At 37.1% G+C, this 57,411-nt stretch overlaps 1 protein-coding gene across 1 annotated transcript; it reads right to left on the minus strand.

Moving 5' to 3' along the window:
• Positions 1–15,348: 15,348 nt before the first annotated feature.
• On the minus strand, positions 15,349–44,156 carry SULT1B1 (sulfotransferase family 1B member 1). The gene is made up of 8 exons (XM_047719453.1): positions 43,920–44,156; positions 36,497–36,683; positions 36,094–36,222; positions 26,100–26,197; positions 23,847–23,973; positions 23,136–23,230; positions 19,883–20,063; positions 15,349–15,582 (listed from the first exon to the last, which is right to left on the minus strand). Exons 2-8 carry the CDS (start codon positions 36,642–36,644, stop codon positions 15,470–15,472), a joined length of 891 nt encoding a protein of 296 aa, XP_047575409.1. The 5' UTR covers positions 36,645–36,683; positions 43,920–44,156; the 3' UTR covers positions 15,349–15,469.
• Between the last annotated feature and the right edge of the window lie 13,255 nt (positions 44,157–57,411).

Below are 57,411 nucleotides of genomic sequence, written 5' to 3' on the forward strand. Positions count from 1 at the left end.
CAAAGCCTTGGTAAAATACCAGTGTTTCCAATGGTGTCCTGTTACAAAGAGAACAGATCTTATTGAACTTATGCAAATGACTGATTGCCATGGAAGAAAGGATACTTGCTGAGACCTTTTGGTTTCAGAGGGTTCAGATAGAGAGAAAAGTTGAATGCCTTGATTCGTTTACAAATGAGTACTTTAAATCTCTGTAAGTTACAGATAACTTAAGAAAAAGTTTCCCTAGTCTAGAGAAGCAAACATTACAGAACCAGTAATTGCTTAAAATAAGACGAAACATTAAGAGACACAACATTACAATTTCCTTCAGTTCATCTAGTCCCATATTGCTAATTCTGGCTTAGTCCGAAAGCAGCCTTTACTTCTGTAAATTCTTACCCGTTTCAGTTCCAGGATTTTAACATATCAAAGACCTGTATTTGTCCTGAAAGTCTCCCATATGAATTTCCTTTAGGGCAGAATTCATGTTACAAGAGAATTAAAACAATTACAAATGACAAAAACTCAGAATAGATATGATTAAATGTCAGACGAGATCGGGCGCGTTCAGGGTGGTATGGCCGTAGACGATATGATTAAATGTCAAATGATGATCCTTATCAAAACATTAAAACTTTAGGAAATGTATAGAACCTCTAGAGTAGTTACAGCATTTACCCAAATGTAACCCAAGGTTTATCATTGGTTTAGCAGTACTTCCTGAGTAACTTAGCATATCAGGGAAAAGCCTTTTGAGTCAAAGAGATCTCATTTACAACTCTAGGCAGGCAAAGAGAAAACCATTTATGTTTTTTCAACAGATCAATTAACCTAAGAAAACTTTGCCCTTTTAAACAGAGAGAAAACCAGCTTTTTTATAGCAGTCTCTTTCCTTTTTATTCTTAAGCATGCAGTCTTAAGATAGTGGGTTTACTGGGTTTTCCTCCCATTGTGAATGATGTCACAGACAAAAAGGAGGGGGATCTTTCAGATGCTGTCCTGCTTGCGTCCCTCGCAGGAACTTAGGAGTGTCTTAGCTAAGGTCTGTCCATATAAGCCCCAGACCAGGCTACTCCGTGGAGTAGGTGACCGGTCGAGACTCAGGGTGCAGCCCACTCAGACTCCGTAGCCGAAGCGGTGGAGCCATACAGACAGATTCACAGTCAGGCACTCTTCAAATTTAAACAGGTTGGACACCCACCCCCACTTTGGGTATCCCTGGCTAATGGGAAGTGATCCATCTCCCCTTCCATTCTTCACGAATGGGTCTGGCTCAGACAGTGGCCCCGGGGCTTTCCTGGTTCAACGGGTGGATCCAGTCAGTTGTCTCTGGCTTCCAGCAGCGGGGAGGTGAGCCATGGCTGTCCAGGAGAGCCCAGCCTTGGGTCTGCTGAAATCAGCAAGGTGAACCTAAACCCTAGGGCAGGTGCTCCGTTTGCCCTCTGAGACCCATCTCTTGTCCCACACCGGTGGTACAATGGGGGATGGTAATGGGGTGCTTTCGCAGTCTCTCAAGGCCAAATGGCCCTTTCATGTGGAAGTATAATATATAGAGAGCCACCCCAGGAGAGTGCTAAATCACCTTGGGGCTGTTTTTCTTTCTTTCTTATTCAAACAGGTTCAGGCATCTGGTCTTTTTCTCTTTTTTTTTAGTTTGTCCTGACCATACCTAAATTTTTTTTCTGAAGATTTTCCTTCACAAACCTTCTATAATTTTAAGATAGTGGGTTTTGTCCCAAGTCATTTTCTTCCAAACAACCATTTCATTTAGGGCAAAATTACCTTTTCTTACTTTTAACAAAATGTATTCCCATTCTTTATCTCTTTTTTACATATCTCCTACTTTCCTACATACAGAGTTGCTTCCCTTATTTCCATCAGTCTTAGTTACACTTAGCAGAATTTTGTACTCTTAGAAATACTTTAACCTCTAGTGAAGACTAAATATTAACCAATTGTGAACTGTTGGAACAGAATTCTTAGAAGGCAAATTTATTAATCAGTTAAGCACAAAACATGTTTACCAATAGATTTCAAAAGCACAAACCTGGTTCCAGCAACCAACGCTCTAGCATTTTATCCCATTTGGTTTGAAGTTTCAGGTCACCAAAGACTTTGAAAGCTACTTTAACAATTACCCATTAGGGGCGCCTGGGTGGCTCAGTAGGTCAGGCCTCTGTCTTCAGCTTGGGTCATGATCTCAGGGTCCTGGGATCGGGCCCAGCATCGGGTTCTCTGCCCGCCTGCTTGCTTGTCTCTGCCCGCCTCTCTGCCTACTTGTGATCTCTCTGTCTCTGTCAAACAAATAAATTTAAAAAAAAATTACCCATTAAAACTTTGAGACAGACAATTAACCATCAGTTTAGTCATCTCTTTATTAACAGATTTTAACATAACACGAGCTTATTTGATCTTAAGTAAACTTTGAAGTTTCACATTTACTGCTGTTAACTCAAAAGACATGTTCATCCTAATTAACCCAACAAACTTAACTTAGTTCAAATACTGATTTACATTCCACCTGGGCCCACTCCACTTCAAATGTTTACCGGAGCCCTGGGTGGGAAGATCTGGAGTGGGGGGCGTTAGGTCCCGGGGCGGCTCTTCTTGTTTCCTGACAGTGAAGAACGGAAGAAAGTGCCACCAGAAGGCAGAGGAAGGGTTCCCAGTTCTAGAGCTCACCAGCTCCAAGAGAGGAGCAGACGCCATGCTTTCCCGCCAGCAAGGGGGGCGGGGGGGCTAAGCAGTTCCCATCGGGCCAGAGACAGCAAGGAATTTCCCCAAAATGAAGAGAGTTTTGGCAGCTGCTTGGGAATATTCCTTAAAGTCTCTGCCTCAGTTAGACTAACCCCAGTTGGCTCCAGTTATAGCCAGCCATTAACACAAGAAATGAGTAAGGGAGAAGCCCCACATCTATTAGGAGGAACGGAGAGATGAAAGTCAGAGTCCCCTTACTCTCTGCTTGCCTCATTTCTTCAAACACAACAGACAATGCAACAGACAACAAAAAGACAGGACAAAACAACCGCAGACCCAGTGGCCCTCACCCAGAGCCTGCCTCTGGTGGGGGTTTTCTCAGTTCCCTAGAGACGCTTGCCCATGGGGATTTTCTCATTCCCCTAGGGATGACCAACACAACAGGCAACAAAAGACAAGACAATGACAACCAGACCCAGGGGCTGGTGGAGATTTTCTCGGTCTCCTGCAACCACCCGCTGGTGGGGGTTTTCTCGGCCCCCTTACCGCCTAGGGGGACTCAAACCCCCTAGACGATCTACCAGAAGAGGGATGGGGCATCCTTGCATCCACTCCAGCCCTGGGGAGCATGGCTGCATCCTGCTTCTCCCGGTGGGCCATACCCTGGAGCTCTGCAACCAAACAGACCAGATCTCACAGAATAAAATCTGGAGATCTTACCTCCAGAGGCTTTTCCCAGAAATTCTGATGCTGGCTCAGTTCTTGTCATTTGATTGCAGACAAGCCCCCAATGTTGGGTCCCCCAGTAATGGGTCCATGGTCAAAGGAGCGAGACTGATACAAAGCAAAGGTCAAGCAAAGCTTTATTTTGCGCCAAGCATCAAGAATCAAACCAACCATCAAACAGACCAATCATGGCCACTCCTTACAGAGAGGGCGACCCCTCCCTGCCTCACAGACTAACTTTTATAGAGCAAAGACCATGTGGTTGAGCCTGGCCACACACAGGTGGCCAATGAGATTGTAACACACAGAGAAAGCTACACAGTCATGCTAGGTCATACATAAGTGACCAACTGAATTACAATTTACCCTATAGTAGACATTTGAACTAGCCTATCACCTTGGTCAGAATTGGCGCCCAAAAGGCGAGGCCCACACTCCTTGGTAGCTAGGAAGACAGTGTGCGTGCTCTACTGATTGGATGTCTCCATCTGACCCAACTCATCCCTGCATTTGGGCTGTTATCTCCACCTGACTTGACCCACCCTTATATTTGGGCTTTGTTACCTGGGACTGGTTTTCCAGACTTGTTTTTAAGTAAGTTCCCCTGGGGCGGTGCTGGTGGGCAGGGTCAATTTAAGTTTTACAGCATAAACAACAAAATGGCTGTTCAACCGAGGTGGGGCCACTCTGTCTAAATAGGCCCTTACAACATATACACACATATATCCCTATATATCCATATATGTGGATAGGAGTATGGGTGACTGGGTATGTGGGATGTAAAGAGAATTTTTTAAACTTATATATTTATTTTCTAGTAATCTCTGCACCTAATGTGCGGCTTGAACACATGACCCTGATATCAAAAGTCACATGACCTTCTGACTGAGCCATCCAGGCACCCCTAAGGAAATTTATTTTAAGAAATTTATTCACATGATTTTGGGGAATGGCTAGTCCAAAATCCATAGGCTGGCAGACGAGGCAAGAGTTCATGTTACAGTCCCGAGTCTGAAATCTGTAGGTGGCAGGTCGAATGCTAGGGCAAGGTGTCTGTGTAGTTTTGAGGCTGAATTTTTTTTTTTTTAGAGGGGCCCCTGGATGGCTCAGTAGGTTAAACTTCTGACTCTTGATTTTGGCTCAGGTCATGATCTCAGGATAGTGAGATGGAGCCCTGCATAGGGCTCCATGGTGAGCATGGAACCTGCTTAAGATTCTCTCTCTCTCCCTCTGCCCCTCCCATTCCCCCCTCTCTCGTTCTCAAAAGAAAAAAAACTCATTTGGGGGGGGAACCTAGCTTTTGTTCTTAATGTTTTTAACTGATTGGAAAGGCCCACCCACATTGTAAACATAATCTCCATTATGAAGTCAACTGATTAGAAACATTGATCACATCACAAAATACCTTCACAGCACCATTTAGACTAGTGTTTGACCAAACCTCTGGCCAAGTTGACACATAAGACTAACCATCACACCATGCCCTGCAAATTTAAATTAAGCTGTGAACAAATTCCCAGAAAGATGTTGATTTTTCACACAAGATTAGAGAGTGGTGAGTACATCAGAGAATCCAGCTAAGCTTCTCCTTGTTAAATAAGTCAATCGCCAACTTGAAATCATGTCATGGGAGAAGAGTAGACTTTTTAATTTGTGTTCAGCACCAGATGGGTCCAAAGTTAGCTTTTCTACTGCTCCTCTGTGGCTCTAGCACAGAATAAATTTGATTTAGTGGTTCTACCATTGTCTAGATCCTGCTAAAACCTGATTTTTAGAATATCTTCTTTCTAGAACCTGATTTCTATAACAAGGAATTCAATTCCTTTGCAGTTAAGAAGCAGCCAATACCATTCTGCCAGCCAATGATTAAAAAGCCTAAAGGGATCTTTTCTCTGTATGACATGTTTGTCTCAGCTGTTCCAGTCGAGGAAAAGCAGGGCCTGCTGAAGGACCTCAGGGCCATACTTTGTTAAGGCCCTATCTTTGATGCTTTTGTGTACCTGTGCCTATAACTGGGTCTTTGACTCTACTAAGACACAGCAAGAAGTTCTGCTGGCATCTGCAAACTCTGTCTCGTAGATCTCCATGCCACTCAATTGCTGCCTTTGGCTTGGGTCTTCTTCCGGCTCTTACCAAGACTGTTCTCACTGACTATTCCACCATTGCCCAAGACCTGTTTAAAAAGAACCACTCACTTAAGGTTAAATCATATGTAAGCTGAAATTACCTCTAAGGCCACTGTACTAATCTTTAAGGCCATTTGTACTGATTGATACAAAGCTTCTCACCAAAGCTGCAGGGGTCAAAACTGGCCCAATACAACCCTTACTAAAGCACCAAGTCACAAATCTCTCCCTTTATACCAGAGATTAAGGAGCAGAAACAAATGCCCTTTTCATTCCAAAAGCCTTTCCTCATGTACGCTTTATGTAGAATTTTGTTATCTCATTTCTCAATGTTCTCAGTCCAAACTCAAGTGGGTTCTTTACAGACCAGCTAAGACTACTCTTCTTGGCTCAGCTTCTGTACAATATTAAGAAATAAAACAAATGATTAAAGGCAAAGCTAAATTATTGCCATTATTATTGACAGAGGCCAAGCTGGAAAATATGATGTTAGGTCTTAGTCAAAGAGAATTACTAAACCACAGAGTTAGACAGAATTTATCTCTTAAGAAAAAGTACAGGCTCACTCCCAGGAGAAGAGAGTAGCAATGAGAAAACATGCCAGCCATTCTCTCAAACTTCCCGGTTAGATAAAATATTTCACCTCTCCAGGAACAGAGTGAATAAAGGAGAAAATAGCAACTCAAAATTAAAACAATCAAGCTCCCCTCACTTTGAGGAAATCTCAGAAGTGTCCTCACTATCACTAGGCAATGCTTATCCATTCACTCACCTGCCCCAGCAACTAATTTTTTATCATTTTGAGATTTTGGCCATCCCTAAAGATGGCATGGCCCAGACTGATATGGTGTTTCCTGGTGCTTAGCTGGAAACCATGAGAAGCACTATTGTTTGGGAATCACACAGTTGGGAGGAGTTTGGCAGTTCAACTATTTCTTGGTTCCTAGTACTGTTAAATCCTTGGAAGGATACTTTTTGAACCTAAAATCTAATTCTAACTACATAGTTAGAGAAAAGTATCTAAAGAAAAAGCTATAGTTAATGCACTCTATTGAAATAAAACAAAGGGCCAAATAGGTCTTTAGAGACCATCTAGCAAAAGAGTTCCCATAGACCTGAGACATAAAGTGTAAGTACTACATGACATTCCTCAAATTATTTTTTTGTTGTTATTCTTGGAGTCCATTAGATTAATTATCAATTAAAAGGGGCACAGACAAAATGAGTCTAAGATTTGAGAGACTGAAAGTAATAGTAACAAAAATAATAAAGTGAGAAAATGTTGGATACAGTCTGTGGTCAGTTATTGGAGACAGATGACAAGGTTTAAAATAGATGGTGACAATTTTAAAAATCTTTTACTAGATTTCTTTGAAGAAGAATTATTTACTTTGAAGATTACATTTCTACATCTTCAGACTTTCCTCTAATTCTGAGCCCTGAGACTAATTATGAACTATTATTATAAAAGAAAGAAATAGTAAGTAAGAAAAGAGAGTCATTAATTTATTGTAGGTGAGGTAGCTAGAGGTTTGTTCAGTATATAAGTTGTTTTCCTCTTCTGTCTGCAGTCTCCAAGTTTTCTTTTATTTAAGAAAATAATTCTGGCCTCAGATGCTCTCAATATATTCTCTGTTAGATCAGTTAAGGAACTAATTATTTCCACATATCTTTGGCAGATGAAAACATATTCATAAATTGTCATAACTGTCATGTGAATCGGTGTTTACATATTTTAGTTATTTTCTTATATAGTATTTCAGAGCTGAAAATTTATGCATCTGAACTTCTATAGATCTTAATTTTTAGCCATGGTTGGCCTACATTCTGTCTGAATGAAATTATTTTTATAGATAACAAAATAGATAAGCCCAGGAATTGGTAGGTATACTTAGAACTCTTTTTGTACTATGTCTTAAAGCTATACATATCATATCTAGTAATTGAACCCTTAGGTTGAGCTCAAGGAAAATGCACCAAAAATATGTATACAAGAACGTTCATAGTAGTAGCATGCATAAAGAACAAACTGGAAATTCTCTCAATGCTCTTCAAGAGCAAATAAATATTTGTATATTCCCACTAAAAAATATGTATAGTAATGAAAATGAAACAAAACTAATAGTATAAGCAACATCAGTAAATCACACAATTATAAGTGTTGAGGGGAAAAGTTAGAAAACAAAAAATCCATCTGTATAATTCTAATAACATAAATTTCAAAAAAAGCAAACATAACCTATGGTATTGGAAGTCAAGGTTGTGGTTTTCATTGTGGGGAATATTGACCACAAAGAGGCACAATGGAGGGGAAGGCTCTGGTGTGTTGATACTGTTCTGTTTCTTGAGATATGGATCTGGTTACCCAGATGTGTTTATTTGGTTATATTTCTTGGAATACTTAAGTTTTGCACACTCTTCTGAGTGTATATTATGCTTCACAAAGTGTAATACTGTGCTGTCATTCAAAAATTCCCATATTGCCATAAAATATCTATAGCACTGAACATTATGCCTTCACCAGTAGGTTGCATTGAATTTTACTTTATTGACTTTGTTATGCATTCTTGCCTTTTACTGGTTTACTTTCCTTGTGTTTCGGTTTTGTTGTAGAAGCCCAGTGTGCTTCAAACACATATACCGATCTATTTAGAAATTTAGCTTTTATCCAATGGAAGGAATAACACACAGGAAATAAACAAAAATGTTAATGAAATGGAATTTGCACCAGTTTTTTAAGCTAGTGTATAAGTCACACATTGAGCAAACTGTACTGGAAAAATTACTAATTTCTTTTATTTTGAAATGTAGTATACATTTGGCTAAAGGCCTGTGGTAGAGCTGTATAATTCACTAAACTTCAAAAAAAATTCACTAAACTTGTTCCTTTCAAATTATATTAAATCACCAGTTTTAAGTTTTATTTACTTAATTTTTTTACATTTCCAAATATAAATCCAGTCAGTACAAGAGTGTCTTGATAGCTGTTACATCTATCTATCATCTATCTATCATCTGTCTATCATCTATCTTTCTATCATCTGTCATCTATCTATATCTATGTATTTCTATGTATCATCCATCTATCATTATCTATCTCTATCATCTATCTGTATGTATGACCCATCTATTATCTATCTATCCATCTATAACCTAATCTATTATCTATCTATATCATCTATTATCTATTTATCTATCTATCATTTATCATCCTTCTGCTTATCTATCATCTATCCATCTGGTAGTTACTTGGAAAACAATAGCTTGTCTTCATCACTTGGAAAATGCAATAGGTAATATAGCCCCTGAATTACCTTTGGTATTTAAATAAAATGCATAGTCTGAGCTCACTGTCTAGGTTATCTTAGAATCTCTAAGGAGAACCACAAGAATTTTTACTTTCTTTATAAATGTTTTCAATATACTCAAGAATTTTGATACTCCTGTTCATAGGACTAGAGACAGAGAGGAGATATAAGAGATACAAGTTACAAGGAAATATTTTGTCCTTTTCCTCCCCTATTCAAATTTGCATTAGAAGTTTCTCAACAAGATTTATGACAGCATGTTCTCTTCCTCCCTGAATAGAAGAGAACAGGACAGAGTACAGTCAGTCCTCATGAATAGGCTGCATTACAAAAAGTATGTTATTAGTCATGTATTTGGACACTATGCATTGTACCAGAAACATTCCTTTCTAATTAGCGAGTTTTTAAATCAACACTCAAAACATACATTAATTTAGATGAGCTTGAACTGTGCCATCTTTTTAAAATGATAAACAAATACCAATTATACCATAGCTTATAAGGGGAAGACATTCTCACAAATCTAATCTTTCACAGGTTTGCAGGCAGTGTCTCTGCAACAGTAGGTCTCTGAAAGGGGATAGAGCTTGGAATGTTTACATTGTCAGCTTGAGCATCTTTACATGAATATGTTTATGATAGTATTTTGAGTCAATCTATATCTAATATCCAAAAGAGCTTATTTATATATAATTCTATGTATTTTCAGAATTGCTAAAGATGACATTTTGGAGTAAAACAGACTTAGATTGAATCCTAAATTTAAGTTTCAGTTTTCTCACTTTATCTTCTTCCAGTTTTATTAAGCAATAATTGATATATATCCCTGCATAAGTTTAAGGCATACAGCATGCTAGTTTGATTTACATATCATGTAAATGAGCCCAGTGGGTCCAGCTAAGATCCATATTCTCATATATATACATTAGAAAGAAAAGAAGAAAGGAAAATAAAAAGAAGAAAGGGAAAAAAATTCTCCTCTGATGAAAATTCTTAGGATATACTTTCCTATTTATAATAAGTAGTGTTAGCTATAGTTATCATGTTGCACATTATATCTCTAGTACTTAGTTATCTTATAACTATAAGTTTGTACTATAAGCACCTTTCTATAATTCCCTCTCCCACCATCCTCTGCCTCTGGTAACCTCGAATTTCATTTCTTTTGCTATGAGTTTGTTTGTTTTTTTCCCTTGGATTCCTCATATAAGTGAGATCATACAGTATTTGCCTTCCTCTATCTGACTTATTTCACTGAGCATAATGCCTTCAAATTCTATCCATGTTTTTGCAAAAGGTAAAATTTCCTTATATTTTATGGCTATACAGTGTGTGTGTGTGTGTGTGTGTGTGTGTGTATCACGTTTTCATTATGCAGTCATCTGTTGATGGACACCTAGGTTTTTCCACATCTTGCCTATTGTAAATATTGTAAAAAAATGTTTACTTTATATACATAAGCAATGGACCCTTAGGTTGTCCCCACATTTTGGGTATTGTAAATAATGCTGCTTAGAATGCGGGGTACAGGTATCTTATCAAGTAAGTGTTTTTGTTACCTTTGGATATATTACCAGAAGTGGAATTGTTGGATCATATATAATACTTCTGTTTTTAATTTTTTGAGGATTTCCCTTACTGTTTTCCAGTCCCACGAAGAGTGCACAGAGTTTCCCTTTTCTCCACATCTACAACAGCATTTGTTATCTCTTATCTTTTTGATGATGGCTATGCTAACAGACATGAGGTGATATCTCATTCTTATATTAATTTCCATTAAGTTAATTTCCATTTCCTTAAGGACTAATGATGTTGAGTAAATTTTCTTGGCCTTTCGTATACCTTCTTTGGAGAAATGTCTATTCAGGTGCTTTGCCCATCTGTTATTTGGGTTATTTTTTTATTTCTTTATTGTTGTTGTTATTCTGCTGTTGAGTTGTATGAGTTTTTTATGTATTTTGGATATTAATCCTTTACCAGATATATGGCTAACAAATATTTTTTCTTATTCTGTAGGTTGTCTGTTCACTTTATTGATGGTTTCTTTTGTTGTGCAGAAGCTTTTTAGTTTTATGTATTCCCTCTTATTTATTTTTATTTTATTGCTTGTGCCTTAGGTGTCATCTCCAAAAATTCATTACCAAGACCCATGGCAAGGAGAATTGTTCCCATGTTCTCTTCTAAGAGTTTCATGATCTCAGGTCTTACATTTAAGATTTAATTCACTTCAAGTTAATTTCATGAGTTGTAAAACATAGGTCTGGTTTCATTCTTTCACATATGAATATCTATCCCAGCACCACTTATTGAAAAAGACATCTTTTCTCCAGTGAATGTACTTGGCTCCTTTGTCAAGTATTAGTTGTATGCTTGGGTTTATAACCCAAGTTATATGCTTGGGTTTATTTCTGGGCTTGCAATTTATATGCTTGCAAGTTATATGCTTGCAAGTTATATGCTTGAGTTTCTTTCTGGGCTTGCAATTCTGTTCCTTTGGTCTATTTGTCTGTTTCTATGCCAGTATCATACTGTTTTGATGACTATGGCTTTATAGTATAGCCTGAAATTAAAGAGTGATATCCCCTGCTTTGTTCTTCTTTCTCAGGGTTGCTTTGGCTGCTTAGGATTTTTTGTCATTCCATATAAATCTTTGAGCATTTTTTTCTACTTCTGTAAAAAATACCTTTGGAATCATGACAGAGATCTTGATAGAGATTGCATTGAATCTACAGATGGCTTTTGGTAGTATTTACATTTTAACAATATTAATTCTTAAAATCCAGGAACATGGGAAGCCTTTCCATTTATTTGTGTTCTCTTTGACTTTTTTTTCATCAGTATATTATGGTTTTCAGCATAGAGATCTTTCATCCTTCTTAGGAATTAAGACAAAGTATTGTAGTTCTTTGGAAGAAAATTCTTTCAACAGCAGATGGACTTCAGTTCTTTGCTTGGAACAAATAACAAGGAAGGAAGACCTAAAGAGTTGCCATCCAATAAATTGTTAACATTTTTGATTCTTTTAATGATTTTTGATGTTTCATTTTTGTCACATAAATCAGGACCAATTGGGATATATATACACACACAGAGAAAACATACATACATTACATATGTATGTTATACACATAGGTGTGTAGATACATACATGCACGTACACATATATGTATATATTAAGAGATTTATTGCAAAGAGTTGGTTTGTATGATTGTAGGACCTAGTTAGGCAAGTCTGCAATCTGTAAGGCAGACCTTCAGACCTTAAGACAGGAGCTGATACTGCATTACTTAAATGGAATTTCTGAATTTCTTCTTCCTCAGGATATCTCAGTTCCTACTGATTGGATCAAGCCCACACAGATTATCAATGATAAGTTCCTATATAAAGTCAACTAATCGTAGATATTAACCATGTCTACAAAATGCCTGTACAACAACACCTATACCCAAGTTTGGTGAAATAGCTGGGTAGCATAGCCTAGACAACTTGACATATAAAACTGACGATCACATATACCAACCTCAGTGAATTAATATATCAATATAGTGTTGTGTTAAGAAGGAGTCTGAGGCTATAATTTAATCTAGCATGGAAAAGTGCCTTGATCTTTAATGCAATACATACACGCTATGTTTATTTAATTCATGTCATTTGATGTGTATTGAAATAGTTTGTGAATTTGCAAAAAAGAGATTTACAAATGAACTTTATTAGATGAATTCAAGTGACTCTAAATGTCATCATTTCATCAGAACATGGAGCCAAGCATTGTGGAAGCACTCTAGGTAAAAGCCCGTCCTTTTCTTCAATGAACAAAGCTTAATTTGTTGATAGGTAGGTCGCTCCAAAGAAATAATGGTGCTTTAGGATAATACCACTTTAGTTAGTAACTTTCGGATAAACTATCCAGGGGACAAATACCAAAGACTGGGATTGAAGAAGTTTCTTTGTGAAAGGGTGGTAAGAGAACTCTTGGCTGAAGTGAAATCGGATTTGGGCTTTTACTCTGAAGAAGTGGAAATATGGAATTCTGGGTGTTTGTGAGAATGAGGTTGGAAGGAAAAAGTCCTGATGTGAACAGAAGTGCTGGTACAGGAAACACAAAGAACAGTCAGGCGCTGATTAAAACAGTTTGGTTATGGAAGAAGGAGGCAAGTATAGCCATAGAGTTTTAGAATATGGAGGAAACATGAACCAATTACATTATTTTACAGATGGGAAACTAAAATCTGATTTGCTTGGTTTTCCAAAGTTTAAGCATTTCACGAAAGGAAAATCCATGTTTAAAATGCCTTTCCCTTGGGAGTTTTGTGGCTCTTTTCCTTTTATCAATAATGGCACCTACTCTGAACAAGTGCTAGTACTTGCTTCAAATGCCCTGATGTGAAACAATTTTTTAAGACACATTTTGATTTCTTGGAAAATAGTTTTTGAATTAATTAGTGAGGGGCCATGGATGTGGGAGTAATTTCATAATAGATATTTGCTATTACTATCCTTACAGTATTGCTTTGGCAAGAGAAAAATAGAATGAGATTATTGCAATTTGTTTGTTTGAAAATTATATAGATGATTGTTGAATCGGAAAAATAATGATAAAAACATTATCTTAGGAAAATTAATTTGGTGGCAGTTTTTAAAAATGATTTTAAAGGATATCATGTACTTCTAAAACTGGAATTCTAGTAGGAGTGCTACCATGTGGTGTGAAACATGAGTTGATGAGAGCAAACAGTATGTTGGCATTTGGATCAGATGCAACAACCTATAAGAAACATAAAGGAAAATCTAAATTCTATTTGTTTCTCTACTCTATGTACAATGCCTAGAAAAATACCTGGGGCATAGTTAAAACTTACTCAATTTTTTTGAATAAAGTCCAGTTACAGAAACTATTTCCACAATGGAAAATTAGGGAAAACAGGAATTATCCTATCCTACTAGGGAAGGCAGTTAGTGCAGCCAATCTATCACCCAGATTAAAGACTAGTTCAGACAGACACTTTTTTTATTTTTCAAAAGTAAACCATATAATCAAAAGTTTGTGTCACATTAACTTAATAATCAAAATAAATAAGGCAAATACATCCATGATTGGCTTTACTTCCTTGTTGTCAAGAGTATTCTAGAAAACTGGAACTAGTTCAAAATACTCTTAGGTATTCAAGATTAACTACCACTAAACATATTTCTAAGGAACTTAAAAATAAATTTCATACTCTGAAATAATTTATAATACATATTATAATAAACCTATCAAAAAACTGCCTTCAAAATCATATATATATATACTTTTTTTTTTTTTTTTGTATATCTGTGTATCTCACTCCCAGAGGTTTGCAGTTGGCATTAGATGAATCCCCTGCTGGAGCTAGGGAAGAGAGAAGATACATGCTTGAGGCACTATTCCATCCGCAAATTCACCTGTGAAGGGAAAATACTGTCACCTGATTTTATCATACCTCTCTCTGTTATGGCTCAGGGGGTCTATCATGTGTCAGAACTCTCTCCAGAACAAGTTAGGCCCAGGGGGCTCAAACCAAGCTTGAATCTGGGAGCTTGGGTGTGGCATACAAGTTGGCACATGTCGATAGTACCTGCAGGCAAAAGACCTTGCTGCACATGGAGGTATAGTTAACTACATCTAAAGCAGAGCTGGAGCTGAGAAACAGATGTTCCCTGGAAGCATTTATCAAAGAGCCTGAGTTGATAGCCATATGTGTGGGATGGTACACAGAAGGGATATGGGGTCTGAAGGGCAAAGTGGAGATTCAGCCCAGACACTCCCTCTGAGGTACCAGTTTGGGAAATTCTACCAAAAAAATTCACAAAATGAGGTAACTGAAGTTCCCAGATGGGGACAATCCCAGGGCAATAGTCAATTCTCAGCATTTTGGAAGACGCTGTTGAGATTAGGGAGGATACTCCACAGCAAGCAAGTTGCAGCCTCAGTCCAGGCTCTCAGAGCAGAGCGGCAGCTCCCATGGGAGAAACTTAGGGAGACCAATGTAGATAGACCTTTCATCTGTGGAGACCCAGAAATTAGATGCTCAGCAATTGAAATTTTGGATGCTAAAGAAATTATGTATAGGAACAACATTTCCAAAACCTGAACCCCAGTATCTAGGACACGAGCTGTGTTATCCCAATAGTGCCACTGTGATAAGACAAGCGATGACTCAGGGAACAACTTGAGACCCGGAAGACAACAGTGGAACAGAGAGTCCTGGGTCAAGTTTTCACCAAAGGGAATTGGGGCAGAGCTAGGCAATGTAGTGTCAGAGTGCAAATAACATTTCTTGGACCATGTTAATAGGGAGCGGAACTTCATTCTAAGCCATAATTCACAAAGGCTGAGTAGGATAAGTACCCTCACTGTTGTCCATACTAGTCTAGGAAAAGGCAGGAATATCCTACAAAAGCATAACAACTGGCCCTAAATTTCGGGACTTTGGAAACTCAGAGTCAGGAGCAAACCTGAGCCCTCACTGATGACACACACACACAAATCCGTTTTAAAAGCACATTTTCTCCTTTATAAATTGATTTGATTGCCCAAGTCAGGTCATAACTGCCCCCCTTTAAACAAATTACAGCTCTATTCTTATCCAGATTGGTCACGTAGGCTCTTTAAATCTCTGTGCGGAACTGAAGCTCAGTTCCAGACATTTCCTTCTTGTAAATGACATCAAATTTCTCATTTTGGGCCACTGTGAAGTAATTCTTCCAGTCACCTGTAGTCCCTATAAATAAATAAGAAAACATGTGAAAGAATATTGCATTTCCATTATGAAGGAAATAGCATGCATACCAAAAGAAAGGGTGCAAAGAGTTAAAGAAAGACTTTCCTTGTATTTGAATAATTTAAAATGCCATTTCTCCTTCACTGGTCTTTCCTGCCATCTAGAAACGTGATTTAGAGCTAAATAGAATCTGACTTTTTTAAAAAATGTAATTGACATACAGTATTATATTTGCTTCCATGATACAGCATAGTAGTTTGACACTTATATCCATTAAGAAATGATCACCATAAGTGGAGATGTCATCTGTTATTATAATATTATTGGCTATATTCCTTATGTTGTGCTCTATATCCTCGTGACTTATCTATTTTATAACTAGAAGTTTGTTCCTCTTAATTCCCTTCACTTATTTCACCTATTCCTCCATCCCTCTCCCCTCTGGCAATCATCAGTTTGTTCTTTGTATTTATGAATCTCTTTCTGTTTTTATTTATATTTTCAGATTCCACATATGAGTGAAATTGTATGATATTTGTTTTTCTCTGCCTGACTTGTTTCACTTAGCATAATAACCTCCAAGTCCATCCATATTGTTGCAAATGGCAAGATTTTGTTTTACTTATATATTTTTTATGGCAAGTAGTACGCCCTTGTATGAATATACCACATTCATCTATCGATGGTCACTTGGGTTGCTTCCATATTTTGCCCATTGTAAATAATGTTACAGTGAACACAGCGGGGCATATATCTTTTTGAATTAGTGTTTTCACTTCGTTACCTAGTAGTGGATGGCTGGATTATACAGTACTTCATTTTAAATTTTCTGGGGAACTTCCATGTTTTCCACAGTGACTGCACCAATTTACACCCCACCAGCAGCACACAAGTGTTTCCTTTTCTCTGCATCCTTGCCAATATTTGTTATTTCCTATCTTTTTGATACTAGCCATTCTGACAGCTATAAAATGTCTCATTATGTCTCATTATGATTTTGACCGACTTAAAGATACATTCTGAAAAGGGTTAATTTTCCTGTCTAAATTTATGGCCCATACAATAGTTTCCTGAAAGAGGTTGTTTTAGTGTTTCTGCTTGTCATGGGTCATAGGGTTACTATTGAACATTCAATCAAAGGTCAGGGCAGATTTCATTTCATGAATTAGTTTGGGAAACTATACAAAGAACTGGTCATCAACACAAACAATCCATGAACTAGAAAGTTGATAAGTACCATTTCCTATGAATTTATTAACAAAGATGGTATGATACTTAAAGGATACCATTTTCCCTAAGTTCACTAGTCTTATACTGTATTTGCATTTTGGATGAGAAGAATAGCATTTAAAGTTAAATGTATGACATTCCTGAACCATCTTTACAACAGCAAAAGTTTGGGGAACAAATTTGCATTTAGTTTCTTATACTTGGATGCTTACAAATATTTATCTGAAAAATAAATTCTTATACTGTAAATGTGCTTGGAGATAAGCATTGGCTTTGTTATTTTATGAAATATTAAATATATCCTGTTGAATTAAAGCTACATTAACCCATAATGGCTGGGTGAAGATTTCAAATCCTTTCAATGAAAAACATCCCTATTATGGTTACTATACTTTGTTCTCTGTTAACCAGATGGTAAGAGCTCTATGAAATGTGAAAGTAGTGTATATTTGGCATAGCCCATCTGTAAAAATGTCATTAAAAACTAAAAGCACAGGGGCGCCTGGGTGGCTCAGTGGGTTAAGCCGCTGCCTTCGGCTCAGGTCATGATCTCAGGGTCCTGGGATCGAGTCCCGCATCGGGCTCTCTGCTCAGCAGGGAGCCTGCTTCCCTTCCTCTCTCTCTCTGCCTGCCTCTCTGCCTACTTGTGATCTCTGTCTGTCAAATAAATAAATAAAATCTTTAAAAAAAAAAGCACAAATTAAACAATAAGGAGTCATATATAAAGTATTATAATGATTTTCTATTTTGAGTATTAATTATGTAATATACACAAACACATTTGCTTCACTAAGAGGGAAGTTTAAAAAATTTTTTGATGAAGTAAATGCTGGCAAAAGTCAAGATTTTTATGTTTTGTTACAATTTGGGACATAAGTATATCCACTGGACATCATCTGATCTCTCCCTACTTTTACTATTGTGTGATTAAATTATGACATTGATTTAACCGACATGGCATCCCCCAAGAATGAGTATACCCAGCACTTTGTTCATAGTCACTCTGGACCCTGTTTAGAATCCATTTACATGCATGTCTCTTGCATTACATTATGAGCTTCTTAAAGCAAATGCATGTGTCATTCATCGTTGCATGTTCTAGAGAATATGTGCTGCATACAGGTGTTCATGAAGAGTGTTTCCTAAACATAAATGAATGAATAAATGGGTATTTTTTAAATGTTTGTTGAGGGCATGAATGAATAAATGAGTAAACAAATCTTGAACTATTTAGACTAAAAAGATGTGGTACTTTTTAATGTATAATTTACGGTCAGAAAAAAAAATATTTCAAATGCGTATATGTCATTTACCATAATATTCCCCCAAAACGATGACACAGGTCTTATTACTTTCTCCATATTTTCTGTGATGTAACTAGACCTTTGGCAGATTGATTAAATGTATTCAAAGTCATAGATTCAGGGAATGGCAAAGCCTGCTTAAACCCCAGATCAATCTGACCACGAAGGGGTTTTTGGCTTTTTTGTCTTTTTTTTTAATCACTTCCAGAGGGGATGTAAAGACCATCTCTATTATGAGAGTAGCATGCAGTCTCTTCTACTTGAAGTTGGAGAAACTATAGACTTGAGATACTAAACTTACTTAATCTACCTTTATACCCTAATGAGGTATCATGGGGTGGTATCAGTTTTTATGTGACTGGAAATAAAACCCTGAAGTTAATTTCAGATAATCTGACAAAGTGAGAAATTTGCCTTGTATAGTTACGAGGTTTGGGTTTTTTTTCTGGTTTTTCTCCATCAACAGAGTGTGTTTAGGTGAGCATCAGACTTTGTTTAGACACCATTTACAATGAAAAATTTACTTTGCCTTCTTATACCAGAGGTTAGTTTTGAAAAGTTAAATGTAATGTTTTTGAAAATTAAAAAAAAAAATTTTTAAATACCAGGACTATTTGCTATTTTGATAAGTAATGTAGAAAAATGTTTTAGAAAAAATTTAACCGTATAACCCTTTGAAAATCAAGGGTTTTCAGCCATATGTTCATATGTACAGTACATTTCTAGAGTTATGTTTACTTCCTAGCATGCCAATTGAAATTCTACCCCTTCATTTCTACTTCAATAAGGAATTTTGACGACAGAAGATAACATTATTAGGTGGATAGCTTCTCAAATTTGTTTAAGTTAATTTGTTAAATGTATTATTTTTATCATTAATAAAATATTTTTGACACAACTAATATACAATTAGCCACAATATGCAGGATTTGCTTCAGTGGAATCAATAACAAATGCCTTATTCCTCTACTGTAGTCTTTTTATGTTTAATTTGGATTTCATGTTTCTTATAATTCAGACAGTATTTTTAGGGAGCAAAATCTTCTCAGAATGTAAAGAAAAGTCCTTTCTCCTTGTGAATCCTTAACAAAGTGACCGCTGTTTTTCTTTTTTTTTTTTTTTTTTAAGATTTTATTTATTTATTTGACAGAGAGAGAGGCCACAAGTAGGCAGAGAGGCAGGTGAGACAGAGAGGGGAAGTAGGCTCCCTGCTGAGCAGAGAGCCTGATTAGGGCTTTGATCCCTGGACCCTGAGATCATGACCTGAGCTGAAGGCAGAGGCTTAACCCAGTGAGCCACCCATGACCACTGTTTTCTAAGTGATATGGAGACTTTAAAGTAGATGGTCCTGTATTGAGTGACATTAATTTATTACTAAGAAGAGGGAGGCCTATGTCTATTTGGGCAAAGATTTAAGATACAGAAAAAACAATTTTGGAATGACTCATCAGAATTGACAAAACGACTCCTGTTTAGTAGCACAGTAAATAGAAGAAGAAATATACATCAAATACCCAAAGTATTCTGGTATTTATAGATACCAGGTTTAGAGTGGTATAAACACGGGTTTAGAGTGTATTATTTCCTTTAGTAATTTCTAATCTAGTTCAGTAACATTTATGGTAGGTCTTTTTAGTGTCCTTACATTACAGATGAAGAAATTGGTGACAAAACTGGATAAGTAACTTGTTAGAGATCATTACACCTCCTTTCAGAGTAATTCACAAGAAAGTGAAAAGGGTAATTAAACTCAGCAAAATATTTACCTTTACGCATAAAAGAGGACTTGCTATGATCCATCACTGTACTTGGTAGATGTGTATAATTCACCAGCGGGTTATCCTTCATCATTTCAAATGAGGTATGATGGACGATCTTATCTAAGACCTCATCATTCAAATTCTTCTCTAGAAATCTAGCAATCTTCTTAACTTCACGCTTCGGATTCTATTAGTGGTTAAAGAGACATACCCAAGAAAATGGCAAGCAAAAACATCATTAACATAATGTGAAAACTATAATATTTATAATCTGTTTTCTTAAATGTTGGTTCTGAATAGTCAATCTGTATTTTCTTGGGTCATTTTTTTTAATTAATCATAAAAATGAAAAAATCAATAATTTATCTTTGGCAAAAAGAGATGAAATATTTTATTTCTCCTAACTTTCATATATTTAATTTATATTAAAAGTACAATAAGAATAAAGCTTGGACTAAATATTAATATTTGGAGGAAAAAATAACAGCTATTTTAAGCTCAGGTTGTAATCAGATTTGAACAGTAAATATTTAGGGACCAAGCATGTCTTTATTCATCCTGCCTTTATTTATTTTTTCTTAATCAAAATTCTTTTCTTGTTTTTAATAATATTTCAAAACAAAAATAATAAATTTCTGAACAACTTCAAGTATGTTTGCCTTAAATTACTTATCTTAGACTTTGCCAGAACATAAATTATTAAAAATAAGCTCCAGGAGCACCTAGGAGGGGCAGTCACTTGAGCATCCAACTCTTGGTTTCAACTTGGTCATGACCTCAGGGTCGTGAGATTGAGCTCCAAGTCAGGCTCTACACTCAACGTGGAGTCTGCTTCAGGCTCTCTCCCTCTCCCTCTCCCTGTCCCCTGACCATACTCATTTTCTCTCTCATTCCCAAATAAATAAATAAATAAAATCTTAAAACAAAACAAAACTCCAATGAAGATACATTAAGTTATTCATTAATTATTAGAGTTAGAAAGAGCAAATTCCAAGAATCAATCATTTTTCAGATTCTAATGATATAAACAATATTTGCAACTTTTAGGAAGCTAAACTAAATTTTATATGGATACGCCTAGAAATATTTTGAGAAGGTGATATCTACACTAAGTTGAAAAACATGAGTCAGAATTTTCCACGATGTGTAGTCTGCTGAAATATTGGAGAGTGAATTTCCAGTAGGAAAAATAGTCAAAATACTTGGCAGTATAGGGTCTCATAGTATCTTGAAGGGAGGGAATAAAAAGCAAAGTGGTTGAAGTTAGGTTTGAGTTATTCATAGGAATAAGAGAGACTATAAAGTTGGAAAGATAAATTGAGGTAAAAATGAAAAAATCCTTGGATGTCCCACTTAAGGACTTGGACTTTATATCTTATACAGGGAAGCCACAACATTTAGTGATATGTCACTAACTTGCACATGTGTGTTCATGTATACACATGTGTATGTTTTGGCGGGGAGTTCCTTACCAGGGAAGTTCTGGCAATACTGTGGCAAATACTCAAGGGATATTCCCACTTTTTAGGTGTTTTTCATAAAACCACCTCAGTTTCACAGCTGCATATTGCCTGAAAATTGGAAATTAACTGCCTCAAGCCCAGTATAAATGGGCAATAGTAAAGTTTTGATCATAGATTCTTTATGGGTTGCAAACAAGTGTGATGGAAGGTGGGAGCCTAGGCAGAGCAGAAAAACTCAGAGGACTCTTTTTGTTAAGATGTGAAAATACCCTGGGGTTTTCTTAGAGATACTTGGATCAAAGGAAAATTTACATGGGGTGTGGTTTTTGATATGCAAAGGAAGACTGATGTCTCTAAGATGTTATTATTGCTCATTCATTTATCTATTCATTCAAGCAATCAATTATTCATACAAGTGATTCTAAGAGCCCCTATGTATGTGTAAGGTGTTATAATCTGTGCTGTGAATGTAGTTAAAAGAATGATACATATTGTACCTTCCATCATGAATCTAAAAGTTTAAAATGTATCCTCATTTGTAACTCCAAGCTTTTTAAAATAGAGGAACTTGGTTTCCACATAAAATGTGTGTGTGTGTGTGTGTGTGTGTGTGTGTGTGTGTGTGTGTGTGTGTGTGTGTGTATGTTTGCCTTATTTGGGTAAAATTGCCTCTGACTAGGCCTGGAGACTTGCAGCAGTATTTGAACTGATACTAGCTCACACAGGAGACTAAACAAATGCTTATGAGTTCCCAGACTATGAGGGACATAGTAAAAGGGTAAAGGAGAGGGATTTGAGTTATAATAGGTAGGGCATGTGAAACAATGGGATGTGCACAATATGGTGAAACCATATCCACTATATGGAAGTCAATGAGAACAATGTATTTTAAAACTTTGAAAATTAATGGACATGTATATAAGTGATGAGTCACTAAATTCTACACCTGAAACCAGTATAACACTCCATGACAACTAACTGGAATTTAAATAAAAACTTACAGGAAAAAAAAGGCAATTAATAGACAAATAACATCATTAATCAAAGAGAGAATAAAAAAAGAAAAGGATTAAATGTTGGGGAGAGAGAGACAAGATGAGTTTAGTTTTGAATGTGTTCAATTTAAGAGTCATTTTAATAAAAGCATGGGTTTGAATTAGGGTAGAAGTTAAAATGGAGTTTAGGGGGGTCATTAGCACATGAAGAGTTTTGGCAATAGTAGGCATGGCTACCATCACCAAAATGTAGCAAACAGCTTACAAAGAAAGCTGACTAAGTGACAGATGGAGATCTACAGGAAAGAGATCATATGATCTCCCTGATATGAGGAAGTGGAGATGCAACGTCGGGGGTTAGGGGCGTAGGAGAAGAATAAATGAAACAAGATGGGATCAGGAGGGAGACAAACCATAAGTGACTCTTAATCTCACAAAACAAACTGAGGGTTGCTGGGGGGAGGGGGGTTGGGAGAGGGGGTGGTGTTATGGACATTGGGAAGGATATGTGCTTTGGTGAGTGCTGTGAAGTGTGTAAACCTGGCGATTCACAGACCTGTACCCCTGGGGATAAAAATACATTATATGTTTATAAAAAAATAAAAATTTTTAAAAAAGATTTAAAAAAAAGAAGTCACTAACAGTCTTAGCAAGATTTGGGTAAGCAGGCATGGAGAAGAGGCACAATAATCACATCATTTTTTTTTTCTTTATTCCATAGATTAAGCTGAAAATATATATTAACCCTTTAACCTAGGATGTAATGGGGGAATTATCCAGAATGAATTTCTACCATTTTACCTCTTTCATATCTTCATAGTACAAGAAAAGTATTGGGTGTTCTTCCTTTTTCTTCCACCAGGTCTTAACATGATTAAACCAGGAACCATAAGCCACTAAAACAAGAGAAAATCTATTACTGTTAGGCATTCATCAAATTAAAGGTTTGTTTCTAAACAATATGTCAAATTTTACCAACATTTTGTGGAATTTAGTAATCAAGGGAACAGAATATATAAGGCCAAATAAAAACATACAATTAGCCATTTATGGATATACAGTCAGATTAAAAAAATATAAAGTACAAAGGAAGCTTTTGAAATGAAAATACATTGGCCTCCATATGGGTTTTACTTAGCCTCACATAGTAGGAAACCATTCTACTAAATACTCATATTAACTAAATACTATAAACAGGTGTATAAAACATCTAACTAAAGATTTGGGTAAGTTAAAGAATGTCCATTGTAACTGGAAATGAGAATGGATTTCTAGCTACTGAAAAAACACTTAAGAATATTTTCATCAAGCCAATGTTAAATACCAAATTTATATAGTGATGTCGTAGTAAAATATTAGATACAGTTGATCTAATTTTTTAATGCTATTTAAATGTACTTTTTAGTGGCCTCGAAGAGCAAATGTTTTGATAGGAAAAGTCACACCAGTAATAGTTATTAGTGGTATTAAAAAGGAAAAGTGCTTATTAATTTCAAGTCCAGGCCTACCCACCATTTCCAGTCATGAACCTCTCTAGATACTCTTCCCAGGGACCAGGGACAGGTTCCAAATTATTCATTAAGTCAAAATGGTAATATGAGACTGCAACATCCTTGGCATTTCGAGCCAGATAAATCATCTGCAGGGAAAAAAGAAGAAAATCACATGGATTTGAAATCCATGAACTTAAAAACAGGAAAAATCAGAGAAAATTAATGAAACAACAAGCTGTTTCTTTTTTTTAAAAATGAACATACTCGATAAATATCTAGCAAGACTAAAAAAAAGAAGACACATAACCAATATCAAGAAAAAAAAAAAAACAACAGGAGGTATCACAACAAATCTTATAGCCGTTAAAATTATAATGAGTATGGGGGCGCCTGGGTGGCTCAGTGGGTTAAAGCCTCTGCCTTCAGCTCAGGTTATGATCCCAGGGTCCTGGGATCGAGCCCCACATTGGGCTCTCTGCTCTGCAGGGAGCCTGCTTCCTCCTCTCTCTCTCTCTGCCTGCCTCTCTGCCTACTTGTGATCTCTGTCTGTCAAATAAATAAATAAAATCTTAAAACAATTGTAATGAGTATGAATAGATGCTCGATGTCACGTCATCAGGGAAGTGAAAATTAAAGCAACAATGAGACACCACTCTGTACGTATCAGAATGACCAATATCCAGAAAACTGACACCAAATCCTGGTGAGGTTTTGAGCAGCAGGAGCTCTCATTCATTGCTGATGGGATTGCAAAAATGGTACTGATATTTTGGAAGACTCTTTGGCCATTCTTACAGCACTAAACATAGTTTTACCTACAATCCAGCAGTCACACTGCTTGGTGTTTATCCAAAGTTGAAAAATAAGGTCCACACAAAAAACTGCTAGTGGATATATAGAGCAGCTTTATTAATAATTTCCAAAATGTGGAAGGAAACAAGATGTGCTTCAGTAGGTGAATGAATGAACTGGGATACATCCAGACAATGGAATATTATTGCACAGCACTAAAATGAAATGAGCTATCAAGCCATGAAAAGACAGAAGAACCTCAAATGCATATTACTATGTGAAATAATGCAATTTGAAAAACCTACATATGATTATGCCTTCTGCCTTTTGGAAAAGGTCATACAGTTAGATTTCTATTCATAAGAAGGTGTATATATTTTCATTGCCTCCATGAAAACTATGGAGTCAATAAAAAAAATCAGTGGTTGTCAAGCTGGGAGGAGAGGAGGTTGAATAGGTGGAGAACAGAAGATTTTTAGGGCAGCAAAAGTATGCTGTAGGATACTATAATGATATATATATGTCATTATACATTTGTCCAAATCCACTGAATGTACAACACCAAGAGGGAACCCTAATGTAAGCTATGAATTTTAGGTGATTATGATGTGTCAATGCGGGTTCATCAGCTGTAACAAATGTACCACTCTAGTGGGGGATAGTGATAATAGGTATGCATGTGTAGGGGCAGGGGACATTTGGGAAATCTATTTGTCTTCCACTCAATTTTGCTGTGAACCTAAAATTGCTCTAAAAATAAAATTGCTATAAAAAATACAGTCTGTTCAAAGAAAGAATAAGGAGAGAATTATGGGGGTGCCTGGAAGGCTCAGTCAGTTAAGCATCTGCCTTCATCTCAGGTCATGATCCCAGGGTCCTGGGATAGAGCCCTGTATCAGATTCCCTGTTCAGCAGGAATTTTGCTTCTCCCTCCCCCTTTGCTGCCTCTCACTTAAATACATAAATAAAATCTTTTTTAAAAGGAGGAGAATTATGAAACACTTTTCATTACAAAATTCCACAACTTAGAATTCCTCACCCATCACAAACTAGCAAAATTCAGTTAAGTTGAAATAGATAATTAGACTAGCCCCACAAATATTGAAGAAATTGAATTTCAGATTTAAAAGTTCCTGGAAGCAAATATCCAGACACAAAGGTTTCACTGGAGAGTTTTGTCAAATAACCGAACACGAACTGACATTCTTAGGTTGAGTTTTCAAATGCGGCCAGCGTATCTGGGGTAGCTGGGGAATGATAGCAGCGATGCTGTGCTGAGATGGGGATCCTGTTGCCACATACCTTTGACAAACTTGATTATGTAGATTTAGACTGAAATACATCAATTTTTAATGGAAACACTTTCTCATGTAATTCAGTTCTCATGGTATCAAACAAAATATTTGAGCAATTGCTTATTATGTGCATGACTAAAGGGATAGGGTCACATTAAAAAAATGACTTGCCGTGTGGAATGTACCTTGCAGTTGTTCTCCCAGAAAGACTTAGGAAGGAGATCAATTGGTAGATGCGTCTTCACAAGCCGCGGTGATGGATTCTTTCCTAATTGTTCTATTCCTAGGAAAATTTTAGTTTAATATATAGATACATTAGAGTCTTCAAGGAGCCAGCATTTCCTGATTTTCTCTGACCTTTTAAAATATTTTTGAGAAGTATACAATGCTGCTAAATTTTAAATCAATCACAGGTATTATCAGGCAAAATTGCATAATGGTTAAGAGCACAGCGGTGAAGTTAGCCTCCTTGGGTTCAAATCCTGTCTGTCGCTTACTCATTGTGACATTTGAAAGTATGCTAGTCTCTGTGTTGCACTTTTTCCATCTCCAAAATGAGAAGTAATAATATCAGTGTTTGCAATTTGGAGTTTTATCATTGCTTGCATTATTATAAATAATTATGAAAATAGTTTCTGTTTCTCAAAGAGAGATGGATAACTACCAATTCTCATATCACCTATTGTTTTGCACTTGTTCTTACTGTAGAGATGGTGTTATGTCTGTAGAGCATCGCTGTTACACCTGCCTTTTTTCATTATTTCCTCTATGAGTCATATGTACATACGTGCAAAATGAAAATGTTCTGTAATATTTAGGTGTTAGCTGAACTCACCAAATGCAAACAACTAATATGTGGGAGAATTTGGTTTCAAATCAAGTCATTGCATAAGGGGTATGTCAACTTCCCTGAGACAGAAAATATCCACTTATTTTGTCTAGTCAGAGATAGGATGTTCTCAGGGGCCTGGATCTCAGAAATAAGTAACTTGGTCAGTCTGGAGGCACTTTTGGGATGGAGATACATTCAGAATTCCTGACATAGACTAGGAAAAGTGGAGCCGAACTTTTTTTTTTTAATTATTTTTATTAACATATAATGTATTATTTGCCCCAGGGGTATAGGTCTGCAAATCATCAGACTTATACACTTCACAGCACTCACCATATCACGTACCATCCCCAAGTGTCATAACCCAATCACCCTCTCCATACCCCCCCTTCCCCCAGCAACGTTCAGTTGTTTTGTAAGATTAAGAGTCTTCCTCCCGATCCCATCTGTTTCATTTTTTCCTTCCCTACCCCCCAATCCCTCCACTCTCCTTCTCAACTTCCTCATATCAGAGAGATCATATGGTAATTGTCTTTCTCTGATCGACTTATTTTGCTCAGCATAATACCCTCTAGTTCCAACCACATTGTTGTAAATGGAGCCAACCCTTTTAATTTAACTGTTCTTTTAATGTACTCAGTGGTCTTTATCACATCCCAAATATATCTTTTAATGATGTCATATTCTATAGAGTCATCAACACTTAACATCTCTTTCAGATTTCGTATCCAATAAATCTTAGAATCCTATGCATTGTCTCCTCAATATGACTTATATCCAGTCTCAGCTCTAGATTACCTGTTAACCTTACATATCTTCCCACCTTTTGCATACAAAGGCACACCTGCTCAAAATTGCATCTGACTCACTCATTCGAAATAATCTTATGCTCCATTTGTTTACAGAAAGTTATTACATTTGCTAAAAAGTCACTCAATCTCTATTAAAATATCCTTTCAAAATGTTCTAGGGGCATCTAGGTGGCTTGGTGTTGAGTCTGCCTTCAGCTCAGGTCATGATCCTAGTGTCCTAGGATGGAGCCCCGCTTTGGGCTCCCTGCTCAGTGGGAGGCCTGCTTCTCCCTCTCCCACTCCCCCTGATGTGTTCCCTCTCACTGTGTTTCTCTCTAAATAAATAAAATATTTTTAAAATAAATCTTTTAAAAATAAATAAATAAAATAAAATGTTCTATATAATGTTTACTTTTGTTACAGTCTATTTACTTGTTTATTTATTTGTTGTCAGTTCCCATGCTTCTTCCCCACCCCACCACCAGCCCCAAACACACACACTAGAATGGAGATTCCACAAGAGCCAGGATGTAGCTCATTTTGAATGTTCTGTAGAGAACAATGCATAGCACATAGTTGTATTAGCATGCAGTTGTATTAGAAAGAATCTCTTAATTTTAATGTGGATAGAGTTGACTAATTTAGGAAATAAAGGTCAAGGATGCTAGTTAAATTTGAATTTCGGGTAACAGATACCTTTTAGTGTGAATATCTTCCATGAAATATTTGAGATGTACTTGGGTTAAATAAAATAGTTAGTTATCTGAATTTCAAATTTAATTGAGTATCTTGAGTTCTATCTGGAAACATTAATTACATACCTATAAAATTCCACCAAGTATTTTATTATGCAACTACTAATCTGGCAACTACAGCCACTTCATCTAGCATATAGAAATGAGAAATCATCATCTTCCACAACCCACTATTCCTCAATGCCCATGACATGAACTTTTACATTTTTTTAAATGAAGTTTTCCCCTTATCTTTTGTTCCCCTTCACTCCCTCAACTTCATTGAAAGGTTCCTCAGACTCCAGGTTGTAATTGTTTTGCCATGTAAGGTCTTTAACTCTTTACTGCACAAATATGAATGTTAGGGATATGAAATGATATTATACACATTCATATTTAATTTCCAGAGTGAATCTGAGTGACAATTTACCTTCTTTTACCTGCTGAAACTCACTTACTCTCTGGTGATACTACTTTGATTCTATCAAATTTTCATTTCCTTACTTTTTTTATGACTCTCGAGTCTTATCACATTCTTGCATTCACTTTGTTTGCTTGTCCCAGAATAATTATTTTAGCTCCAAGATTCATCATTTGCACTGACTTCAGGCAACTACACAGAAAGAATGACACCCTCTCAGTTGGTTCTTCTCTGCCTATGGAAGTAACAAGCTCTGGTAGGGTAGGAAATTTGGATTCTGCTCTTTAAATTGATAAAAGCATTCATCACCATACTTCCACCTTCCTATCCCAGTTTCCAGCAGCATTTGAAGGCCAGGACTCACTTCTTGAATTCTTCTCACTTGCCTACAGGACACCATACACTTAATTTTCTCTTAGATCACTGAGTAGTTCTTAAAAACTATAAGCCCTACATGATCTGTCCCTGTCTAGTCTCCAGTTGGTTTTTGTTGTTGCTGTTGTTTTTTTGTTTTTTGTTTGTTTTTAAAACTCACTTTTCCCCTTTCGTTGTTGTTTGGTTCCTAGACTACACCAAGGTCTTTTCTGCTTCTAGGCCTATATACCTAATGCTCACCTTCATGAAATATGTTTTCTCCAACTATGTGCATGAATCTACATCTCAATTCAGAGTAGATATCCTTACATATCCACTCTAAAGTAAACAATTTGTTGTCCCCTATTCTTTGGATATGTGAGCCCAATAATCACATATTATTGGTTTATTTACTTATTTAGTGGCACAATATTACTATAAACTCCTTGGGGGTAGGGCATTGAATTTACTAATCATTTTATATCTAACCTATAGCACAGTGCAAAATTTGGAAGCACTTAATAAATATTTGTGGAATGAAATATAAATTGTATTAATAATAAATTTATGTTTGAGAGTTGTTGGTACTTCCTTACTTATCTAACTACAGCAGTGTTCTAAATTAGAAATTTATTAATCTAATCTACCACATTCTATACAACAAAAGTCAGTAAAAGATAGGAACTTTTTTTAAGTTATTAACCAAATTTTTAGTTATTTTCTACAACAAAACTCTTTCATCTTAGGTCATCATACCTGGATATACAATGAATTAAACTACAGTTTCTCTATACATCTCGGTGATTGTACTGCTTACAAACTTCCATTTTATATTACCAAATTGACTCCATTTTCTTTGAATGTAAATCATAAATACAATAATTAATATGCTACATAAATAATATTATAGGGAGGAGACAAGATAGTAGAAGAGTAGGAGACCTTGTTTCATCTGGTCCCTTGAATTTAGTTGGATATCTGTCAAATCATTCTGAACACCCATGAATTCAGCCTGAGATGTAAGAAAATATATCTCAAACTCTATAAGTAGAAAAGCAACTGCTTTTTCCATGGTGCGAGGTGTGGAGTGGTGAATCTGTGGGGAGATATTGGAAGATAAATGGAGGGGAGGAGGAGTCTCTGTAAGTAGGCCATGGGAAAGTGATGATAACACTGGAGGGCAAAATCACAACTCCTAGAAATCTACACCAGTGAGACATCCTTTCTGAAAGGGGCTCAGGGGATAAAAAGGGCAGAATTCTAGGTAGGTCACTGTGGTCTCGGGATTCCAGGAGACAGAATGAACAGGGGTGCCTAAACCAGCAGGTACCCAAGCATTGGAGGGGAAACTGGTTACAGTCAGCAAGCCCAGGAAGGGATTTTCAGCTCAGGTCACCATAAGCCCCAAGGGGGGCCAATCAGGTGACCACTTTCTGCCTGAGCACCCTGAAAAGGATTGGAACTCATAAGCCATTTACCATTCCCTGGGAGGGATGAAATGGCTGTGCCCACTACTGGGCAACAGCTCTCAGGGTTGTGGTGCCCCAGAAAGGACAGTAGGGTGACACCCAGCCATGTCCTGGAAGCAGCAGAGCAGGGTACACGCATGATCCCACAACAGCTCACAGTTCCAATGGACAGTAGCCCCAAAAGGAGTCCCTGGGACTCCCCCAGGGGGGATTACAGTAGGCTCCTACCACAAGAGTCTGTGGAGTTTGGCACAAGCAAAAGTGAAAACTATTTGTCCCAGAGTATTTATTGAAGAAGTGGGAATGCGATCTTTCAGCTCTGAGTCAGAGATCTGGGTACGGCCATTTTTACTCTGATCCTCTATAGAGGTGCAGAGAGCCTTCAGGGAACAAAAGTAACACAAAGGACCAGCTTACACTGAGCCCAGACCCCTGGCAAGGGGTGGGGCAACTCTGCCTGGGCAACCTGACACCTGAAAAACAGCATAGCAGGCCCCTCCCCCAGAAGACAAACTAGAAGAATAGGTGGACAAGTTTGTGGATCCCACAAGACCGTAAAACTCCAGTGCCAGGGAAAACAGTATATTAAGCTCTTGGTGTTTCTCACTATTTGTTTATCTTTCAGTCTAAATTTTTCCATTTCTTCTTTTTTTTTTTTAATCATCTTCCCATTTCAACTGGATTCTTATTTTACCAACTTATGTTTCTAAGTCAGTTTTTGACTTTTATTTTTCACATCTACATTTTATAGATATATGCTTCATTTTAGTCTTTTTTCACTCTATTCAATTTTATACACACACACACACACACACACACACAAGTTCTGCTTTCTTTGTAACTTTAAGATGTAGTGTCTTCTAACACACCAAACAAAATTCAATCAGGAAAATGTAGATCACCTGGCTTTGCCCACCCAATGAGATTATAGTCTCTCTCCCCATGCTCTTTTTTTTTTTTTTTTTTCGGTTTTGGTTTTATTTGTTTTTCTGTTGTGGTTTCCAACCATTTCGGATTTGTCTAGGATGTACGTTCTGATCAAAAGACACAGGGTATCAGGTCGGATTAAAAAAAAAAAGATCCATCCATACACTGTGTACAAGAGACTCATTTTAGACCTAAATACACTTCCAGACTGAAAGTGGGGGGTGGAGAACCATTTACCACACTCATGGATCTTAAAAGAAAGTTGGGGTAGCAATCCTCATATCAGACAAATTAGATTTTAAACCAAAGACTGTAATAAGAGATGTAGAGGTACACTATATCACATTTAAAGGGTCTATCCAACACAAAGATCTAAAACTAATGATTGTAAATATTTATGTCCCTTACATGGGAGGAACCAATTATATAAGCCAATTAATAACCAAAGTAAAGATACACATTGATAATAATACATTAATAGTAAGGGACTTCAACACCCCACTCACAGCAATAGATAGATCATCTAAGCAGAAGATCAATAAAGAAACAAGGTCTTTGAATGACACACTGGACCAGACGGACTTCACAGAGATATATAGAACATTCCATCCTAAAACAACAGAATACTCATTCTTCTCCAGTGCACATGGAACTTTCTCAAGAATAGATCACATAATGGTTTGCAAATCAGGTCCCAACTGATACCAAAAGACTGAGATTATTCCCTGCATATTTTCAGAACATGATGCTTTGAAATTTGAACTCAATCACAAGAGGAAATCTGGAATTTCCTCTTGAAGTTTAAGGAGTATCCTGCTAAAGAATGAATGGGTCACCCAGGAAATTAAATGAGAAGTTAAAAAATTCATGGAAACTAATGGGAATGAAAATACATCAGTTTAAAACCGCTGGGATACAGCAAAGGCAATCCTAAGAGGAAAGTACATGGCAATACAAGTCTCTCTCAAAAAATTAGAAAAACCCCAAATACACAAGCTAAATACACACCTAAAGGACCTGGAGAGAGAGCAGCGAATAAAACCTAAACCCAGCAGAAGAAGAGAAATAATAAAGATTAGAGCAGAAATCCAACAAAATAGAAACCAGAAGAATAGTAGAACAGATCAAAGAAACTAGAAGGTGGTTTTTTTGAAAGAATTAATAAGATTGATAAACCTCTGGCCAGACTTACCCAAAAGAAAAGAGAAAGGACCCAAATTAATAAAATCATGAATGAAAGGGGAGAGATCAAGACCAACACCAAGAAAATACAGACAATTTTAAGAGCATATTACAAGTAAAACAGACCAATCAACAGCAAGGAAATTAGAGAAATAATCAAAAACTTCCCAAAAAAAACAAGATTCCAGGGCCAGATGGCTTCTCGGGGGAATTATACCAAACATCTAAAGCAGAAATAATACCTATTTCTCCTGAGGCTATCTCAAAAATAGAAGTGGAAGGAAAAAGTACCAAACTTGTTCTATGAGGCTAGTTTTGCATTGATCCCCAAACTAGGCAAAGAGCCCATCAAAAAAGAGAATTACAGACCAGTATCTCTGATGAACATGGATGCCAAAATTCTCACCAAGATACTAGCCAGTAGGATCCAACAGTACATTAAAAAGAATATTCATCATGACCAGTGGAATTTATTACTGGATTTCAAGGGTGGTTCAACATTCACAAATCAATTAACATGCTAGATCACATTAATCATTAATAAAAGAAAAGTTAAGAACCATATGATCCTCTCAAATAATGCAGAAAAGGCATCCTTTTTTGATTAAAACTCTTCAGGATATAGGAATAAAGGGAATTAATCTCAGTGTCATAAAAGCCATCTATGAAAAGCCCACAATGAATATCATTCTCAATGGGGGAAAACTGAGAGTTTTTCCCTTAAGGTCAGGAACATGACAGGGATGCCCCCTCTCACCACTTTTGTTCAAAATAGTACTAGAAGTCCTAGCCTCAGTGATCAGACAATAAAAAGAAATAAAGACATTCAAATTTGTAAAGAAGTCAAACCTCACTCTTCATAGATTTCATAACATTCTATATGGAAAACCCAAAAGACTCCAGCCCAAAATTTCTAGAACCCATATGGAATTCAGCAACGTGGCAGGGTACAAAATCAATGCACAGAAATCAGTTCCATTTCTATACACTAACAATGTGACTGAAGAAAGAAAAATTAAGGAAACAATCCCATTTATAATTGCACCAAAAACATAAGATACCTAGGAATAAAACTAACCAAAGAGGTAAAGGATCTGTACTCTAGAAACTACAGAACACTTATGAAAGAAGTTGAGGAAGACAAAAGAAATGGAAAAACATCCCATGCTTGTGGATTGGAAGAATAAATGTCATGAAAATATTTATGCTGCCCAGAACAATCTTCAATGCAATCTTTATCAAAATACCATCAACATTTTTCACAGAGCTGAAACAAACCTAAAATTTATATAGAACCAGAAAAGATCATAGGAATACAAATAGCCAAAGGAATGTTGAAAAAGAAAACCAAAGCTGGTGGTGTCACAATGCCTGACTTCAAGCTATATTACAAAGCTGTGATCATTAAGACAGCTTGGTATTGGCACAAAAACAGACACATAGATCAAAGGAACAGAACAGGGAACCCAGAAATGGACCCTCAACTTTATAGTCAACTAATCTTCAAGAGAACAGGAAAGAATATCCAATGGAAAAAAAGACAGTCTCTTCAATAAATGGTGCTGGGAAAATTGGACAGTGACATGCAGAATAAAACTGGACCATTCTCTTACACCATACACAAAGATAAACTCAAAATAGATGAAAGACCTAAATATGAGACAGGAATCCATCAAAATCCTAGAGGAGAACATAGGCAGCAACCTCTGTGGCCTCAGCCAAGCAACTTCTTACTAGACATGTGTCTAAAGGCAAGGGAAGAGCTCGCTTCGGCAGCACATATACTAAAGGCAAGGGAAACAAAAGCAAAAATGAACTATTGGGACTCCATCAAAATAAAACATTTCTGAATGGCAAAAGAAATAGACAACAAAACTAAAAGGCAACCTATGGAATGGGAGAAGATACTTGCAAGTGATACAACAGACGAAGGTCTGGAATCCAAGATCTATAAAGAACTTCTCAAACTCAACACCTGAAAAACAAATAATCCAGTCAAGAAACAGGCAGAAGACATGAACAGATACTTCTCCAAAGAAGACATCCAAATGGCCAATAGACACTTGAAAAAATGCTCCACATCACTTGTCATCAGGGAAATACAAATCAAAGCCATATTGTGATACCACCTTACACCAGTGAGAATTAACAAAACATGGAAAACAAATGTTGGAGAGGACGTGGAGAAAGGGGAACCCTCTTATACTGTTGGTGGGAATGCAAGCTGGAACAGCCTCTCTGGAGGTTCCTCAAGAAGTTAAAAATAGAACTACCCTACCACCCAACAATTACACTACTGGGTATTTACCCCAAAGATACAGATGTAGTGAAAAAAAGGCACCCCTAGGTTCATAGCAGCAATGTCCACAATAGCCAAACTGTGGAAGGAGCTGAGATGTCTTTGAATAGATGAATGGATAAAGATGTAGTTAATATATACAAAGGAATATTACTCAGTCATAGAGAAGATGAATACTTACCATTTACATCAACATGGACAGAACTGGAGGGTATTATGCTAAGTGAAATAAGTCAATCAGGAGCTCCAGGGGTGCAATGAGGGAGCAGGAGGCTGGCTAAGGACAAAAGCTGGCACCTTGTACCCCCTCTCCACCCGCTTCCCTTGGTAATATGTATAACATTCCTCAGGCACCCCTGACCGCCATAAACGAGAAACAAATAGTTAACTTGCAGAGATCACAATCCTGCAAGTCAGGAATCTCCCAACTATCTTGATATTAATGGCTTGCCAAAAGACAACCTTGATCAAGCCTCCCGCATCCCGGCACCTTGTAGGCCCTCTTTAGCATATGAAAGTTCCATTGAAACCTCCCTTTCCCTCACCTTCCCCCAACTGCAGGGTACATGGCCTGCCGTCCCTCACAACCCGGGGCAGCTGCAGCTCTTCCTGACCATGGGTCCTGCCCTGTGCTTTCATAAAACACCATTTTGCACCAAAGATGTCTCAAGAATTCTTTCTTGGTCATCGGCTCCCGACCTCACCCCAATGAACCTCACCTGTGTTCTAGAACTTCATCACTTATACAAAGTAAGTCAATCAGAGAAAGACAATTATCCTATGGTTTCATTCATATGTAGAATATAAGATACAGCACAGAGGATGATAGGGGAAGGGAGAGAAAACTGAATGGGAAGAAATCAGAGAGGGAGACAAAAATGAGAGGCTCTTGACTCAGGGAAACAAACAGCGTTTCTGGAGGTGGGGTAGGTGGGGGGATGGGGTAATTGGATGATGGGCATTAAGGAGGGCACCTGATGTGATGAGCACTGGGTGTTATAAGCAACTAATGAAACAGTGAACACTAAAACGAGAAATAATGATGTAGTATATGTTGGCTAACTGAATTTAAATTAAAAAGAAAATTTGGTTTTGAATTTTAAAAAAATAATAAAAAATTTAAAAATAATAATATTATAAAATTATAATTCCCAAGTAGTTTAAAATTACCTGAAGTTCTTAGTCCAGGGACGGCCATTTCCAACATTGGCACTTTAACTGTTATAAAATCCCTCTTACATTTTTCAACATCTCCATTATTTAGAACCATGTCCACAATTTCACTAGCCCAAGTGGTACCTGCGGTGAAAGGCAACAATTTTTAGAAACCATCACTTGAATGAGGGGGGAGAGGGGAGTCCCTACAGGTAGTCTGCCATCTTAATACATTCTATTAGAAACTTAATTCTGCAATTTCCCTTTCTGTGCCCCAAATGCTCATTTTAAACATACTCAAAAGTATATGGCTAGACTGGCTGATAGGAATATTAATTTTATTTAGGATGATAATGATTTTGTAGAGAGGAAACAAAGACTGAAGCCAGATCTGCCTCTGCCAGTCCACAAAACTCACCTGATTTGGGGTAAGTGGCTATCACGATGTCTTCTGGCCTGCTGTGGAACTGTTCAATCCTTTCCCAGTTGTTTGCAAAAGCATAGGTCATGGGATAGCCATGAATCAGCTTCAGATTTTTTCTGAGGACATCTTTTGGGGAAATCATTTTGGTACCAGGTTGTACAAATACTTAATAGGATATTTTCTGACAGTCCAATCATGGGAAAATAAAGAAGGTCAAAATCAGAAACGGAATAACTAAGGCTGTTCTGAAGACACTATTACTCAATGAGAGTGAAATTGCCCTTTAACACTCAGCATGCGGAGATCTAAATACAAAGGGCATTTTTGTGGGTATAAAGTTGTAGATTGCAAGAGCAGCAACTGGCTCAGTGACAAGCAGCACAAAGGTCTTGACTGGAACTTTTTTACAGAAATGAAACTTCACATCTTAGAATTGAAAATCAGATTTTACAGAAATATGCTAAGAATTATCTGGACTTAAGGCAAAATAAACTACCATTCATCATTACACTTCCATTGTACCTCATTTTTCCTTTTTTGGAAATCCAGTGTCCTTCTTACCTTTGTTCTTCTATACAGAATGATGAGGGAACAGAAGGCTGGCTGAGGACAAAGCAAAAGGCTGACACTTGCAACCTCCCCCGACCCCCACTCCTGGGTGGGACATATGTGACATTCTTTAGGAATCTCCTACCCATCCTACCCATCTTAATGTTAATACCTTACTAGAGGGCAAAACGACCTTCCTAATGTCAAGGCCTCTGGTATCCAGTATCTTCGTAGGTCCACTTTAGCATGTGAAAGTTCTATTGAAACCTCCCTTTTCCTTACTTCCCCCACCCCCATGGTACATAACCAGCCACCCCTCACAACCCCAGGGCAGCAGCTCTTCCTAACCACGGGTCCTGTCCCCCTGCTTTAATAAACCATCATTTTGCACCAAAGATGTCTCAAGAATTCTTTCTTGGTCACCCCACCAAACCTCACCTATATTCTAGAACTTCATCATATAACACATTTGTTTTCTCTGCTTCTAAGATTTTCTTTTTCTTTTTTTTTTTTTATTTGAGTGTAGTTGACACACAATGTTACATTATTTCAACATAGGTGTACAACATAGTGATTCTACTTCTCTATACTTAGCTCTGCTCCCCACAGGTGTAGCTGCCATCTGTTAGTGTACAACATTATTATAATATCACTGACTATATTCCCTATGCTGGGCCTTATATTCCCATAACTAAGATCACTGGTTTTTGTCAATAGAATTATCATCTGCATTAGTGTGGTCATTTTCACAAGGGGTGTGTGTGTGTGTGTGTGTGTGTGTGCGCGCGCGTGCATGTTTCAGATTTACTGAGCTTCTTGGAATTGTGGCTTTAAAGTCATGTCTTCAAATGATTTTTCTGTCTCTCTTTCCTTCTGGACCCCTGGCCACATACAGTTATTCATAGCTCACTGATGCTCTATTCCTTTTTAAAAATCCTTTTCTCTCTTTGTGTTTCATTTTGAATAACATCTATCATTGTGCTTTCGTGTTCACTACTAACCTATTCTTCTGCAATGTGTAATGTGATGTTAACCCCACCTACTGCATGTTTACCTTAGACCTAGTTTCCCCCTCAGGATTATCATTTTGGAAATGATTATATTTTTGTTCTCAACTTTTCATGCATATTGAATACAGTTATAATTCCTGCCTTAAGGCCTTTATTTGCTAATTCCATCATCGTGTTAGTTCTAGGTTGCCTTCTCAATTGAATACATTTTTTTTATTATGTTTTTTTTCTGCCTCTTTGCATGCCTGATTATTTTTTATTGGATGTCTTGTCTTGCCTCCTTGAAGTGTGGCCTGGGAATTCCTTCCAGGCAGTAATCTGGGGAAATCATATAGCTCAATTTTTGTTTGTTTGTTTCCTATCCACTATCTTTCATTTGGTTGCTTCATGCAAAATGTGAATCTAGTTCCTGTTATTCTATCTTGCTTAGAAACTATGATGATTAATTTTATGGATCAATTTCACTGCACCATGAGATGCCCAGATACATTTGCTTAGGTATTATTCTGAGTATGTCTGTGAGGGTGTTTTTGGAAGACATTCATATTCAAATTGGTATATTGAGTAAATCACATTGCCCTTCTTAAAGCTGAAGGCCTGAATAGAACAAAAGCCTGACCCTCTCCCAAATAAGAGAGAATGCTTCTTTCCTGATGGTCTTTGAATTGTGACATCAGCCTATTTCCTGTCTTCACAATGGAACTAAAACATTGACTTTTCCTAAATCTTGTACCTGACAGCTTTCAAACTAAAACATCAAATCTCTTGGTTCTTAAGCCTTCAGTCTCAGACTGGAACTAAAGCATCAGCTGTGCGGGATCCCCAACTTGCCAACTTATCCTGTTGGATCTTCAACCACATAAACCAGATATAATAAAGATATAACAAATTCCTTTATACACACACATACAAAAATACACATATAATGTACATATATATATAATATATATTATATAATGTACATATGTATATATAATAAAAATTGCTTTGCAAACTCTTTGATTAACAATTATTCTAATCATAATCATACTAATAATACTAACTCTGAATTAGAATCTCATTGCTAAGTCTTCCAAAATTTTTGAGTCATGGGAGGAAGCTCTATTATTATTCTCTATTCTCTAGAGAAACAGAAACAATATTACATAGTATGTATATACATGCATGTATGCATACATATGTATGTATACATAGAGAGAGAGAGAAAGAGAGAAAATTTATTATAAAGAATTGGCTCCTGTAATTATGAAGGCTGAAAATTCCCCAGATGTATAGATGGCAAACTGGAAACCCAGGATTGCCAATAGTTTAGTTCTAATCTGAAAGCCAGCAAGTTTAAGACCCAAGAACAACCAATGCTTCAGTTTGAGTGTGAAAGCAGAAAAAAACTGATGTCTCAGCTCCAAGTCTGACAAGATGAATTCTCCCCCATTCCCAGGAAGGTCAGCCTTTTTATTCTATTCAGGCTTTCAACTGATTGGATAAAGCCCATTCACATTAGAAAGGGCAATTTGCTTTATTCAGTCTGCCAATTTAAATGTTAATCTCTTCCAGAAATACCCTCACAGACACTAGAATAATGTTTGGCCAAATACCTGGGCTCCCTGTGGCCCAATAAAGTTGACACATAAAATTGACCATCATGGAGAATGACTCATTGTTTATTTTTTCCACTTCATCTCTACTGAACTTTGTAATTGAAACTTTGCTTTTACTATTATTTCTCATTTTACAACCCTCCTCTCAACATACATAGATTGTAAACATCCTAGAAACAGGAAGAAATGTAAAATGTAGAAGTTAAAGCATTCTTCATAATCTACTGTTCCATTTATTTCTGAGAACCTGTCAGTAAACAATAATACATAATATGTACTACATATGAGTAGAGTTTGAGTTAATAACAATTTGAATTATATAATATCTTAGATGAACTCTCATTACTGCTAGTAAAATAAGTATAACTGGGCTTCAAAGATTGCCACCCAGAGGTTTTATCCCATAAATATTTTGTAAGTAATTTGGTGATTTCAAAATTCCTTGGAGGTATTTTAAACAGTGATTGTACTTATTAAGCTTTCAATATTTACTTGTATAATGGGAGCTACAAACAAAATCACTAATTTAAAAGCTAGGTGCTGCTTAAACTGTTATCCCTAAAATTAGTTTGTATAGAAAGAGGAATGTTTTTGATTAGGAAAATCTTGTTGATACAACAGCCTGGTGTTTTAGAGGTAACTCTTCTACACATTCTCTAAAAAACATTCTAGAAGAGAGAAATTTGGACAAAGATTTCTTCATTTTACGTTGTAAGATATGCATTGTATATCATAATTTTATATCTTATAATTAATATGAATGCACCAAAAATGTGTGTCTTTTTGTTTCCCCAGTAAAAGTTATTAAACCATGGGTTTCTTTCTTTTTTTTTTAATATTTTATTTATTTACTTGACACAGAGAGAGAGATCACAAGTAGGTAGAGCAGCAGACAGAGATAGAGGGGGAGGCAGGCTCCCCCACCCCGCCCCCGCCAAGCAGAGAGTAATGCGGGCTGGATCCCAGGACCCCGAGATCATGACCTGAGCCAAAGGCAGAGGCTTAACCCACTGAGCCACCCAGGTGCCCCAAACCATGGGTTTCTTTAAACATAAGGCATCTCATGCTAGAAAAACAGTAAAAATAGTTCAAATTTTGCACCCTTTTTACTCCTCATAAAGTAAAGGAGCTGGGTCCTTCCGAGGCTTGAAGAAGAACACATTGATGGAATAACAGAGGCTCTGCGCAGGAAGACACACATAAATTTAGAGCAGGCAAGTTTCTGAAGTGAGATGCTGATGAAAGCTGAGTGGCCAGGGCATTTTAGGAAAATTATATTAAATATTCCATATTAAATGTTTGCCTTCTGTATGCTTCTTAATTATCTTCTGTTTTGCAGTGAATGTCTTGTTGCCTTAGCAGTCCCTTGCTGGCGCAAGGGCAGAGTCTAGTAAAAGAAATTCTCCAGCATGAGTTACTATGGAATATTTCAGCAGCCTCAGGAAGGAAACAAATAATGTGGTTGGTCAGGAACCCAGCAGAAGCAGGAAGTGGAAAGAAGTGAAATTGAGTCTGTAAGCTCTGTACTTCAAATAAAGTAAATGTTGAATGAACTGAATGAGTGAATGATTGAACTTGCATATCCCACTCAGAACCTTCTAAGATCTTGGGGACAGTGTTACCTCCCAGTTTGGAGATATATATATATACATATATGTATATATGGATATATGGATGAGGGACAGCAGAAGTCAGCATAGTATATTTGGATATTAGATTGAGTTACATACAATAAGTGAAACAGTTTTCCTTGAAACATTTTGTTCTACTAATTTTTTAACTGTTTCTTCACAGATTATATAAACATAAATATTGATCCCAAATATCATTTGAATGCTTTTATATTCTGAATTAATTGAGGAAAATGCATGAGGCTCTCTTTCTCTTCTTTGGCTCCAGAATAGAAAATTCAGTAGTGATATAATTGCACTAAACAGCTCTTACTCTACATACAGATTATTAGGGGAAAGCAAATAAATACAGAGCACACAGTTCCCATTTTTATACTGTCTGCTACAAATCATGTGGACAGATGTGTTCCCCACTTAGTGGGTGGTTAACGTTATTTTATACATTTATAACATCATTCCTGGGTCCGTTCGTGTCTTCACTCATCCTTTTTCATTTCTTTATTAATTTTGATTTATTTGTACTATTGCTTTATATTTATATAATCAGTTTACAATTGCTATTCAAATATAGTTCATGCACAAGCACCATGTACTATTGGAATTACTTGAGAGCTTGTTAGAAAGGCAACATCTCAGGCCCCAATCTAGAATCGGAATTTACATTTTAACCAAGTCCCCAAGTAATTGCCATGCTCAAGAAAAGTGGAAAGCATGACTTTAAACCACTTTTCATCTACTCTTTAACAATGTAGGGTATATATAAATGATTTATCAAAATGAATTAACGTCTTCTAGAAAATAAATTGTATTGACTGGGCTACCCACTCTGATGATAAGTCTTACTTTCATCTTGTGGATAAGATTAAGGAACAAGTTCAGAGTCTGCTCAAAGGCACACAAGTGTGTGGCAACAAGAAATAGACGAGTTTCCCAGCTCTGAGCCACTTGGTCATAGGGCAAATCTACCATGGGTGGAATTGCGCCAGAGTCAAAGTGTCTGTGATTTTCTCTTATCAAATTAGGGTGTTCACAATTTGTAAGGAAATTTTACTTTGACAAAGCAAACTTCCTTGAACAAAAACCTCAAGCTTTTCATGATGCAAAAATGTTGTCAGAGAAGCATGGATATGAGTAACAAGATGAAAATAAGGCAGCTGATTCTGAATACATCCTAGTCACATCTGGGAAGTGGGTGTAACCGATTCAGGAATCTAGGAGCAGTAGTCCTGATTTGCACTTGTCCTGACCCATGGATGATGAGTTCAGAATTACATGGGGAGACAGATGAAAATGGGTAAGCCTGGAAAACATAACATAACTAGTGTCACTGAGCCAGAAACCTTGCAAGATGGTTTATGAGGGACATTTAAAAGTATAAATATTAGTTTATATATATCTTTTAAATCCTACCCCAAACTGACAGTTTTATGTGGTTATATATGATAGGCTACATGACACCACAGGTCTTCCTAGTTGAGTGATAGGCTGAAAATTACAATGTCTAGAATTGGCTTCTAAAAAGATCAATGGTAAAAAAAGAAAAAAAAAAAGAGAGAGAGAGAGAGATGAAAACACCCCTCTTAGGAAAAACTAAAGGAGATACTTGACATTAAAACCAAATGGTTAGGATACCTGGGTGGCTCAGGCAGTTAAGTGTCTGCCTTCAGCTCAGGTCATGAACCCAGAGTCCTGGGATCTAGGCCCATGTCTAGCTCACTGCTCAGTGGGGAGTCTGTTTCTCCCTCTGCCCCCGCCCTGCTTATGCGCACCTTCTATTTCCCTCTTTCTCTTTCTCTCCCTGTCTCTCAAATAAATAAACAAAATCTTTAAAAATTTTTAAAAATAAAATAAGTAAAAAAAAAAAAAAACTGAACGGTTCTTTTAATGAGAAAAGAATATCTTTTAAAAGATTTTATTTGTTGGGCGCCTGGGTGGCTCAGTGGGTTAAGCCTCTGCCTTCGGCTCAGGTCATGATCTCAGGGTCCTGGGATCGAGCCCTCCATCGGGCTCTTTGCTCAGCAGGGAGCCTGCTTCCCTTCCTCTCTCTCTGCCTGCCTCTCTGCCTACTTATGATCTCTGCCTGTCAAATAAATAAATGAAATCTTTAAAAAAAAAAAAAGATTTTATTTGTTGATTTGACCGAGAGAGACAATCAAGAGAAGGAACACAAGCAGGAGAGGGAGAAGCAGGGTCCCCACAGAGCAGGGAGCCCCATGATGTGGGGCTCTATCCCAGGACTCTGGGATCTTGACCTGAGCCAAAGGCAGACCCTTAAACGACTGAGCCACCCAGGCACCCCGAGAAAAGAACATTTCTTCCATTTTTTTTCACTCTAATGAAGTCCAGTTTTATTCCTTTATGAGCCTTATAGTTTCATAAGAAGACCCCCAATCCTGACATGCTTCAGAAAAGTCCAACTGAACCTAGGAAAATGAAAGTGATCACGGAAAGCCTGATAGATTGTTCACAGCATAAACAATACTGAGTTTCCTGTGGGAAAATTGGAATTAGGCAAAAGCATTTAAATCGCAAGCTTGTGTTCAAAACTGAAATCACTCGAGAAGCCCAAATGTTCTGCACATGCCAGACAAAAACTTCAATAAAAGAGATTTTAAAAAGCAAAATTTACCTCACACTTCAATCTCCTTCTTCAGTTTTCATTTTCAGCCAGTGGTGCTGGTGTTGACAAGAACCCTGGGAGCTGGTGGGAGTCCCTGGAAAGCAGGGCCAGGGGAGACTGGGGAGGCTCACTTCTGTCACCAGGAGAAAAGTAAGTTCAGGATTTGATCTGAGAGTAGTAATCAGTGACTTTACAGACAGGTAAGATATAAAAAGGTGAACTATACACACATGCACACGCATAGAGGCACGTACTGCTGTTTCAACAGCTGGCGGAGCCAGGAAGCCCTGAGAAGGAAATGGATCAGGGAGGTGGCCCGAAGTAAGCATACTCAGAGCGCCTGGATTTGACGCTTTCCTCAGGGTTGCAGAGAGTCTGAGAGAAATGCACAGGGGAAGTATCTGCAGCATCCATGTATGGAAGCCTACTGCTTCTCTGCAGTTTATAAGAATGTCTTCTAACAATTTTGATCGTGATGAAAAGTCATTGGGTGTGTGAGCGTGTTTGTGTGTGTTCATGGGGAAGAAACCTGAGTTTCCAATGTCCTGGAAAGGGGAAATATACATAAACATTTACTAAAGAGAATACTAAAGAATTTCATCAAGCAGAAACAGGGTAGAACTGATGGTTTCTGTCACTTTAATCATTTCTACAACCTGTCAGTATTTTTTTTTTTTTTGTATGCTGAGTCACATATACACAAAGAAGGATTAAACAAGAAGCTTGTGTGTGGAGGGGAAGAAACTTTGCCCCGGAAATATGCTCCTGTTCTCTACCGCTGTTATCTGAGCCCTCACTGTGAGATTCTCTCATGGTCTAGTTGCTGTAATCAACCCTTTGGGTAAGGGCCCTTAGCTAGACAGATACAGCTAAAACCACCAAGGCCTTGCTGTGGAGATTATACCTATGCAGAACTGGGAAATACAAAAAAGCCCAGAAGGAAATTAGCACGTCATTTAAGACCCTCCATTTTACTTACAGATGTTTAAGGAGATATTAAAAATGTGTTTACGTCTTTAAAATATGTTGCCAGCAGATTCCTAGTTTTCTTTGAGAGCTGGTGTCGTTTCATTTTTGGTTTGTGTGGAGGGTAGGAATGTGTGAGAGACCAGGGAGAAAAATGTTTATGTGCGTGGGGTGTCGGGTACACAAATCTGGACAACATCAAGATTGAGCATAGTAATGCTAGGCTGGCTCTCTTTGGGGATCCAGAATTGCTAATTTTTCCGAGATATTCTCTGAGCTAGTTCGTCCATTTTTTGTATGATTTAATGACTCTGCAAACTAAAGTTGGAATTTTTTTTTCCTTTCGATGACACATAAAGCCCATAAATCCAATGACTCCCTCAGATCACCTTCCCTTCCTGCCAGGCTTCATTTAATCAAATGACACGTTCCAAAAACACAGGATCGACACAGTTCTTCCATTTGCAGCAGTGGGCCACCAAAAACAAAAGCTCATGTTATTGTATTTTCAATTAGGTATACAGATCCATGATTGAAAATGAATTATTGCTGTTAAAAAACAATTACATAGGCAAGATAATAATGGACATCTAGATTGCCTGGAATCAGGCAAAATTTAGAGAACTGTGGAATCATACCTCAGGAATTATAGGAATTATACCTTCATTTCTTAAATGAACTTATCAGTGAAAGACATGATTACGGTATCCCAGCTGCTATTAGTGAAGCTATGGAAAACAACATCAGGTACATTGAAAGCAGTGGGAGGACCAAGAGGGTGGTCTACAGAACCAGACTCCCTGAGCTTTAAATCTCCAGCTCAGTAATCCACAGCTTTATGAATAAGGCCACAATTTTCTTTTTTTTTTTTTTAAGATTTTATTTATTTATTTGTTAGAGAGAGAGAGAGAGCATGAGCACAGGCAGACAGAGTGGTAGGCAGAGGCAGAGGGAGAAGCAGGCTCCCTGCTGAGCAAGGAGCCCGATGTGGGACTCCATCCCAGGACGCTGGGATCATGACCTGAGCCAAAGGCAGCCGCTTAACCAACTGAGCCACCCAGGCGTCCCAAGGCCACAATTTTCAACCACACTCTGTGCTTCCATTGTTCCATTGGGATGGAGAATGCCATCTTATTTAGCTTTAATTATGGAAAAATACATATCGCATAAAGTTTACTCTCTTAACTGTATTTATTTATTTATTTATGAGAGAGAGGATGAGAAAGAGAGGAGGGGCAGAGGGAGAGCGAGAGAGAGAATCTCAAGCAGGCTTCATGCCCAGGGCTTGATCTCATGACCCTGAAATCATGATCTGAGCCAACTCCAAGATTCTGACACCTAACCGACTGAGCCACCGAGACACCCCTTAACCATTTTTAAATTGCAGTCAGTAGTACTAAGTATATTCACATTCCAATGTAGCCAATGTCTAGAACTTTTTTTATCTTACAATACTGAAACTCTATACCCATAAAAATATAATTCTCTAGTTCCCTTTCCCCAAACCTCTGGATGACTCTTCATTCTGTTTCTATGAATTTGACTATTCTAGGTATTTCATGTGAGTGGAATCATACAATACTTGTTTTCTTGTGATTGACTTAATTTACTTAGTACAATGTGCTCAAAGTTCATTTATGTTGTAGCATGTGTCAGAATTCTCTTCCTTATTAAAGCTGAATAATATTCCATTATATGTACAAATCCCACTTTCTTTATTGTGTTATCCATCAACGAACACTTGGTATGCTTTTGTCTTTTGCTTGTTATGAATAATGTTACAATAAATATGGGGTGCAAATTTTTCTTTGAAATTCTGTTTTCAATTCTTTCAGATATATACCCAGAAGTAGAATTGCTGGATCATATGGTGATAAATATTTAAAAGTTTTTGAGGAGCCACCAGACTATTTGCAGTAATATCTGTACCATTTTACATTTCCACTAGCAATGCACAAGGGTTCTAATATCTCTATGTAGTTCTTCTGATTATTAAATGAGTTAATACAAACAACATGCTTAGAATCAGTCCTGGCAATGGCATCTTTCCAAAAAACTTTATTATTATTAACATGCTTGTTAAAAGTTCAGCATTTATTATTACAGAGATACAAATGAGTTATAACCTTGGCATCTGTCCTGTCAGAAGTTTCTAAATAATACCTAATATAATCATACTACCGGCGGCATATAAAATCCAATCATATGAAGCTTAAAGGAAAAAAAATCACCTGAATTTTTGTAATTTTAAGAGAATTCAGGCTTAGCATCAATACAAGAAAAAACAAATTCTAAAAGAACAAATTAGAAGTTGCTTAAGTATTACTTGAAGTCCACATTAGAATTATCTTGTGAGTTTACACATCCTAGGTTTATAAGGGAATGGCGATGTTACGTGCTGTAGACATGGGCCATGCTGTCGGCACAGCAAAGAGAAAGGTGTGTCAATTACCTTAGTCTGTTGTGTCAAATACATGAGAAGAAAAGAGTACCGGTAAAGAACTTTCCATATAATAATTAGACTTTTGTTATTCTTGTTTGTATGTTTGTTTTCATTAAAAGTGTACAAACTAATAAGCGTGTGTACATTCGCCCTGATGTAATGAGGTTTTGTACAGAAACCAGACTCTGAGTGGGAGCTTTCATCAAAACCACATGCACAGGGTGCCTGGGTGGCTCAGTGGGTTGAGCCTCTGCCTTCGGCTCAGGTCTTGATCTCAGGGTCCTGGGATTGAGCCCCGCGTTGGGTGCTCTGCTCAGCAGGGAGCCTGCTTTCCCCTCTTTGCCTGCCTCTCTGCCTACTTGTGATCTCTCTCTGTCAAACAAGATAAATAAATAAATATTAAAAAAAAAAAAACAACACATGTACACGGCACCAACATCCACTGCATGCCCTACTTCTCATGGTTGCTCTATAATGACAAAACCGTTGACACTGTATGGCACTGATGTTCATCTGGTAAGGTTTCTGTGTTTGGGCTGAATTCTCAGTTGTTTGGTTTTGTTTCTACACACAAAAATAATGTTCCAACAAAGAAGAGTACATTAATTTGTCTTTACAAAGCATGTTTATTGAACTTTTATTTATTTATTTATTTTTTAAAGAATAAAATCTCAATCAACTGCTACAATGCAAATCTAAATTTTTTTGTTTGGTTATTTTGTATGAGAAAAATTACTGCAAAACAAATCAAATTACTCATTTGGAAGGAAACTGTGGAAGCTAGGAGAAGTTTCAGATTAAATATAGAATAAAATAAATCATTTGCCTAGGGTGCTACAAATACTGGGTAACAAATCAGCTTCAGAAAACAACTTATGACATCCAAGTCATGTGGGTTTAAGTAATAGAGATGGTAGAGAGATTAAGAAAGGTTTGTGAAAAGATTCACAATGAATGTATTCCTTTTTCCTTGAAATTGGTCCTGTGTGCACATCAACCATTCTAAACAGAAGTGTTTGAGTTTAGATTCCTTCAGTGTCTCTGCCCAATAAAATAAGTAAATAAGTAAATAAGTAAATTCTATGAGGTGTTATAAATATTAGGAAATTCGTTTATGGCAGGTGGAAAGAAAAAAATTTGAGAGGCACTTAATATTGTATAATATTTGCTTTTTTCTATTTGCATATTGCAAAAGAATTCTAGAAGATACAGAAAATATGGTCTTAACTTTGTTCTAAATTTCACCTACAGAAACAATCACTATTAATATTGGGGTATTTAAAGACTATTCTAAAAACCTAAGGATTTTACAATAGTCTTTAAATGGTCCCCCAAAAATGAAATTATTTTATGCATAACAGGTTAAGCTGAATTTAATTTTTTTTTTTTTTTTTTTTTTTTTTTGGAAAGAGAGACATAGGTCTCCATCTCAGGATCATGACCTGAGCTGAAATCAAGATTGAGTTTCTTAACTGAGCCACCCAGGCACCCCTAGTTTTACTATTAAGAAAAATTATTTCCTCAGAAACATTTTTGGAAGCAGAATTGTTTTTTTTGTTTTGTTTTGTTTTTGTTTGTTTTTAAGATTTTATTTATTTATTTGACAGACAGAGATCACAAATAGAGAGGCAGGCAGAGAGAGAGGGAAGCAGGCTCCCTGCTGAGCAGAGAGCCCAATGCGGGACTCGATCCCAGGACCCTGAGATCATGACCTGAGCTGAAGGCAGTGGCTTAACCCACTGAGCCACCCAGGCTCCCTGTTTGTTTGTTTGTTTTAAAGATTTTATTTATTTGGCAGAGAGAGAAAGAGAGAAAGATCACAAGTAGGCAGAGAGGCAGGCAGAGGATGGAGGGGGAAGCAGGCTCCCTGCTGAGCAGAGATTCCTAATGTGGGATCCCAGTACCCTGAGATCATGACCTGAAGGCAGAGGCTTCTGGAAGAAGCTTCAGAGGCTTCAGAAGGCAGAAGGTGCCCACTGAGCCACCCAGGCACCCCTGGAGGCAGGATTGTTCATCAAAGGTATGTACTTTGCAAAATTCATACTAATTTAAATACTCATTGGCAGAATACCAATGCACCTTTTATCCATCTTAGTGACCAACATTTAAAATCACAAAACTTTACAGGATTGTATAATCTTGTAGGCAAAAATCGTCAGTCATCTCGTTGTTTTGTTGGCATTTCCTTACTTATATCAGAGTTGACTTTCTTTTTTTAGGCTATCCTGATTTAATGTTGTTTTTAAGGGGGTAGGCAAACTTATTAATTTTTTCCTATTTTTCTACTAAAATATATATGTTCTAATCATTTTAAGATCTCTTTACATATTAAGGACAGTAATCATTTTTCTTCCATAAATAGAACAAATATTTCCCAAACTTGTCATTTTAATTCTATTTCTTTTCTTGACAGGAATTGTGGCATGCAATTTACCTTTGCATAATACCTTAGTGTTTATTAATATATTGCAGTTTTTATCACATATATTATAAGAAGGTAAGTTCCTTGAAGACAAAGAATATGTCATGCTTTTAAAAATTGCATATGCAAAGCGATTACAAAGAAATGTTGAATTCATGCATGCTTTTTATATCACCATTGGTAAGGAAAAAAACCTTTTTTAAAAAATTATTTATTTGTTTGTTTGTTTATAGAAAAGAGTCTCTAAGTTGTAGCCACACATGCTTATAATGACTGTAGTGGATGTTTTTCTTTACTGCATATTTTAAAAAATAATATTCTCAAATTGTGAACCTAGTAATACTGAATAAATGTCATAAATTTTTAATTTTTAAATTTTTTTGAAGATTTTATTTATTCATTTGAGAGAGAGAGTGCCCAAGCATGAGGAAGGGGGAGGGGCAGAAGGAGAGGTTGAGAAGCAGACTCCCTGCTGAGCAGGAAGCCCCCCAGGTGTCACAGGTTTAGATCCAGGACCCTGAGCTTATAACTTGGGCCCAAAGCAGACGCTAAACTGACTGAGCCACCTAGGTGTCCTAAATTTTTTAAGGAGCAAGCTCAAAAATGGGAAGTGAGAGGAAATTTTAGAACTGGAAATGCTGGGGTGCCTGGGTGGCTCAGTGGGTTAAGCCTCTGCTTTCAGCTCAGGTCATAATCTCGGAGTCCTGGGATCCAGCCCCGCATCGGGCTCTCTGCTCAGCGGGGAGCCTGCTTGCCTCTCTCTCTCTGCCTGCCTACTTGTGTTCTTTCTCTCTCTCTCTGTGAAATAAATAAAATCTTTAAAAAAAAAAAAAGAACTGGAAATGCTATTTTTGTGATCCTTAACTCAGTTTCCTTTTAAATTTTGACCACTTTTGTTTTTATTTTCCTGATATGAGTGCAGTTTAATATTCTAATATCTATCCATGTTCCTCAATTTCTTTGTTTTTTATATCAGTGGTTTCTACACATATATTTTTCTCAATTACCCCTCTTACAAATGCGTGAATCGAAAGGAGAAGCCAATCTTTCATGCAATTTATGCTTCCCTGTAGATTCTTGGGCGTAGAGCCATTGTTTTCCTTCCATGATAGAAATAATTATAAGAGTCACTTCCTTAAAATTCCTTGTGTCATCATAGTCATCCTCCTGAGAAGGCAGGTATTAGGATGGAGGTGAATCTACTTCCCTCTCTGAAGGCAGGTTACACTGACATGTGTCACCAAAATGCTTTCTCCTCACTTCCCTCTTCAGAACTGGAGAAGTCCCTCATCTGAATATTGACATCCCTGTATACCTTAGTCATCTTTAATGAACAAGAAGAATGATAGCAGTGAAGGGTCATTATTGGATAAGAAATATCCACAAGAAATAAAAATTATTGACATTGCAAACTAAGTGGAAATATCCAAAAGTAGGTTGACAGAATCTGAATCTTCTTTCTTTAGATGTCTTCAAAAGCAAGGGCATCCACTTGTCTAACACCAGTTCAAAGTTCTTTGATGATAACAAAACCTGGAGTTATTCCTCTTCTTAAACTAATTGTCTTTCAAGGTCGTACTTAGGGACACCAGGTTGAGAAATGCAATATGAATGAACTGGAATTGTAGAGTGCACAACATACACAACTGTACTTGCTGGTGCTATACACTAGCACTAATCCCGACCTTTAGAATGGACTTGTTAAATGTCTTGATGAATGAAAGGCTTTTATATTTATGTTAATAACCATAGTTAGATGATATATTAATAGAAATTTTTAGTCCTAAATACAGGAAGTAAATTAATTTTTTTAGACAATTGTGTTTAGTAAATACTAGCATGCAATTAATCTCACAATTATTTTTACCTCTAATTGTTAATTTGGCCCAGAGTCCAAGTGATTAGCCTTCAATGAGAACATAGTACAGTGATGAGATCATGAACTTCTGTATCTGAAAGGTAAACGAGTTCAAATTCTTCCACTTACTTGTCGCTTATTGGCTAAACTCTACTAAAACCAAAATGAGCACGGAAGTAAATTCTCATATATAACTGCTACCAATCATATATATATTGTATTCTTCCTCAAGAAGGGATGTTTTCTGGTTAGGCAAGACAAGGTTCTTGGGGCTGTGTGTGTGGATATGTATCCTTTCTTTTTTCTTGTTTCTTTCTCATTGTTAGTAAAAGTGATTTTACAGAACAATAGAGTGTGAATGTCTCAGCACCAAAAGTTGCAATCTTGGGTGTTACAGCAGTGTTGACTTTTTTTAGTTGCCAGAGAAAATCCCAGTTTGACAGCTGTGTTTTTTGTATATCACCCTGGCCTTCTCTTGCCCCCAGAGAGGGAAATAAGAAAACTTCCTAACTGATGTCTGGTCTTCTTCCCATTCAACCACAACGCCCACACTCCTCCCCCACCCCAACACACACACTCCCTTTCTGGGCAGAAAGGGAGGATAAAACAGATGCTTTCCTAGGAACGAGGCCAACACACACACAGTCTGACTCACAAACACGCAAGGAGCATAATCCTGCTCTTGTTCGTCATAATGTTAAAGGGCTTGATTCAAAGACCTTCCCTCCTCTTATCCCAAGTAAATGAAGAAGCAAGTGAAAATACAGGTTGACTCTTTCTTTCCTTTAGCAGACCTGGGAAAGATGAGCAGCTGCCTCCACTGTCCATATTTCTGCCTGTGGTTTCCATTTCCTGGGAAATAAACAACAAAAGGTCCCTGAAGGAAGTGAGTTTTTGGCCTGAGACCTTATAGCTATCTCAGCAAAACATGGAAATGATATGTTATGTTAACATTTAATTTGCACTTTAATATCTCAACCTTTGCCCCATGACTTCTCCCTCTCTAATCTCTAAAACTTTGTAGACACCTGTCCCATATCAGAATTCTGTCTACCCAAGGCCTCAGAAAATGTGTGGTTGGGCAAGATTTCCTACTGAAGACGTTGCTTGGTATAAGTTTTTAAAAAAATGGGTATTTAATAACTTGTGTTTCTTTTTTTTTTTTTAAGATTTTTATTTATTTGACAGACAGATCACAAGTAGGCAGAGAGGCAGGCAGAGAGAGAGAGGAGGAGGAGGAGGCAGGCTCCCTGCTGAGCAGAGATCCTGATGTGAGGCTCGATCCCAGGATCCTGGGATCATGACCTGAGCCAAAGGCAGAGGCTTTAACCAGTGAGCTACCTAGGCGCCCCATAACTTGTGTTTCTGATTAAGTAGTTTTTTGGACATACATCAACAACCGAGTCAAAAATACTATATAACCAATTTTTAAAGATATTTTCAGAAATTATAATCTCATAGCTGAACAAGTTCTTAGAATAGTTTTCTGCTGTCTCTTAATCACATACATTCTAGATTTTTTACTCAAATTGCTTTTGCAAATAATTGCCATCATTTACTGCTTTGGAAAAAGTTGTATTCTTAATGCTTTTAGGAATTTTAACTCTTATAACTCAATGAGGTAAACATATCAAAGAGTAACTAGTCTAAGATGTTTTCTTTATGACTATTTGAAATATAAAACAAATGGTTGTTTTTATTTTACCTTCATGAAATAAGATGTGTTTTTTCTTTAAAAAAGTGTAATAATAAAATTTTCATTTTGCTTTTGGTAAACTCAAGGTGTTACTATATCTTATAGTTATTGGCCTTTCCAAAGTTCAGATTCATTTGTTAACTGTGAGGACTTTTATGGTTTTGTATATTTCTAAATAAATAAAGAACTTAATGTCATGTCACTTGACTATAGTATATTAATTGATGTAGCAGTTTGAATATACACCCTATAAATATCTCACTGTTAGAAAATAATAAAGAAATTTAACCAGGAAGTAAACAAAATAGTGATTCAAACTTCTGTAAATATATATGACTCATGTATTTGATATTCCTGGAATTATTTTTAACTTTTCCTAAAGAACTGTAACTCTCTGAGACAGACTGACTATACTGAAAATCTGTAAGGGATAAAGGTGAAGAAAGTGTAGAATGTGTATTATAACTCACACCCTCACCTCATTTACATTGTCTGTGTGTCTTTTGTCTGGGATATAATCTGTTTTGTTGTGTCATGACTGCATATTTTTTTTTAAGATTTTATTTATTTACGTGACAGACAGAGATCACAAGTAGGCAGAGAGACAGGCAGAGAGAGAGGAGGAGGCAGGCTCCCTGCTGAGCAGAGAGCCCAATGTAGGGCTCTATCCCAGGACCCTGGAATCATGACCTGAGCTGAAGGCAGAGGCTTTGACCCACTGAACCACCCCCAAGTGCCCCTGACTGCATTTTTAAATCCACTTCACCGGTGAACCTGGGTGGCACAGTTGGTTAAGCTTTGGACTCTTGATTTCAGGTCAGGTCATGATCTCAGGGTTGTGGGTTTGGGCCCCATGTCAGGCTCCATGTTCAGTGGGGAGTCTGCTTGAGATTTCTCCCCCTCTGCCTCTTCCCCTGCACTCTGTCACAATAAATAAAATAAATCTTAAAAAATTTAAAAAAAAATAAATCCCGTTCACTATCTGGTCTGCACCATTTTCAGCCAGTTAAGATAGATATTTTAAGCTGAAGGTCAGAACTAAAGGTTTAACCTGGTCTTTGTCACTTTGTTATCAGGATGGCCTGAGAAATATTTCTTAATTTGTCTAGTGCCAATTTTTTAAGTTATAAAGCACTAACTTTGGTCAGAATGAAGTAGGATTGTGTAGCAAAACAGAATTGCCTAGGTTCAAATACCATTTCTACTGTGGGCATTAGGGAAGCTACATACTATTGCTATATTTCAGTCCTGTCTTATATAAAAAGGGGACAATACTGTACTAAATTCATAAAGACAATGTGCAAATTTCAAAAAGTGTTTGTGAAGCGCTTCATACCATGCTCCAATGGTAGGTGCGACTAAGCGAGTATGAAGTTGTATCATCATTCTTCCTGCATTCACTTTTCAATTCAATAGCAGGATGGGCCGGAGCAATGGATATGACTTATGAGCAGTGATTAGAGTGAAATGAGCTATTTCACTGGATTTTTAATAAGCCAGAGGCAGTTCTGCTCAGAGTTTTGTCCACAACAGGAATAATTTCATTCCCATGGAATTGCCATCCACAGCTGGCTTCCCTCTCAACTCTGCTAAATCTACTTTGCTTTAGAGTGTAGTCCCTAGAAATTATGTTTGGGTGTTTCCATTTCATTGTTTCAGGAGTCCATCAGGATACCCAGCATTGCTACTATGAACCGATATGTGCCATTACAGTGTCAGTGCATGTCTGCATTCTTTCCCCTCTCTACCTAGTCTTCTTTGAATAGCCCAACCCCCAAAACTCAGACACTATATGCATCCACTCCTCTCTACACTGTTCACATTTGCTCTAACCACATTTGCTCTCAGGAATTTCAAAGCCCACATAGTGCTTTGGACATAGAAACGCATACTACAGACACAGTGACAAAAATTGTAACTTCTGTTTCATTCAGTACTTGCTTTCCAAAGCAAAGCACACCATGGATTGCTCAGTTAAAATAAGGTTTTGATTTCTCAGGTCGCATATTCAAATCTTTAGCAGATTTCTACAAAGGTAATGTAAGTGGAGAATGCATATTCGTGCAAATTATTTGACTGTCAGGACCATATTGGCACAGATGTTACTCTTTTTTGACATTGCCTTTTTTGACGTTGCCAGAGTGTTTATAGTCTGAGAGTGAAACAGAACATATGGCTTCATATTTATCAGCAAGAATTCATAATAAAGTTTGCTTAATACAAAACAGTTTCTTTTCTTTTCCCAATTTCACTCCAGCTAAATACTAATGGAGTCCGGTTTCATGGGCACATTTAAAATATATTTATATATATTATTTATTTATTTATTTGAGGGCAAGCAAGCACAGGAGTGGAGGGGAGGGGCAGAAAGAGGAGGAGAAGGAGACTTCCTATTGGGCAGGGAGCCCCACTTGGGTCTGGATCCAATCCCAGGGCCTCAGGGCTCATGACCTGAGCCAAAGGTACATGTTTAACCAACTGAGCCATCCAGGTGCCCCTCATGGGCACATTTTTGGGAGTGCTGCTTGCAGTTAAAACCGCCACACTCTATCACTAAACCCCACAGTGCCAAAGCCAATGCTGCTTCAAATTGCATTTTTAAATTTTTATGTGGTCCTTTAAAAAAGAAAAAGTGATTACACACATTCACTGCAACATAAAAGCAACAACCTACAATTTTAATCTTAAATATCTGCTCTTTTTCATTTTATTTTGAAAAGTTGTCACATAGTTCTGTCTAGAGTAGTATCACATCAACTGTCTCAATTGTTTTAGGTGAATATAAGGTTCTCAAGGTATAATTATCATATTTCCTAATAGAGCTTATGAACATTCCAAGTTCAATCATTCAACTACTAATCTCAGTAAATTGAGATCTCCTCTCTTCAAATTAGAAGTATTGATGGTTATTATAAAACTAGAATAGTTGAAGGTTGTAAAAGACCTGGTTGATAAAATCATAAGAGATTATAATAGTTATGAATAAAAAGGTGTGCCAGTCATAATTATTAAGAATACCTATAAGGTGAAGAAAAGTGAGGACACTTCAAGATCTAAGTAAGTCAAAATAGGAAATAAATATGGATAAAAAAAGTTTGAAAACTCGGTTTGTAGCATTTAATACAGATTCTTTTATTATTAAATCTCTACTGTGTGTATATATCATAGTCAAGAAAAAAAATCCAAGGATATTTATAATTTACTCTAACTTAAAGGTTTTTGAAACAAATAGTTTCTCTTATTGTTTCAAAATTCATGAAGCTTGAGAGCATCTGTTATTTTCTGTTATTTTCTCCATCAGAGAAGATTTTCAGTGATCGTTATAAATTTAACCACATCTAGATTAACTGGAAGTCATAAGGTGTGATTAACATGCAATGGCAAGGATTTGAGAACATGAAAGAGGGAGCATAGAGGATAAGTTAGTGAGGAAAATGGAGATAAGAGTGAATGTTAAAAAGCAATCAGAAAGCAAAGTGTCCTTTCTTTATGCTTTTACTCAATATTTGACACGTGTGGTTAGGTGCACTAAAATTGGGAAAATTAGAATACCCTTGAAGAACTGAATGAAGATCACTTGAAGTAGAGCCATGTGTCTAGTATAACACAGCGTTCAGTCCATAGTAACCTCTCCATAAATGTCAGCTCTTGGTTTTGCGGTGAATTTTTCAGTTCTTCTTACAATTATTTCTCTGTATATTCTTTTTATTACTAACCTGACTTAAAATTCTTTGAATTCAGGATCCATGTTTTGTACTTTGTTATTTCCAAAGCACATGATTCATAACAATTTATTAGTTTTTTTTTTTTTTAAAGATTTTATTTATTTGACAGACAGCAATCACAAGTAGGCAGAGAGGCAGGCAGAGAGCGAGACGGGGGGTGGGGGGGAGCAGGCTCCCTGCTGAGCAGAGAGCCCAATCCAGGGCTTGATCCCAGGACCCTGAGACCATGACCTGAGCCGAAGGCAGAGGCTTAACCCACTGAGCCACCCAGGCACCCCACAATTTATTAGTTTGATATTATGGTAACTAATGATTTTTTTTTTCTCTGACAGTAACTACTGCATTATTATACAAGCAATATTTGGTAACATGTTTGTTGATTATTTTCTTG

Source organism: Lutra lutra, chromosome 2, assembly GCF_902655055.1.
Source record: "Lutra lutra chromosome 2, mLutLut1.2, whole genome shotgun sequence".
Lineage (NCBI taxonomy): Eukaryota > Metazoa > Chordata > Mammalia > Carnivora > Mustelidae > Lutra > Lutra lutra.

Excerpts from the sequence above, each read along its gene's own strand:
- SULT1B1 (XM_047719453.1), bottom strand. The coding sequence starts at position 36,644 with ATGATTTCCCCAAAAGATGTCCTCAGAAAAAATCTGAAGCTGATTCAT. Across the intron at positions 26,198-36,093 it reads CCCTGGACTAAGAACTTCAG|GAATAGAACAATTAGGAAAG; the intron begins GTAATTTTAAAC and ends AAATTTTCCTAG. Across the intron at positions 20,064-23,135 it reads ACTATGAAGATATGAAAGAG|AATCCGAAGCGTGAAGTTAA; the intron begins GTAAAATGGTAG and ends AACCACTAATAG.